The sequence below is a fragment of the Hemicordylus capensis genome, chromosome 1, assembly GCF_027244095.1.
Source record: "Hemicordylus capensis ecotype Gifberg chromosome 1, rHemCap1.1.pri, whole genome shotgun sequence".
In the NCBI taxonomy this organism is placed as follows: Eukaryota; Metazoa; Chordata; class Lepidosauria; order Squamata; family Cordylidae; genus Hemicordylus; species Hemicordylus capensis.
In genome coordinates this window covers 60941329-61013417 of record NC_069657.1, presented here as the reverse complement: position 1 = coordinate 61013417, position 72089 = coordinate 60941329, and the positions used below count along the sequence as shown (strand labels likewise).

At 43.2% G+C, this 72089-nt stretch overlaps 1 long non-coding RNA gene across 2 annotated transcripts; it reads left to right on the top strand.

Annotated features, from left to right (window-relative positions):
• The first annotated feature begins 14380 nt into the window (after positions 1-14380).
• LOC128345918 (uncharacterized) lies at positions 14381-20564 on the top strand. Of its 2 annotated transcripts, none has more exons than XR_008316704.1 (3): positions 14381-14906; positions 18082-18311; positions 19409-20564. It is a non-coding gene; the product is annotated as an uncharacterized LOC128345918 (long non-coding RNA). The 2 variants fall into 2 exon arrangements; XR_008316700.1 differs by having other exon boundaries at positions 14381-14914.
• Positions 20565-72089: the final 51525 nt, after the last annotated feature.

Sequence of the window (72089 nt, the reverse complement as noted above, 5' to 3'; positions counted from 1 at the left end):
CTGATGTATCTATCCTGTTCTTCAAGAGAGACACAGTATAAGGGCTCTCTCTGCCTCCTAGTCCCTTTGAATACATTTTGAAATTCCCTCCTTTTTTGTTCCTTTCTCCCTCCCCCCACAGCCAATGGGCACAGTTGTCCATGTCAACACTTGATTGCATGATAACAAGCCAACCAATCAGCAAGGATATCACAAGCCAATTGGAAGCTAGTGCCAGAAAACCAATCAGTAAGGGGAAAAAACAGGCCTCCAAAATGGTGCTTAAAATGTCAAAACATTTCAACTGAAGCAAGGTTGTTCTGCCCCAAGCTTGAAACAGGCCCTTTATTTTAAGGGTGTTCTGTTTCAAGCTTGAAACACTCAAAATGGCCCATTTTGAGTGGAAATGTTTCGATGTCAAAACATTTCAACGTCGAAGCACTTCCCTACACAAAACATTGAAAACTGTCTTACTGGTGCAAATTCCCTTCAGTTATGGAGCTTGTCACTAACAAACTGTTTTGCAATTAGTTGTCCTGGTGGGGGGAAAGAGCATATTATTTCATCTTCTTCACTACGAGCCCCACTACACATTGAGGTCATCTGAGGAGGTCCATCTCTAGTTACCGCCAACTGGTTTGGTGGCTAGACAGAGACTGGCCTTCTTGGTCACTGCCCCGAGATCATGGAATGAGCTCCCTGCTGAGATACGATCCTCCTCATCTTTGGCAATTTTTAAAAAACACCTGAAAAACCATCTTTTCGCCCAAATTCTCTCAGCTTCCTAAATTTTATAGGTTTTAATCTCTGGTTTATTTTTAAATTGTTAAATTGTTTTAAGTTTTTTGTATATGTTTTTATCTTGTTTTATGCAATTGTTAACCACCCAGAGACGAAAGTTTGGGGCAGTGTACAAGTCTGATTAAATAAATAAATAAATAAATATGGCTAAACTAATCTGCTCAATTATCAATAGCAAGACTTGCCATCTCCAGGAAGATGTACTCCAGGAAGATTTCCCTCTATGAAATGCCACTATCAAATATCCTATCAAGTAACCAAAGCCAACTGAACAATGCCTTGGAGCTCAGGGATTCCTCACACTTGTCCCTTGCTCTGAATGAGTACATTATTACCCAGCTTTTAGTGAAGTGTAAACCAGCATTCAAAGGTAATTGACGCTAGCTATGGATATCTCTGGATCACAGTGTAACGAATGACAGTGGTAAGCCAAAGATATGGGAAATTAAGAGCTTGCAGATGAAGGCTAAATCTAGTTGAACAAGATGTACCGTTTGTGCAGTCATGAGAAGTTAGATTTCATGGAATTCTGAAAAATCATGGCAGCAGCACTGATGGGATTGGAAAAGACATTTATCATAGCTGATTTCCATTCACTATAAAAGGAGATACCGCAAATTGCAATTGATCTGCACAGTGGGACGTCACATACATGTAGGATGTAAATCAGAATGAATACAGATCTTCATAACACTGAATTTACAAGCAGTATCCATTTTCTGATTATATTGATGTGGACACTGTGATTGTTGGCTAAGAGCTGGGAACTTTTTGAATCAAGGAGCTATTATAGATTTAATCTGAAATTTTCAGTGTAAAATCTATTTCTTTTTGCAGTCTATCTATATGTCAACTGCCATACTAGACTGCCATACTAGAAATCCAGAGAATAATTTCTTCTTGAAAGCCACTAATGCAGCTGGTGAGGAGAGAGGTCAGCAAGACATTGACACTGTGCTTTGTGACTGAACAGGAAAGGGGTACTAGACAGAGATACAAGGTAGAAGCTGAGATTGGGAGCAGCTCGGTCAGAATTATTTGTTACATATATATTCTGCTTTTGTTCCATGCACAAGGTGGAATATAAACTAGATGTTAATGGAATATCAAGGATTTACCAGGCAGTTTCCCATCCAGGTCCTGACCAGGCTCAGACCTGCTTAGCTTCAGCAAGATCAATATTGCTTTTCTATGCTATTGGTCTTGATCTGCAGACTACTTCAAGGATTAGGGGTGTGCATGGAACCACATGGCCTGTTTGGTTCAAATCCAGATCAGATTTGAACCGACCTGGCCCTGTCCGGTTCTGGCCGACCTGGATCAGGTCTGATTTGGCCATAGAACGTGGCAGCTGGTCTAGGCTGTTCTTCGGGAGGACAGTGAGGGACTTGAAAGAGCCCCTGTCGCCACCCACCACCACCACCTCTGTCTATGTTGTCTTCACCTCGGATAAAGTACAAAGTATTCTTTCCCTCAACACACACACCCTGGCTTAGGATAGGGAATGCCCCTTTACTTTACAAGTATGTTGTTAAGTATACTTTACAAGTATATCCACAAACTGGTTCAGACTGGTTCTTTTAGGCCAGGGCCTGTCGGGTTCAAACTTGGACTGGCACCCCCTCCCCTCTCTTTGAGGGGCTGGGGCAGGTCCAAACTCGGACCAGCTGAATCGGTCCTGTTTGATTCAAGCCACAGTTTGAATCGAGCTGGCTTGCACATCCCTAGGTGAGTTATCTAACAAATTCTTAACTTTTATTTTTTGAGTTTGTGCTTCATTTTCTAAGCAGTGGGCAGCAGCTGAACAAAGAATCAACCCTTCCAGTAGCCAGATTTTGGCCAGGTCAGGCTCAGAGGGAATTAATCAATAAACTAGAAATCAATAATTTCTACAGTGTGCCCTAGATCATATCCTGAGCCATGCAGAGCCATAATAACTATTAATTAATTGGTAGTATCCTGCATGATGTAGTGGGCTGTCATTGGTGGTCTATGAAGGATTCGAAGGGTGCAAGACAGAGGTGCCTTAGCTACCACCCTCACATTTATCTCCACTCCAGGGAGGACAATATTCCTCCCTCCCCTGGGTTCTGCTCAGCAGCAGATGCCTCAAGTTATGACCTCCCTATCTTATACCTCATTGCCTGTAATAGTGGTTTTGATAAAGGCTTCTATTTTGCGAATTCCTTTGTGAATTCCTTAAATAGAAAAGCAGCCCAAAAATCTTAAGAAAAGTAAAGAGACCCTGGGTCGTCAATCTTGCAACCTTATTTTCTAGTGTTATGAGTACAGTGAAAAGTAGTAGTATATTATCTTGTTGGTAATCTTAACAACCATTGAAAGCCTATATCCAGTACTGATTAATGATGTCAGTCACACCCTGGTACTGCTTTGTGACAGTTATCTGATCAGTCGAGGGCTTCAACCTAAGCATAAGTACTTGGAAGTAGGTACCATTCAAATCAATACAATTTACTTGCAGATAAATGTGGTTAGTATTTGACTATAAAATAAATAAGCTAACCAGCTGAGCTTCACATGAATCATTTGGCTAGGTCTGCAGCCAAAGTCCATAACTTTCTGGTGCTTCTATGGGTTTAAGGCAACTCAGATGGTGTCTGATCTTTCTTAGGGAAAAATCAATAAATCCCTGGATTTTATATAATTTTTTTGTTTTTAAAAAACCAGCAGAGATTTGACTTTTAACAAATAAATTTTTAAATTATATTTTTGGTTCCATCTATTTTAGTTCTATATGTGGTTTTCTAAGAATTTATAATTTATTGTATCTTTCCTTTTATTCTTTGTAGTACACAAGCCAATGCTTAAAGTTGGAACATCTCAGTCACATATGTATTAAGTTTCTCCAAGTTGCTCAGAGTGGAATACATAGGGGTCTTATTTTATTTAATCTTATTTCTTTAAAACATTTATATCCTGCCTTGCCAAAATTTAAGGCAGGAGTAATCTAAACATATACCTGAAAGCATAAATCTAAAACAGCAAAAGTAGCAGCTGGTAGTTCAGTTCCCCAGCAATAAATTGCATTCAATGTGAGATAAGGAATCAAAAGCTGGGATTAAACAGGCCACAGTTTTATTGAAAGAACATACACAGGCACGACCCTTTGAACAATGGCCTTTTGTATCACTTGACCTGCTAACCTGTGACCATCCATAGTGGTGGTCGAAGCACAGCAGAGAGCAGACCAGCAGACCCCTCCTCTGTAAACTACTCTTGTAGCAACGTGTGTAGGTCCTGTTACCAGAATCCCTGTTTTGAGCTCTCTGGCACCTTAAGAGTTTAATTTCACAAGGGATCTTTGCTTATCCATATTAAGAGCTGCCATTTTCCTGCACAACAGGAATGGTATAGTTTGTTAGTTACACCAGTTATGAACTGTTGTAGAATTTTTTTTTTAATTCAGACTATAATTTCAACTTTTTTAATGCCTAGAGATACTGTTGTAGTTCCTTTCCAATCACAGTGTCTGTTATAGTCCCCCAGCTCAATTATTTGGTTACCTATTTAGAGATTTAGCCTACCTATGATTTTGACAATGACAACGATGATGATTGAAGCACCCTCCAAGTACATGGTGGTTCACAAAGAATGAGAGGACAGGTCCGTGCCCCAAAGAATTTATGATCTAGATATTGACTTGAGACAACAGGGCAAGGGCTTAAATATGAGTGACATATTGGATGTGCAAGCCAGCTCGATTATCTATCTATCTATCTATCTATCTATCTATCTATCTATCTATCTATCTATCTATCTATCTATCTATCTAGTGGAGCTAAATATTCTCTAAAAAGATTATTTACTCAAAACTTGAAGCTGTGGAGTCAAAAAGGGAGATGAGATTCCTCCTACTGGCTGCCAATACCCATTTCATTATGGCAGTATCAGCAGTCCTCCCAGCAGCTGCCAGGCACCATTTTTACTTTTTTTTAACAACATTTTTACAACATTTTTACATTTTAAGTCCCCCTCAGGACAACATTATATCATCATCAGAATCAGAGCTGCAGCATCCACCAGTATTTTTTGCCACCTCTGCTTTTGGAAATTTCATTTCGCCACCTGCAAATGGGGTGGCACAATTAGGGGGGCCATTTTGCTCAGCCCTGATATAAATGAACTAGAGGGGAAATGCAGTTTTGAGGGCATATTGAGTCAAATGTGAATGCCCACTGAACTCTCTCAGCCCATCAGGTAATGGGTACTGACAACATTATTCCTTCCCATCCATTTGGTGCAAAGCTTTCCACATGTAACAGTATAGGAAGTGCTCTAGATTGAGTCCCTTGAGTGGTGGATAGGCAACTGTGGATATAATAATGTGAAACTGCCAGAACTTGCTTATGAAGAAAAGAAAAGAAATATTGACTTTTACTTTTCCATCCAGGACATTACTGTGACAATGTATTTATTTTGACATTAAATGACATTTCATTGAGATATCTCAGTGAAATGACTACACATGATGATATGATTATTTGATACAATTTTCACTTCATTTCAACTGAAAAATTTGACATTTCAGTATTGGGACTCAAAATATTTTGGAAACAGCTTCAGTATTCTGTTTAGATTAAGAATGGAAGATAACATTCAGATAAAAATAATTGGCCTTCACAATAGCCCTGGCAAACATTTCTAAAGAATCTAACCAATAGGAATACTACTGAATTGATCTTGATGTGGTAATTCAACTTGATTAGCCCTATTGAAATACGGTTATGATGAAGACAGAAGTGGTTTGTGGACCTCATATTTCTCTTGTCCCAACCTCTTCTTTATGATTGCTTTAACCTTTCCAGAGCTTTTAGCATGCATAACTTTTGAGGGGGAAACTTTGGAAAGCTTTGCATGATAATCCCGGGTGACAGTCTACTTGGGCTACTGATCAGGCAGGTGAAGCTCAGAGACTTTAAAATTGTTATTATTCAGTGCAGCTGTGGGAAGTTGCAATCCAGATCGGAATCTCACATGAGGCAGAGAGGGCACTTCTTTCTGGCTAATGAACTGCACAACATATTGGAGATGAACTTCCAGTGCATCGACCTTTTGCACCTACTGTCCAAATGACCACTAGGCGCATTGGGAGTAGAGACAGTCAGTCAGGGTCTCCCTATCTGTCTCTACTCTATGACCCCTGAACTGACTCTGCAGCACTTCCTGTGCTGAGTCACAATCCTTCCTTTCCTCCTAGATAGCAGATGGAACATCTCTCTCTCCTTACCTATCCATTATGTAGTCCTTTAGATTAGAGATAGGTCTTTCCTATCTAAGTGTATTTAACCAATAAATATTTAGTATTTAGTCATACAAATATCTCCATGTCTTTTCTCTAAATAGCTGCAATATCCAAACCATTCTCTGCTACCTACTCTGTAACTGGAGTGTGTGCTCATTCCTTAGTGCTCTGCTGTTTTACCTATTGTGGGTAAAAATCAACAAACTCTAACACAACATTCGTCTGCCTTTTAACAGAACGCGTGCACAGTTGCACAAGAGTACTCTTGCACACAGGTACAAACACACAGGTATGTAGTGGCCATCTATCATGCAAGTGCATTTGCACAGTTCTAGCATTTTGTACAAAAGCGCTCTTGCATAACTGCATGCATGTTCTGTTCCAAGGCAGAGGGAATGTTGCACAGTGTGCAAGCCTCTGTGTTTTTCTTATCTCATGTGTTTTCTTCTCCAAGTTGCTTTTTGCTCTGTGATAAACAAGGTACAAGTACTCATACCTTTTCACCAATGGGGCAAAAAAGGGCTTATGGCAGGTGAGTTTGATAAGAAAAGCACCCCATATAAGATTTCCAATCATATGAAATGAACTTTATGCAGCATATAAAAGGGCAGATGAGGCACATCATTCTACTTGCACATCAGATTGGGCATAACTACGGGTGATCAAATGTGTTCAAAGAACACAAACCTCTTGCCTCCTGGGGCTCCCAAGGACCCCTCACTTGTTGTCCCCCACTGCCTGCCCCCTGCTAGGGATGCGCACAAAATTGGTGTGGCCTGTTTAGTTCAAATTCAAACCCAATTCGAAACAGGGTGGGTAGGTTCTGTTTTGGTTTTGCTTGAACCTCCCTTTGGTTTGGTTTGAATTTGAACCCAACTTGAACTGGTTCTAAAAGGCTCTACATAGGGTATAATGTGGACACAAACTGGCCCATTATTCCCTATGCAGAGCACCTAGGGGCAACCTAACCTGGGGTGGGTGGTAGGCACCCATCAAACCCAAAAACAATTTGGTGGGTGGTAGGCACCCACCAAACCCAAAAACAATTGGACACTCCTGTGATTTTAGATTGTTTTTTGAAGGTTTTTCATTTTCTTTGCATTTTCCCCATAGGGAATATTGGGGATTTGAGGATACCCCAACTGCCCCCCTGGGGGTGCCTGGGCACCAAAGTGCAACAGTGCAACTCAGAATTATGGGGTGCCTACCACCCACCCTGGGGTGCCTACCACCCACCTAACCCAAAAACAATCGGACATGCCTGCAATTTTAGATTATTTTTTGAAGGTTTTTCTCTTTTTTTGCATTTCCCCCATAGGGAATAATGGGGATTTGAGGATGCCCCAACTGTCCCCCTGGGGTTGCCTAGGCACCAAAGTGCAACAGTGCAACTCAGAATTCACAGCAGTTAAGGTCACACACTGTTCTACTTATGAATGGGGGAGGAACTATTCATTGCATTGCAACAGGCTAAAATCTTTTTTAAAATTATAAAAAAAACACCCATAAAACCCACCGGCTTGGGGCTCCTGGGGGGAGTTGAGGCCACACCTGCCTTGCACCCAAACCCACTTTGGTGCCCAGGCACCCCCAGGGGGTCAGTTGGGGCATCCTTAAATCCCCATTATTCCCTATGGGGAAAATGCAAAAAATTGAAAAAGCTTCAAAAAATAATCTAAAGTTTCCAATTGCTTCGGGGTTCAGTGGGTGTTAGGAATCCCATGATGCCTACCACCCACCCTGGGTTCATGCCCCTAGGTGCTCTTCATAGGGAATAATGGGCCAGTTTGAGTCCCCATTATGCCCTATGGGGAAAATGCAACCCCCCCCCAAATCATTAAAAATCACAGGCGTGTCCAATTGCTTTGGGGTTTGGGTGGTAATTGGCACCCATGGGTGCCTACCACCCCAACCCAGTTTTGGAGGCTTGAACCAGCAAACCAATTTGAACTTGTTTGAATAGAACCCGGCTCTGTTTGGTTCGAACTTTGGTTCGTATTGCCAATTCAATGGCCTGTTTGGTTCAATTTTGAACCTTCAAACTGAACTGGTTTGAATTTGAACTGGTTCGAATTCAAACCTGTTTGCATATCCCTACCCCCTGCTCCCACTGCATTTATTCATTTATTGAACACAGGTCTCCTCCTCTGACCTCATAATGCCACTGATATCAGAGTTCCTTGAAGCTACCAGTTTTGTCCCATGAAGATGAAACCAATCTTACAGATGGAGGGCTGGAATACAAAGAGCTACTTTAGGCACATAGAGAAGCTTTGGCCTGCCAAGTGGAATATTTGATATTCCCACTTGAACAGCAGAACACCAGGCCATATCAAAATTTCCATTTAGGCTTCACTTCACTGATAAAGAAACACAAACCAAAGGAACCTTTGGGTACATGGGACTACTTGAGTATTTCTTTAGATCTCTGCCATATATATCTTACATAAGCAAATCCAAACTATGTTACATGATGTAATTGCCTCTTTTTTTAAAAAAAAAATCAACCAATTCCAAACACAGCCTACAGAGGTAAAGGTTTTGATGGGGGCTAAACAGGAAGAACTGTTTAGCTGTTTGATGGGTGATCGTCAGTGTGCAGTCAAGCTGAATAACTGACACCCAGGAACACTTCTCCATGGTGAAAAATGTCCGCAGGCAGTACTTTGTGGAGGAGTGTCACAGCGTGACAGAAAGTGCTGGACATATAATGCATCATCAGCATTCATGCTATGGACATGTCATGCAGGTGGATAGGAATCATCGGGGTGTGGTAAATGTAAGTGTGCCAATGACATCTGAGTGGTATTAGATGGATAGAAGGCAAGCGGAAAGACAAAAAAGCCCCCAAATGGAAGAAAACAGCTTTCACCACTAAATGGAAATTGCTTTGAATGCTGCAGTGCAACATTGACTCTGACAGCCTGATTCCACAGCAGAACGAACTTGAGGAAGATATTGGTCAGAGTGTTTTTCCTTGCAAGTGGTTAAATGTGGTTGATTTTCCTCTGACAAGATCAATCAGCGCTCTTGCGGCAAAATAAGCCCACATTAGATAATATTTTCTGGAAGGCAGGTGAAAATTAATTGAAAACTCAAGGTTTTTGTCTGCGTGTGTCTGTCTTTATATATGAAATAATGAACCATGTGGGTGAAAATGAATGTGTACCCTCTTCGTTGAACTAAGGGCTACATTATTTAATATATGAAAATAATATTTCATGAAACAAAGATGTATGCTACCTGTATATGTTATAAATTTCCTTTAATGACTGCAATATATCAAAAAGCTGATGCCTGCAGTTTTAGAAACAAGTTTGAATTATATACCAGTTTTCTTACAAACCTCTCCAGTTTAAAATTTCATCTTATATTGAAACTTTTTTCATTTAGTGTCCCATGAATCCAAGTATAAAATACACATTTTTAACTTCCGTTCTGATGTTGCTCTTGCATTTCAATACATACTGTTCGCAGCACACTATATGGAAATATGACTGACCCTTCTGCTGACACTTCCACATGGTTTGTAATCCAACCCACATGTATACCAGTTTGAGAACCAGACTTCTGTAATGGTTGGAACAATATGAAACTAGGACTGGGTAGATTCATCATCCTGTTATGAAAGTCACTCAGAGGTCAACATTTTGACTATAGGTGCATGCATGCTTCTAACAATAGCACATGCGCAGTGCCAGCCTCCCTGTTTCACAAGGATAGGTGCTCCTTGCAAGTCTCCCCTTTCTCTGGAAGTATTCTTTTGAAAGCAGAAACATGGTCCTGAGGGCATACAGCCTTCAGGGATGTGTTTCATGGACCAAAGACCAAATTTGGAGCAAGGGAAAAGCTGAGAAAATCTCACCCTCTTGCATGAGAGCCCATCCTTGGGAAGTACGTGTTTTTGTTAGAAGCACACACATGCCATTAATCAGGATGTTGGCCAGCAATTTTGGGCCAGTGTCTATTTGTCAGTCTAACCTTTCTCTCAGGATTATTGTGATGATAAAATGATGGGGGAAAGAAGCTTGGAGAAATACATAACAATGTACTAGTGTGTGGCATGTATTAGGATGCCTATAGATTTACATAATTTTAGCACTGAACTCATTGTGGAAGTGCACTCACTACATTCTTGGCACATGTGCATTTGATTTTTCTTGCCTCAGTGCAGAGTTTTGCATTTGCTTCTGCTGTTATCTCATTTTGTTCATTTCAGTCTGGTTTTCCATTCTGCCAAGGTCATTTTGAATATCATTTCTGTCTTCTGAGCTATCAAATTCTACAAATATGATGAGGATTCCATCCACAGCTTCATCTAAGATAGTAGGTGCCCTGTGGCACCTACTCAAAACCCCTCCAGTTTAATGAGGAGCCACTGATGAGTGCTCTCCCACCTCCAGCCAGTTGGTAATCCACCTGACAATATTATCATGTTGCATGCATTTGGCTAGATCGCTAACCAAAATATCATAGTGGACTTAGTCAAATCAAGGTAAATTGTGTCAGCTGAATTCCTGCACTCCCATAAGACATGAAGCCAATAAAAAGAGGACAACATGGTCTGGCAGAATTTATTCTGACAAATCCATGCTGGCTTCTGTTAACCCCTGCATTGTAATCACAATGCGTACAGAATCAGATCTGACTGCTTTATAATCTGTTCTGTCTGCTCCTGTATCAAAGTCATAGTTTCCTGCATAGTAAACCATGTTACAGTGGATGCGTGGAGAATTTGGCACTGGGATGCTACTTTTGATGCCATACCCCTACTCAGTATAATATATCCTTAATTACAAACACACACACACACACACACTCACTTTATTTTAAGTACACACAGTGCTTAGTGGCTTAGTGGCTTTCTTGTTCCCACCAGTATGAAAACGGGCTGCCTCCCTGAGGACTAAATTGTATGCCTAGGATAATTCTGAGGGAAATTTGGTCGGACTTTGTTCTGATTTAGCAGCTGCTTAGGGGAAGGTTGAATAGTGGTTTTGCTCTTTAAAATATTCTTGGCATCTAGACATAAAAGCTTGGCTATGGTCCCTCCTGAGCTATGTGCATCTGAGAAAGTTTTGCCTGGAGGTAGATCATCAGCTTCTGCTCTGAGTTGTAATTTTGCCAGGATCATACTGTTGGATATTAGCTCAATTGGGTCAGATACTCAAGTGTACCATGTCTGTGCTTGTGAACATCTGTCTAGAACTAGCACTTCAGAAAAGCATTTCACAGATTGGATGTTTTCCATTGACTGGAATTAGCAGTACACTAATCTAAAATAAATTAATTACGGCTCATGACCCTTCACCGATATGATTGTTCAACTGCAAGCCACCTACCTACATGGACTCCCCCTCCCCCTGCATCAGCCAGACAACTCAAAGCTGCAAAGACAAGCAGCTGCATACATGCGGTTATCTGATGCTCTCTGGAGGGCTGTAGGTCCATTAACCAATGAGTGGTCTGCACTCATCCGTGTATGTGTGTGCTGTTTTCCCACCTTTAACAGAGAGAACACAGGCTATGTACTTGATTGGTAAATGATCGAGAGACATTTTTATGACTATGGTGAGAGAGCAGCACCATCTATTTTATTATTTACCAGACTTAGGAGTTTGTGTGCCAGATAGCATAACTTAATGGTGAACAGACTGCAGTGCTTTGGGACATGTGCCATTTCTCTCAGTAAAAACTTACCACATTCGGTTAGCTGCAGCAGAAATGGAGTAATGCAGCCACCTAGTATATTTTGAGATAGCCCCTTCTTGCTCAAAGGGCACTCCAAATTTCAAAAGTCATCCTTTTCATTGACAAAATGTTGCACTGCACACCAGTCAGGTTTAGCTAATAGCTAAACACAGCGCTATTTATGATGGGAAAGATTACTGCATGTAAGCAACGTGGTCGGGATTGTACATCTTGTAATTCTTCCTGATATATTTTAGTGGCTTATGGGTATATCCTGGAACCTTGAAGCTCCAATAAAAATGTTTATTCTTCTTTTTATAACCATTATCTCATTTACTGCAAATACGAGTATAGAAAAGCTGTTAATGAAATTGCCAGAAAGTGGGGAAACTATACAGTACAATATTGTGGTTCTTGTATGGCTTTAGACTTTCAGTGATCATGGAAAATGTCCAAAACATCCAACTGTTCAACAGGAGTGATTGTCATTTGCTGAGGATTTCCACGGTTGTGGGGTTATATGGAGAACACCTTGACCATGATCAGGCTTCAGTAAACCCAGTTGCCACCTTGCCAGTGGCCATAACTCTTCCCTCTCTTTTTGAATGAAACACCCCTTGTCACTGCTAGATGGAAGTTGAGAAAAATAGGACTGGATTTGGGGGAGAGAGGAAGCTGTCTGTGTTCTCTAGTTATGTGATGTGTCCTCCTACAAAAGACCAATAGGAGGTATAGAGATGCCATCACTCCTTTTCTTATGGGCAATTTGGGGAAGGGAAGGGAAGGGAAGGAGGCGGGGCTTCTTGGGTTGCAGCAAGGATGGAAGCAGCAGGAGCGATTTTGCTCCATTTTGTGCATGCAGATGTGTGCACACACACACATCTGTTTGTCCTCCCCTGCATGTTTAGTACATCAAGATGCTTGCCTTTCCTGTGTGTGCCATTCTCTCTTGCCAAGTTGTGCTGCATGCTGGCCTCAGCCAGCACCTAGGACATCACATCAGCAGATTGGCAGAAGGTGCTGGAAAGCTGCTTGCAGGGTGGGTTAGTGGGCTTCATGCTTAGTCTTCCCTTCCAGGCAGTCCTTACCTTCCCCATTTCCATTCCAAATGTATACACCAGAGAGAAAACACAAAAGCAAAACAAGTAGCTCAAATGCCTTCATAGGAAGTCAAATGTAAACCGAGTACCAAAAGGTTTCTTCATCTGAACTTCTCTGTATTGTATGAGAAATGGGGTTCTGTGCAGCAAAATTAAAAACAAACAGATTTTGCACCAATCTCTCTCCATGTTCCAAGGACAATTAAAGAAAGAAAGATCAAAAAAAGATCTAAGAACAGATTTACTTTTGGCAACAAAGTTTGACAGAGAAGTAGAATGGACTTATTTTGAGGAGCGGGGGGAAAATCCACATTTTTTGCTGATGAGAATCTGATAAGAAACAGATTCTTGCTGGACTTGTTGTGGCATAAATTACCCAGACATAGGTACAGGGTCTGGGTAAATGCAAAAAATGAAGAACCTCTGGCAGGAGAATTGGAGAGCTAGGGGAGGAGTAAAGCAGTATTTCTGCTTTGGAATAAAGCAGTATTTCTACCTAATGGTGCAGCGAGGAAGTAACTTGCCTAGGGAGCAAGAGGTTGCTGGTTCGAATCCCCGCTGGTATGTTTCCTAGACTATAGGAAACACCTATATCAGGCAGCAGCAATATAGGAAGATGCTGAAACGCATCATCTCATACTGCGCAGGAGATGGCAATGGTAAAGCCCTCCTGTATTCTACCAAAGAAAACCACATGGCTCTGTGGTTGCCAGGAGTCGACACCGATTTGAAGGCACAAATTTAAAGCAGTATTTTAACTGTGAAGAGCTGCTGGGTGGGAAAAACTAAAATGAGATTTTATTGAGAGAGGAAGGCACCTGTATTTCTTAGTTGTATATGGTACAGGTGCTAAGGAGGTGGAGGCAGTGTTCAATTTCTAAATAAAAAGTACATGAACTCAGGCTTATGGAGGAGCAATGCCATCCATATATTAGTCCTTCTCCCAAATTCTGTGTGAGAAGTGGTAGGCTGCACATGCTCAGATGAATTTTTTTGGTTTTATATTCCCTGGCAGATGGAAATTAATCATTGCTACCAAGCCTAGTCAAAAATTACTGGACTCCTGGAAGAGGCATTGTTTTTGGATGAAAGTTTGATTCATATGTTTGGAGTATGTGTGTTTGAAGTGGGTGGAGTGGTGTTGGGGATTGATACTTGGTTAGGAAGCCAAGCTGATATTTGTGACCTTGCCAATGATCCAGATCCTCATGTGACTTGCAATTCTCTTTTAAACATAGAACAGATTTCATTGGACACTTTGAAGCACTATCATTGGGTACAGGCCAAGCCCATTAGATAAAAGCAAATGTAATTTTGCCATTGACTTCAGTGATATGTGGACTACACCAATAAGCTGCCATCAACGGAGCATTTTCTTAGAATAGGCCCTATATAAGAGACTTCAAAGTTAATCTAAATGGTGTGAATAATTTTCAGGTTCAAATAGCTCATCCATGTATTTATTGGTTTATTTATTCATTTACATTTATAAACCACCCTTCTTCCTTGAACCCCAGGGCAGTGAACAACAAATCAATCAACAACACATTAATGAAAAACAAAAATGTCATAAAAATACAACTAAAAAAATAAACCAGCTACAAAGCCATGAAAAAAGGTGGTACCCACTTGACTGAAAAAAGCCATTTTCAATCACCACTTCAATCACTTCTTAAAGAGTGAAGGAGCCACGAAGATATTCCTGAGAGCAAGCTCTACAATATGCGGACAATCACCAAGAAGGCCCTATCACACATGCTTGAGAACTCTGGAGTCATCATTATGAAAGTACAAGAAGGGCTACAATTCACTTTCTTTTCAAAACCAAAGTGCCTAGGATGGTTAAGCAAGAAAACATATAAAAGAAAGTTCATCAATTTATTGGTTGATCATTATCATAGGTGATGTGGTCTTACAATTAAGATGGGGATAGGAGGCACTGCTTTGCAGTGGTTCTGCTCCTTTCTCATAGGCAGATTCCAGTTGGTGGAGCTTGGTGATGGTTGCTCTTCGAAATGGGATCTATTATATGGAGTCTCCTCAGGGCTCCATTCTGTCACCAGTGCTTTTTAGTAAGTAAGTAAGTAAGTAAGTAAGTAAGTAAGTAAGTAAATGTATTATGGTCCTTAGACCAGCTTAATATTTAAAATGTTTTTTAACATCTACATGAAACTGCTGGGTGAGGTCATCAGGAGATTTGGTGCAGGGTGTTCTCAGTATGCTGATGACACCCAAATCTATTTCTCCTTATCACCACCACCACCACCACCATCATCATCATCAGGAAATGGCATTCACTCCCTAAATGCCTGCCTATGGGCAGTAATGGGCTGGATGAGGGGCAAAGAATTGAAGCTGAATCCAAGCAAAACAGAGGTGCTCATTGTGGGGGATCGGAATTTAAGGGATGAGTTAGATCTTCCTGTCCTTGATGGTGTTACAGTCCCCCAGAAGATACACAGCTTGGGAGTGCTCTTGTATCTCAGGTGGGGGCTATGGCCAGGAGTGTTTTTCATAAACTTCGGTTGATTTGACAGCTGTATCCATTACTTGAAGAGAACGATCTCAAAACAGTGGTGCATCAGCTGGTAACCTCCTGGATTGACTATTGCAATGGGTTCTACATGGGGCTGCCTTTGTACATAGTTCAGAAACTTCAGTTAATTCAAAATGCAGCAGCCAGACTGGTCTCTGGGGTAACTTGGAGAGACCATATTATGCCTGTTTTAAAACAGTTGCACTGGCTGCCAATGTGTTTTTGAGCAAAATACAAAGTGCTGGTTGTTTTCTTTATAGCCCTGAAAGACTTGGGTCCAGGCTACCTACACTTCTGTATGATTGCCATCGCACATTGAGGTCCTCTGGAGAGCTCCGTCTCCAGTTACCACCGGTGTGTCTCGGGGTGACTTGGAACCGGGCCTTCTCTGTAGCTACTCCTGCCCTATCGAATGCACTCCTGGCAGATATCTGCAGTTTAGGCTCACTGTTGGCCTTTAAGAGAGCCCTACAAACTTACTTGTTTGACCCGGCTGTCTAAAGTTTTTAAATGGTTTTTAATATTTTAATTAGTTTTAAATGGTTTTGAATTGTTTAAAAATTGTTTTTATATTGTTTTAAGCAGTATATTTTAAACTGTATTTGGTTTTATGTCTCTTTAAACTTGTGCCCCACCCAGAGCCTTTGGATGGGGTGGAATATAAATGTAATAAATAAATAAATAATCACGCTTGCTCAGATGAAGCCAACACAAGCGACACCCTTAAGGTGAATGGTTATGGATGTCCATGCGCAGAGGTAGTGAACCTCTGGACACCTGATACTGGGGAAAACTCACAGACATCATTACTGATCTGCTTGTGTCCTTTCCCAAGGCAGCTGGTTGGCCACTGTTGGGAAACAAATGCTGAATTAAATGGATCTTTAGTTTGATGTAGATAATCAGTTCTTACTTTCTTATGATGGTTTGACAAAGCACTAAAAAGGTAATTATTCAGAACTGTTAACCTTCCCTTTTGTTTCAGTTACAACTGAACACTGAAGATGAACTGTAATTTGAAATGACTGTGCCCCTTTTGAAGCATCTCTGCTCCATTAGGACCTTTTCAGTATACTTAGAAATACTGTCCATTTCTGCCTGAGACGTGGAAGAAAGGGGTAGATAAAACATTGCCAGGAAGACAGCATTTTTTCCTCATTGTGACACAGACACATAATTATTTACACCCAGTTATCTCTTTAACTGCACAATCTCTCCCCCCCCCCACTTTATTCTAAACACAAGTTTGGAATTAGCCAGATTGTTATTAAAGACTAACTTTCCAAAAGGTTGGAAGAAAGAGTTATCTTGTTTGTCTTCGCATTTGCTAAACTTAGCTTCTTTCTTAATGATGGGGCATAATAGAGCAACAACACAGAGGGAGAGCTTGAATTAATGAAGTGGGAATGATGAATTAGCCATTCATCCAAAGCTTCCTTTTGGTTGGGAAAACAAAGACCTGTGTGTGTGAGCTGTTCTCTGGGCAGCTGGATGATAGGTCAAGGCAATGACATGTCTATACTAAGGATGAGTCCCTTCCAATGGCAAGAAGGAATGCCATAATATGAGTCAGCTTTGTGTGTCCAGATGCTACCATTACTCATTTATTTGGGACAGAGTGCTAGTATATTGCATAGGAGGTTATATTCACAGTCTTCCAGCCATGACACAACTTTGTGAAACTAAAAGAGCTGGCATTTCCCCCCTCTTTAGGTTGAAAGCACTAGAAAAACCACAGAATATTAAACAAGTTGTGCGAAATTGACCTCAGACCAGGAGTAGGCCACCTTGGCTCTCCAGCTGTTGTTGAACTACAACTCCCATCATCTCCAGCCACAAGAAATTGAGACTTGTAGCTGGAAAGCCAAGGTTGCCTACACTCGTCACAGACTGACATCATTAACTGTCGCCACACTTCTCCTCAGATACTCTTCAAGGGCAATTCCCATGCATCTCAAGATCAAAGCATGTTCCTGAGCATCAGAATAATCTAAGGATGTATTTATTTACTTAAAATATTTCTATCCTGCCGCCCTCCGGCCTACTGCTGCTTGAGGCGGTTTATAATAATAATAAAAAGCATAAAATACACAATTAAAAGAATAAAAGAAAATAAAACATGATAGGATGGGGCTGACAGATTTCTGCAGTCACCAGGCAGCTATCCCTAATGCTGCCCATCCCCTACTTTGCAATGGTTTACCTGGGCAGAGATATCTGGGAGTGAATATTCCAAGGCTTGGTCTTTTCAACCTTTCCTGGAAATCTCCTAGAAGGACCCTAAACTTTGTCTGAAAAAGCTTAGAAAAACCATGATAATTACAAGGTGAGCTGGAGAGCTTACCCATCCCTAAAACACAGTAATCAAATCCAAAGTCAAGTTTGGGAGCATGATTGTAAAAATAAATACAAAATTTAAAATTTACAGTTTGAAAAACTTGGGGAGAAAGTTATCTCAAGATGAGGGGTGACCCTACAAAATCCTGCCAGAAAATAAAATACAAAGTAATTATTTAGCCACATTAACTAATGCTGCTTCTTCAGATCAATGCTTTTATACATTTGTAATATAAATACTTGACTCTGTATTTGAAGAAAATTGGTTTTTCAATTATTCAAAGGCATCTCTGCAAGTTAGATACATTATTTGTGATTTATTTGCTGTCAACTGTTGTATGAATCTTTTGATATACATATCTTTATTTTTGCAGCTGTCAGCATGCAAGTGAAATACAGCCAATGGGCTCCCTTCTCTGATGTGGTTATCTAAATTGAAACCAATAAGCAGAAGAGGATTTGCCCCTCGGTTACGTATTTGATGAAAAAAGAAACACCTATGTGGATTTTTGAACAGGAATAATTGAGGGACCAAACGGGTCAGTCTCTTATTAATGAGATACAAACCTTTTCAACTCAGAGCTTCTCAGCTAACCCGAAGCAGGTCAGTAGGTAGGAACCAAAAGTCATTAACATCTGACAGTTGTTCGGTGACCTGTGTAAAATGAGTTGATACTCTCAGTCCAGTACATAAAACACTAGAATAATTGGTGTTAATTCACACCCTTGTTGGCAGTCTCAGCACAGAGGCCAAAGATTGAATTGGCATGAAAATTAAGCTACCCGATCAGCCACAGAGGTCTCTCCAGGTCGTGGCTGAACTGCATTAGCTGGCTTGAATCGTGGTATTTGTACCAACACTGCCTCAGCCGAAGGGACACTGTGAAAAAGCCATGGGCTTTCATCATAGTCTTCTGTAAGTAAGGTATCCAGGAGAATCACAACGTTTACTAAAAAGTGCCCACGTTTTCTTTGGAAAAAATTAGCTAAGTATAGGCAAGACTTATGAAGGGCTAATGCTGACCTTCTCAGACGTGCAGATTATCAGTGTTAATATTCATACAGAATTGTTAATCTACTGCCTAGCTGGGAAGCTATAAAGAGCACCATGCAAGTGGATGATGGTGGGTGGCAAGACTGACAGACTGAGTAATTAACATTAAGTGTGTTATGATCCAATGTCAACTTCTAGTCCATAAGTTGTGATTTCAGTGTCTGTTGCTAGCATGATACTGATACATCCATTACAGTAACCTGTTTTTAATCTAATGCATGATTAATATTTAGCACCAGGGATGTCTGGGCCTTTCATTCCTGCTTGCACATAAGAATAATGTCTGCAATTAAACCGGAGAGCCCTAGGCCTCCACCTTGAAACTCAACTATGTTTGCACTGTCCACGGGCTGAGAAACAGATTGGAAAACCTTAATAACTTCTGCATGTGCATCCATCCTGAAAAAGAGGAAGGCTTAATAGGTTTTTAACACAGCACCCACAATGATATTTAAACTGAGAGCATTCTCCACTTTCCTAAAAGTGGGAGCTATGACTGCAGGGGGAAAGGAAACCCAAGGAAGGCTGTGTGTCTTAATTTTATAAGGACATTTGTTGCAGAGTAATGGTAAAAACTGGTGCTGAGAGAATTATAGGTTAACGAAGATCAGTGAGCTGTTCATGTGCAAATTTCTTTTGATTCATAGGAACAACAGATCCTTGAGTCCAGCCAGATATCCATACACCCAAGGCAGCACATGAATCCAAACAACTTCATTACAGTCTGAATCTGTGCCCATCAATGAACTATATGAGAATCTGCAATGGCACCAGTTTTGTGAACTTCTTTCTTTCTGTTGCTGTTTCCTGTCCAAAAATAAGTGGTATCCTTCCTGTTGCCAGGCAACTGCTATAGAGAGTGAAGTAGGAAGAATGTGCTAGAGAGAAAGGAAGGAGTTGAGACTAAAGAGGCTAAACTTCCACTCTTGTTTTTGTGAATGTCTTATTCTTTCTCTCGGACATCTGATAGCTTTGATAATACTCCTTTCCTACATTAGTATCATCACCAAATCCATTTTCATTTGGACTAGGTATGTCCTATGTTTTTCCTGTTGGTTGAACTAATAAAATCAGCATGTGCTTTAGTTAAAAATTGGTTCCAGCTCTGACTTTAAGAACTGCATTTAGCTAACAAACCAATAGGGAACATATGATCAATCATATAGATATTTGTCCAGGTTAGGTGTCTCTGTTAATTTTTCCCAATTGCCCCCATACTACTTCTGGTAGGATTTGCTATCATTAAATGCAATAATGACCTAGAAGTGAAAAATTGGTCTCACCATTGTAATTTTGACAACAAAAAAATTATTCAAGTGGATGAGACAGCCAAGGGGTTTTTTTAGTCATCGACTGTTCATATGGAAGCCACACAGATGTTCATGAAAAATGCTAGTCTTCAAAATGTTGAGCAGAAAATATTTCCTAAAAACAGAGAGAAAATTATTTCCTTTCTTGCCCATTATGTCAAATAATTCATACCCTAATGGACTATTCTTGTGGTTTACTGAGATAAAGAACCATGGCATATAACTTGAAATGCAGTTCTATGGTAAGAGATAACTTCATTGTCCTTTATATTTTCTCCATTGAAATGTACATCTTCCATGTTCTTATGCTGGGAGATTGCCATGCACATGACATTTACTATTTATGATGGATTTCTCAAGAGGAATCTGGGTTATGCTACCTCTGTGCTAATCACTATGTTGTGGTTAATCACCACTGCCAATTAAAATGCATTAGCAAGGATGGTTTCCAAGAGCTACATTCTAGATGTGTTAATGAACAATTAAAATAAGAAGTATGGCTCTTATTTGGGATACGTTTTATTTTGTCATTGTCTTAATATTTTATGCATGTCTCTTTCTTTGAATTTATAGCCTGCCACGTTCTGAAGGCTCAAGGCTGAGAACAATAAACATATAATATAATAACAATACACATATAATATTCAATTCCAATTCTAACTGAGATCCAGACTCCAAAGGAATTTATTCCAACTGTAACCTAGAATACTGCAAGAATTTTATTTCCCAAATTCCCTATCAGTATTTCCCTGGCTTTCAAACCACAAGTGTCTTTAAGGCTTTTAAAAGATGCTCAAGCCCAAGCACTTTCAGGCTTAGTAGACAGTTCCCACAATGCTCTTGCTACAGAATTTGCTCTCTTAAAGTTGAGTTTCTAAGGGTGAACATAATGCCTAAAAGATGGAGAGGAAGGCTCATATATAGGGTTGTAAGACACATGTGGGTGCTTACTCTGGCAAAATAACCTGGGTGGGAAGACAGCAAAGGATTGGAAGGAGGAACTACTCAGCCTGTGGCCTTTGAGATACTGTCAAGGGCAGCTAGGCAGGTCTTGTTATCTTTACCTACTAGGCAGTTTCCTTGTGTTCCTTGTAGCAGAGGATCAGATGTGTGGTCTGTTCTTTTCCCGGCTGGTCCGAAGGTAGTGGGTTATTTCAATTGATTGTTCACAGTCAGTTATTATTATTATATATTTATTATTATTTATTCGATTTCTATACCGCCATTCCAAAAATGGCTCAGGGCAGTTTACACAGAGAAATAATAAATAAATAAGATGGATCCCTGTACCCAAAGGGCTCACAATCTAAAAGAAACAAAAGATAGACACCAGCTGCAACAGTCACTGGAGGTACTGTGCTGGGGGTGGATAGGGCCAGTTACTCTCCCCCTGCTAAATAAAGAGAATCACCATGTTAAAAGGTGCCTCTTTGCCAAGTTAGCAGGGGTTACAGATTGATATGTTCTTTTCCCATGGGGCCCCATGAAGAGTGATGAGGTGGAGGCCAGATCATAACAGGCCAGAGGTGCAGAACCTCAGAGAGCTATGACAAAGTACCTTGTGCCTGAAGGATCCAGAGCTCACCTTGGGCATTGAATGCTCTGAGGCTTAGATCCCCTTTTACATTTGCCCTTATGTTTCCTAGGTTCCACCTCTGCTGTCTGGAGAAAGACGTGTTTTAAAGGGGCAGTCCTCTGTCCTGGAGCCTTGTATGCCTCTTTCTTTCCAGCAAGCCTCTCCTGGCTCACTGCCTATGCTGGTGAATGGCACAAGGGAGAGTAAGGTCTTTGGTATAGTTGGGTCTGGTACTTTAAGGGAGTCAAACACAGGGGCTGAGGCTCTGAGTGTTCCTGTTCCTAGGCTCTTGAGTGTTGACTCTAGGTCTGGCTCTAGTACCAGTCTCACTGGCCCTTCCTCTTCAGATTCGGAATCTGAATAGTTGTTTGGTGTGAGGGGCATGACAGTGACACAGTGGACAAAAAAAAGAAAGAAAAAGGGTGCCTGCTGGAAAAGCAGCTCTGCCGCCAGCACCACTTGCTTAAAGTATAACAAGATTTTAAAGAGCTTAATGAAAACAAATGGTGTTCCTAATGGCATATGCCAGTCGTTTCATTCAGACCTCCATTTGTTATTGCAAGCATTTACTTCAAAACAAGGATTCTGTTCATTTTCTGTTTGTTCCAAAACACACACACACACACACACACACACACACACACACACACACACACAGAGGGATTTAGGGATCCCTCCATGTCTGGATGCCATGGCTATTCAGGAAAGAACCTTGTCTTTAAAATGTGCTTATACATGCAAGGTATTATTCATTCACATGACTGGTAGAGAAACATATGTAAATGGGCATTACCTGTATAAATGCAGCAAGAGTATCCATGATCATGGCTACTCAAACTACTGTCAGACATGCAGAAATCTCTGCCGAATATATCCACATACATCAGATTTCACGTGTCCCTTTACATCATCACATAGGAGTGGAGAAGGATTTCAGAAATGGCAGCGTTCAGAAACTTACCATCTCCCCAGTTTTGCAATGGCAAGCATATTGCAATCCAGTCAAAATCCTTTTGAATGTCAGCTTAGCTCCTAAATAAGCTTTGTGCCATTCAGAGCTGTCCCTCCCGCATCACTCCCTTCTGTGCACCCCTCATTGCTTCTGTAGGGAAAGGGAAGGGCCTGAGCAGCTTGCAAGCGGATTAGGATAGGAAGTCTCTAGGCCTCATTGTACTCCTCTTGATATTCCCAGGAGTCTGATGAGGTCTGAAGCTCAAAATGGGATAAGTTCTGAAGTGAGCTAATTTTGGCCTTATCTGAATCATGCCCAAATTAATTTCAAACTCAGATCGTGAATTTCCCAAGAATGATTTATTTATACATATGTGTATTCCACCCAAAACTTGTGTCTCTGCATATATGAAAAGAACAGGTACAGAATTACTTCATAAAACAACCCTCAGTGTTTTAGGCAAAACTGATTTAAGCTATATATTGACTAATAATACTTGAGATTGTCATGATAGGTCCTATTATTATTTTAAATGTGCTATAGAATTAGAAAATGAGCAGGTTATATACAACATATGTAATATGAATTTACTGAATCATGACATAGCACTAATAAGAAACTATGAAGCACTGTTAGCAAGAATTCAATACATTGGGGGCATTTCTTTAAAAAAAAAAGTTCTTCCCAGAGGAATGCATGTGGAAAAGGTTATACTAAAATGGAAAATTCACTGGGGTTTTTCAGGAAAGATTCATGAGCAAGAGAGTAGCTCTCTGCTCACAGATCATTCTTGTAAAAGCCATTTGCTGTCTGTATTTTCCACACGTATGCTGCAGACATTCCTCCTTGGAGGAATGAAAACGTGTTACACTAGAACTGGCTCTGGATTTTCTGTCCGACAAGTTTTAATTCCCAAATGCTAGTAAAGCACATCACACAAGTGGACGCAAATGTTTCAGGATCATTAAGGCTGCTAATTTTTTCCTAATGAATTACAATTACAGAATCACCTGTGCTGAATTCTTTTTGTGCTGATCCACCATGAAGATTTATTAGACCCTAACAATCCTCATTGTTTAGCTTTGACAAAACCACTTGGTGCTTGAAGGTGATCTGGCACCTGTGCTGTTAGCCTTTGGTTATAACATATGTACCACATCGTGGTGGTGGTGGTGGTGGTGGTGGGGAGGTAGTACTTGTAGAACCAACATGTACAAGGTTTGCATTTAGCTTTCCTTCTAGAGGAGAAAGAATGTCAAACATATGCTGTTTGAGACAATCTCTACGATTATGCACTACTGGCCATTTGCCCATATGTCGTACTGAGTATGCTACTATTTTATGCTCCATTACTTTAATATCTCTGGGCTTAAGCTAATGCCACTGCCTGCCATAGGCCTGTCTTCAAACAGAGTTGCCTGCAGGCAGAACTTCTCTGTAACATAATGCACATTCTAACGAATAATCCAAGAGCAGTTCCACAGCTCATAGATCTTTTTGGCTGCCAAAATTGACCCTGGATGTTAACATAGTCTTGACGTTTGGTTTTAAGCTCCTTTCAGGTTACAAGGTGGATCTGTCCAAAGTCTGATAAACAGAAGGTCAGGCATATGCCAGTATTGTATAAATCCTTCCTCTTGGGCTCAGCCAGCCCTTAAGATTTTTCAGTCTTTGAAGCAGAACAATGCTCTGAGTCTAATATGCAGAACAATGCTCTGAGTATAGTATGTAGTCCTTGCATACTTTGCCCCCCGCCCAAGAAGTTTCTGACTGCTTCATCGGGATTTTCCATAAATAAATGTTATACATGCAAAAAATAACAACAAACCAGCCAGTGCCATCACTGAGAGTGACAAGGAGGGCAGTGATTCAACCAGTGTGGGGCAAAGCCTGCATAGTGCACCTGTACAGAAACGTGCAGGATCCTCTGCTGGCAAAAAACACAGTAACAATGATGGTGCAGGTGCACCAGTTAATGCCAATGAATGTCATTACAGGCTTTTCACCAGATAAATTAGAGATTTATGCTCCCCTCTGCTTTCATCTCTCCCCCAACTCATAATGATTGGTGGTTGCTGTAGATCTCATGTCTTCATAGGTTCCTCAAATTGGGCCAAATCTCCTTTGAATTGAATCAAACACCAAAGTCGCACACAGGTCTAATATTTAGAGCAACCATGGGAAAGCTTTAAGGTGTGAAATCACATAATGTGTAATTTCCCCAGAACAGCACTAGCGCGAGTATAATGGAAGTATTGTATAGTGCTAGCAAAAGTGATTAGGGTTTGATGTAATCTGAAAACATCCCTCAGTACAACTCTGGGATTATTTTTTCCAGGTCAACAAATTACACCAAATAAGTGAAGCATGGTAACAGCTACAGCCTATTCGCTTGTTGTTTGTCACATTAGCACTGAGGATAACCCATTATTTATTATTATTACTATTATTAACATTTATATCCCACTTTTCCTCTAAGGAGCCCAGAGCAGTGTACATGGTTATGTTTATTCTCACAACCCCCCTGTGTGGTAGGTTAGACTGAGAGATAAGTGACTGGCCCAGAGTAACCCAATGAGTTCGGGAGAGGAGGGAGGCCAGCAGCGGCCCGGGTTCTGCCACTGCTGCAGCCCGCCAGCCCCGCTCCCTGCATCTGACATCAGATGCAGGGCGTGGGTTAGCTCCCAAATGGGGCTCAGGGGCCCTGCTGGGTAGTTAAATTGTCCAGTGCTGCATTTGTAGCACGGCCAGGAGTGGCTCTTTAAAAGGCAGAGAGAGTTGCTCCGGCCGTGCTGGGATTGCCCCATTTGGGAGCTAAATCACTCTCCCCGCATCTGACGTCAAACGTGGGGTGTGTGTCTGGGGCATGAGGCATAGCACCTGAGGGGGGAGGCAGGTTCTTTGAACCCATCCGCTCAATGGTGGCTCCGTCCCTGAATGAGTTTCATAGCTGAACAGGGATTTGAGGATGACTCTCCTCGGTCTAGTTCAACACTCTAACCACTATACCACACTGGTTCTCTGATGCACCTGATGCAATGGACTCTGAAATACAAAACATCATGCCACAATAATTCTGGTGGTCTTCAAGATGGTACAAGACCCTTTGCTGTTTTTGCCTTTAGCCAATCAAACTACATGTGAGACGAAAAGTATCATAATGCTTGAATCTCACTTTCTTTCTTTTTAAAACAGCAGCTGTGTAGGATGATGGGCAAGATAGAGACCATGCATGTGTGTGGAGGTAACCCTTCCTTCCACACAGTGATCTTGATGAAAATGTCCCCTGTCATTTTACCACCCAGACATCTTAGGGTCTTGTATGGGTTTGCAGCTGCTGCATATGCTGCAGGATTTAGTTTCATCACACCCTCTTCAGCACTTAGTTGGGATTTTATTATCCATAAACAGGGATTTACATTTGGCACAGAGCAGATTGAGCTAACTGTAACATCTTTCCTGTATGTTTTTTAGATAGTCACATTACTTCTGCGCCTCTTGTCATTTTGTAATGGATGCATGTGAGAAGTACCTCGTTAATCATTTTTCATCCATTGCTACCAGAATTGTGTGGAAGTGTTTGAAGACCACCACCTGATTGCATGCTACATTCCTTTCCGATCACAGGGTAAACCAACTGTTCATAGTTCAGGAGATGCACTTCCCAGATGATTATACAGTGCCTATTAAAAAGGATTTTCAGTCTTAAAATGAGTCTTATAATTAATCCCAAAATAATAATTTAGTTCTGTTTTCTCTCAGCTGCATAGATCCCCTGTTGTTCCACAAAAGATCACAATGTACTACTCCAAATAATGTTTATGTCTTATTACTGAGCGCACCAAGTTGTGTGTGGCCATGATGCTGCCTAGGCTGCACAGATGTGGTTCAGGATTTCAGTGAACTGTGCATGGGGAAGATGTGCAGTAATTAAAATCAGCATCAAAATGCCACACCACCACCCCCACAGTCCACAATAGGTTCCAAATAACTGCCACAGCCTTGATTTCCATATTTTGGAATAAGCACAAGCTGGGCATACCCAAGCAAACCAAATCTGGGAAACTGTATGGAAGGAGTATCATATTAGGTGATAGCTGGGATGCTGACTAAGAATTAGAGAGAGCTGAGACAGTAGCTGGATTCCAAACTGGACCCAATGGGAGGAAACATCTGATGGAAGCAGGGTGAAGTGAGGCAAAGGAAAGCAATTGCAGGCCAAAAAAAAAAAAAAGACTTCCTGGGCAGTCCATTACTAAACTTTGTTGTTTCAGACTCTGTCATAATCATGCACAGATTACTGAAAGGAACTGGAAAGGAAACACTGGCTGAACATAATCTCAAGTGGCGATGATGGGAAGAGGGAGGTCTTGCAGCTGGCTCCACATGCAGCTGAGGAGTACGATGCAAGAAATGGACACAACAGGTCCCAGCAGTGTAAAGAGAGATCTGCATGACTTCATTTGTTCAATGGGATCTGCTGGCTCTACTGTGATTTAATATCCCAAACTGCTATATTTAGGCAGACAGGTGTTCTAGCTGTAGGCCTGTGCACCACCAGAAATAGCAGATTAATACCAATCTGATAATGACTTGGGGGGAAATATTGGGGAGGCCATACACTCCCTCCTGAATTTAAGGCATACTCTCCTTAAAGTCCAGGTCTGGTTTTTAAGGACTGCACCCACAAAATTGAGGGGTGGGGGAGGTAACCCCCAAGAAGCAACCACTGGGTCAGTGGGTGCTTCCTAGAGGGTTTTCTTGGTCTCCACCCCTCGATTTTGGGGTGTGGCAGCTGGCTTGGAAAGAAAGCTTCTCCAAGATGCAGAGCTGGATTTATTCTGATTTTCCTATGGGAATTAAAAAGGATTTCTGATAGGGTAACAGAGATTTTAGTCAGAATTCCAATTACTGGGGCTCTCTGCTGTCATACCAGAAATCCTTCTGATAATGCCTGATAGTGAGCATTTCAGTCCAATATTCCTATTAGATCAGCACAGCTCTTTCTAGTAGAACAAAATTGGTATTAAAAACTGTGGTGTTAAAGCATAGGTGGATAACATACAAGAGGCCAAGGTGGATAATATGGACATGGCACAGCAGTGATTCTGAATAGTTCAATGAACCTCGAGACTGTGTGAGGTTTGGCCAGATAAAATCCCTGTAGAAAACAAGCTATTATTTGGTTGTATTGGATTGGATTTCCTTTGCAATGCTATATGACTGTAGATTAACTACATTTTATATCAAATTATGACAGTAAACAGTTGTGTCTACTTTGAACAAAGCTGTTCTTACTATATAGTTTTCCTTACCCGTAAATATCTAGCATCGATACATTCCATTCACATATACTACCGATGCATAGAGATAGTAGAAACAAATCTCCAAACATTAAGTTGCTCTCCACAGTGTGGGACCAAAGTTGCCTGATTATCTAGGTAGTACAGCTCACCCAGCATCAGTTTCCAGGGCAAGGTAATTACAATGTTTATGTAGGCAGAGAGAGTCAGCAACTGGAAAATTGCTGTGCGGCAGCACAGGACCAGGGGCAGGGAAAGAGAGCAGAGAACAGGAGTTAAAGATAAAAGAGGCATGATCAACAGGCCTGAGCTAAGCCCAAATTGCACCTGACACCCCCTCACACCCACCCCTTCCCCTGGCAGTGTGTTGAGTGTGCCACTCCTTCTCCCGCCCTCCACTGGTGTGCCTGCACAGCATGCTTCCCCACCTAGACAGGCCGATTTCAGGCTTCCGTGCAGGCCTGTCTGCCTCATTTGGGAGGGAGGCGGGGCGAGGAAGGGACTCTTTCGCCGCCTTCTCTCCAACTCCATCCCTCCCTCCTGCAGCGAGTCAGTGGCGGTGAGTGCTTGAATGCTCTGGGGCAGCGAGCTCCTGCCCCAGAGCAGCCATGGCCCATTCCCATAGTTTGGGAGGCAGGAGAACTCTCGCTGCCGTCTTGCTAAGCCACCACTCAGTGGAGGTTTTAAAAGTTTTTTTTAAAAGACAAGCCCCACCACTAGGTGGCCATGTCCCACCCCGCTCAGCGCCCTCAGAGTCCCCATTCCAATTTCAGCCAGCGCAATGTTGGCAACCCTACCACCACCACCAGCAGAAAGAGAGTGGCTTTCCTTCTGTCATAAGAGCACAAGAACATAAGAACAGCTCTGATGGATCAGGCAAAAGGCCCATCTAGTCCAGCACCCCTGTTTCAACAAGTGGCCCACCAGATGCCACTGGGAGCCTACAGGCAGGAGTTGAGGGTATGCCCTCGCTCCTGCTGTTACTCCCCCGCAACTGGTACTCAGAGGCATCCTGCCTCTGAGGCTGGAGGTGGCCTCTATTCTGTTTTTATAGTTTTCATTTTAATTGTTACTGGTTTAAATTGTTTTTATTCCGTTGCAAACCACCCTGAGCCATTTTTGGAAGGGTGGTATATAAATCAAATAAATAAATAAATAAATAAATAAATATAGCCCTCTGACTAGTCGCCGTTGATAGACCTCTCCTCCATGAAGTTATCCAAACCCCTCTTAAAGCCATCCAGATTGTTGGCTGTCACCACATCTTGTGGCAGAGAATTCCACAAGTTGATCATGTGTTCTGTGAAAAAGTACCTCAGTTCGTTGGTCCTAAATTTCCTGGCAATCAATTTCATGGGATGACCCCTGGTTCTAGTGTTATGTGAAAGGGAGAAGAATTTCTCTCTATCCACTTTCTCCATACCATGCATGATTTTATAGACCTCTATCATGTCTCTCCGCAATCGTCGTCTTTCTAAACTAAATAGCCCCAGGTGTTGTAGCTTTGCCTCATAAGAAAGGTGCTTTAGGCCCCTGAACATCTTGCTTGCCCCCTTCTGCACCTTTTCCAGTTCTACAATGTCCTTTTTTAGATGTGGTGACCATAATTGTATGTAGTACTCGAGGTGTGACTGCACCATAGATTTGTATAAGGGCATTAAAATACTAGCAGTTCTATTTTTAATCCCCTTCCTAATGATCCCTAGCATGGAATTGGACTTTTTCACAGCTGCCACACATTGAGTCAACACTTTCAATGAGCTGTCCACCATGACCCTAAGATCCCTCTCCTGGTCAGCCACCAACAGCTCAGATCCCATCAATGTATATTTGAAGATGGGGTTTTTCGTCCCAGTGTGCATCACTTTACACTTGCCAACACTGAGCTGCATTTGCCATTTTGTTGCCCACTCCCCCAGTTTGGAGAGATCCTTTTGGAGTGCCTCACAATCTGTTTTGGATTTCACTACCCTAAAGAGTATAATCTGCAAATTTGGCCACCTCACTGCTTACCTCTACTTCTAGATCATTCATGAATAAATTAAAAAGCACCGGTCTCAGTACAGATCCCTCTTTGTCATTACCTGACTGTGAATTTCCCCAGTCTATAGGTGGGTAATTGAAGTCACCCATTATTACTGCCCTGCCTCTCCTTGACACTTTCCTGATTTCCTCCTGCAACTCTCAGTCACTGTCAGCATTTTGATCCAGAGGGCAATAGCATGTCCCCAGTAACACGTTTCCTTTCAGGCCTTGTATTGTTACCCACAGGGTATCTGCAGAGGACTCCGGTCCACCTATGTTATCTACCTTGTTAGATTCTATCCCTCCTTTAATATACAGTGCTACTCCACCTCCAAGGCACCCCTCCCTGTCCTTTCTATAGTCCTTTCTATATTATCCTTTCCAGGGATAACAGTATCCTGCTGGTTCTCACTGTTCCACCATGTTTCTGTTATGCCCACTATATCTATTTCTGTGTTAGCAACCAAGCACTCCATGTCACCCATCTTGGCTTGGAGGCTTCTGGCACTGGCATATAAGTACTTATATGCTGAATTTATCACCTGATGTATGTTATCTTTCTTTTGACTCTTTGACCAGCTGGCATAGGCTCCTGTCTGCTCTTTATGTGATTCTGCTCTGTCCCCTTCTGTTTTATCTGAATCTTTTGCACTGTCACACTTGAAAGTATTTGTTGAACCGGATACTGTCCTGCTCCTGTCGGCTATTCCCCAGGCGTCATTTTAAAAGCTGCTCTGCCAGCTTTTTTCTTTTAAGCACCAGTAGTCTGGTTCTGCCTTGGTTCAAGTGCAGCCCATCCATTTTGTACCGGTCGATGGAATTAAGATACCTGAATAGGGTTGTAGACTTCAGGTTAATTGTAATATTGATGGATGTATTTCAATCAACTGCTTATCTTATGGTTTGTATTCTTGTAATATATGTTGAGGTCTTTTCGTATTCTGTGTTAGCCACATAGTTGAAGGCTCTCTGGAAGAGGCCCCCTCTGTCCTCCACAGCAAACCCTTCAGTTATGATAGCAAAGAATTGTGACTTCTCTGCCACATTTGCATTCTGAGTGTGGAAAGGTTTGTTATGGGGAGGAGCATTCATTGACTTGCTGGGACCAATCTACCTGACACTTTGGGGATAAAATTACTTGACTTGGCTTCAACTTAAGCCCTCTTTAAACATTCTAATTTTGTGGATGCGAAGTACAGCATCCATGGAAGTGTGCCTCAGAGCCTTGCCCTTGTGCTCTTATGATTTGAAACTGTCTCCTCATTCGCAAGCTTACAGAATTTGTCTTTAGAAACAAATATTACATTTTGAGAGAGAGTCTCTCCATGATTCAGAACATTGACACTCCAGTGTTCAGATCTGAATACAGGAGAAAATCTCTAAAGTACAGCATTTGTCTCTGCAGACAAATGTTGTCCTTGTACTAAATGGTGGTGAGGAATGGAGTTTCAAATAACATCAGTGTGGAGGCAGGGCTTCAAGAGATGCTTGTTGTACCTGGATCCAGTGCCCATGGAATTAGGATACCTGAATTGCGCTGTAGACCTCAGGTTAATTGTGATATTGATGGATGTATTTCAAGCAACTGCTTATCTTATGGTTTGTATTCTTGTAAATCTATTCAGTCTGTTGATGATATCCAAGGAAGATAAGCCTGACCACCTGCATTTTCGACCCTTGCTCACCCTGGCTAATAAAAGCTGCTGCTAGGTAACAACCAGGTAGGAGGTGCTTAAGAAAAGACAAAGAGGCTCTACACACGATCCATGTGTAGAGCCTAACTGGGCTCTGTGGAGAGAGTGGACTTAGCCCGCTATCCCCACAGACAAGCAGAGAGCTCACCCTGGGCAGCTGGGTCGGTCGCCCACGTGAGTACCTGCTCCATCATGGAGCCAGTAAGGGCAGTGGGGATCAGGGGCCTCCTGGCCCCCAGAAGTCCCAAAATGCCCTGTGCCAGTGCGCGGGGCATTCTGGGGAGACTCCCAAGGCCGGGAGGCATGTTGGAGCCTCCTGGTCGGGAGTCTCCTCATGAGTCGCCGTGGCATGAAGCCGCACCGTGGCAACTCACAATCACCAAAACAGGTTTAGCGGAGCAATCACTCCGCTAACATCATTTAATGGAGGGGGGGGACTTAAGCGGGCTAACCTCCTGGCGGTTCTCATGACCACTCAAAATTGGGCTGGGCTCCCTTAGCCTGCTTTTGAGAGGTTGTGTGAATCCTCAACGACTGAAAGAAGCCATGCTGACGCAACTGCTGAAAAAGCCTGCTCTGGTCCACTCTATCCTAATAAATTACCAACTAGTTCCTAATCAACCTTTTCTTTAAGTGGTCTTGCGTGATACAGTTTAAGGTTGTGCATACAACCATTCCTGGGGTGGGCAGGAAAGATAGGGATGAACCTACCTTCCCCCTAGACGAGCAACATTTTCCTCTTCAGTGTGCAGTGAGGATCTCTGGAGGCCGGGACTTGTTTTCATGACCTCCAGGAATCCCACAATGCACCACACGATGAGCGTGGTGCATTGGGGGATTCCCCTGGGAATCGGGTGCTTTAAGCACCCAACTCTGTGTATGCTTGGGCTGTATGCAGTTGGAGCATATATATGACCTCTGGACTTGGGGTATAGGGTGCGCTGGGTGCTTTAACCTAGGTAAAAGCTCGGGTAAAAAAACTCGGTCTATCAAGGATAGGGGTAGGGCTGCCCATGTGCAAAGCCTCATGATTTTGACCTCTTTCCATTTGATTTCCAGCCCAGGCTTTGAACTGGCCTTGGCTGCCCTGGTAGATGACCTATGCTGAGAACTAGACAGACTATGTTCCTGTTGGTGCCGCTGGAATTCTCAGCTGCTTTGGATAATCATCCAAGGTATACTTCTGGATCACCTCTCTGCAGTATGGTTGAGGGACACAGCTTTATGCTGGTTTCAGTTTGAGGGGTGGGTTTGGAAGGTGATGCAATAGTTTGGCTCCTTGGCCTCTGGCGTATGGAATTCCACAAGGATCCATATTGTTCCCCATGTTGTTTTAACACTTACATGAAACTGCTGGGAGAAGTCACCCAGAGATTTTGGATTGGTTTTATCAGTATGTAGTTGACAATCAGCTTTATCTTGCCTTGTCATCTTATTTCAGAAAGATCTAAACTTGTGACTGGATGCAATGTTGGGCTGGATAGTGGCGAAGAAACTGAGATTTGATCCAGACAAGGGAGCTGTGCTTCTGGTGAATAGGAGAGCCAGTCTGGGAGGGGGTATCCTACCTACCCTGGATGCATTGCACTCCTCTGAAGGAGCAGGTGCACATTCTGGGACAGGTGGGCACGGAACTGGCATGGGTGGTTCAGTTCAAATTCTAACCAAATTCGAAACAAACCACCCAGTCCGTGAACCAGTTCATTAAACCCGGCAGCATTTTGATTCATGGCTGTCATATGGGTGAACCTGAAAGGGAGACTACATGTGGGCACTGTAAGTTCTGCCGTTCTGGGAAGAGCATGGCATCTCCAAGATAGGGCTGAGAGAAACTCCCGCCTGCAACCTTGGAGAAGTCGCTGCCAGATGTTCCTTAACATAAGAATATAAAACAGCCCTGCTGGATCCAGCACAGCCCAGATGTCACATGAAAGAAATTGAGATTTTTTTCTGAGAGATTCTTCCTGAGTTGAACCAAGAGGGCACTAAGGGACATGTCAGGAAACTATATTTTATATGTTATGTTTTTAACTATTAGGAGCTGCTTTATAAGCTATATAGTAGTGGCATTTATATTTACTTTTTAAAATAAGCAAGCAAGGCAGCCTGCAGGAAGGAAAGAAGGAATTGCTTGGATCAGAGGAAAAGGTCATGAATCTGCCTTGCACCTGGCAAGGCTCTGGACAAAAGCCACCTGAAGTCTCACGAGAAATGGGATTTGGCCTAAGATCTTCTGAGGAATAGAACATATTCAAAACTCAGTCTAATTACCAACATTGTATTTATAGTTCTCTAAAATAAATATGAATAAATTATCTCCAGGGTGCCAATATGAGTTATCAGGTTGCACCTTGATCCCAATGAAAAGCAAGACACATGTAACGGAGTAAACTGGGGCCACACTTTATTAATCTTACAGAACATGCAAAAGAACAACATTTCTAACTTCCTTAATCTGAGTGCAGGCAACTTGTTCCCTCTTGGGATTTAGCCACCTAAAGATGGCCATTTCCCCCACTGCCAGGCAAATCAACTGGGCTTGGTGGTTGCCAGCAGCCATTGGAACTCTAGCTTCCTCCTGACCATACAGCATTCTGTGTCAAGGGATGATTGCTTGCATCAATACCCCTCAAGTCCCAACGTTCTAAGTGGGTGAGACAAGCAACTCCCCAAAGGGGCCCAGCCACAAACCCCTGAGGTGATATTCCATGGAAACCTTCATCATAAAGGTAACTCCAATTGAACACCAATAAAGCATACTTCCTACCCACAGCCTGCACTCACTTGCTAGTGTGACCGGCTAACCTATTTAATGGCAGCACCCCGCCAGCCCGCAGTATGGGTGGAGCACTGGCAGGGCTGAGAGGGGCCATTGCAGAGCCGCCCCAGCTGCTGCTGCATCAGTGGGTAAGGTGCCCTCTTGCCCACCCTCAAACCCCTTTTTAGATAGGTAATCCCCTTTTGTTTGTAAAGGAGAATTCTTATCAGGTTCCCCTTTACAAGCAAAGCACTCAAACCAGGTTGAACCTGGTCGAACTGGTTAGGAACATAGCAACATAGATTCACGTGGAGGTGTGAGCGGGAAGTCAATATTTGTTTAATGTGATGTGAATGTTAAGATATTGTTAAAATCAATAAAAATTTAAACATGAAAAAAGGAACATAGCAACGTAGGCAGCTGCCATATACCAAGTCAGACCATTGGTCCATCTAGCTCAGTATTGTCTACCCGGACTGGCAGCGGCTTCTCCAAGGTTGCAGGCAGGAGTCCCTCAGCCCTATATTGGAGATATCATGCGCTTCCCAGAGTGGCCCCATCCCCTAAGGGGAATTTCTTACAGTACTCACATGAAGTCTCCCATTCATGTTCACCCCTGTTTGTCAGCATGAATCAAATTGCAACTGGTTTTAATGAACCGGTTCACGGACCAGGTGGTTCGGTTCAAATTCAAACTGAACTGCCCATGCCAGTTCCGTGCACATGAATGAGGCAGAACTGAGAGGGTATGTGCCTGCCCAGAATATACCCGCCCCTCATATCTATGCCATAAACAACAAATCTCAGGTCTTATAAAGTGCACTACAAATTGTTATGGGTATCCATTCCCCATAGCCATCAATCTTAATTCTTCATGCCACCACAAAAACTAGAATCCATTTCTAACAAAAAGAAACTAAACTCTTTAAGCCCAACTGCAATGCAGAGGGAGGGAGGGAGAGAGCGAGAGAGCGCTTTGAAAATGGTGAAAAATATCTGACAGCTGTAGTAGACACATTGGAAACGGCATTGTTAGCTTATATTTTGGTTTCCCAGATAAGAAGCAAGATGTCTCTTTTTTACAAAGAAATTGTTTGGCTCAAACCAGGACAATAAGTGGAGGCAAACAGTCTGAAAAGTATTTTTTTTAATTAAAAATTTGGCCAGGAATAAAAGCCCTTTGCATTTAGTTTGATATGATTCACTAGGTCATGTTGTTTATTATTCATGAGTAAGGGAACAACAGCTGATACTTGGAAAAACACTTGCAAATGTGGAAAGTTTAAGAGTTTTGATAAGTTTTTCTATTCTAAACTTTTTAAACAGAAAAGTGCATTATTTGTTTGTCACTGTTAGTCACTTATTCTAAAATGCAGCCAGGCAGCAAAAGCAGTATCAAAATGATAATGGTAACTTGCCATAAATGTTGAATAATGGTCAGCCAGTATGAGCAAATGTCAACTCAGAGAATGTGATTATTTTCTCAGAATGTTTTGAAAAAACTTATGAATATAGAATTTTCATCTTTAAAATGAGAATTGGATTGCCATCACATAGTAAAAGGAATGCATTTCTTTAAACAGAGTTCTCCTACAAAACTATTAGAGACTACCTCTTTCCTCACGTTTCATCCCCAATTTCTACAATTAGCTGAGGTCTCTTAGTGATTACCTCCACTGACCAAGTCCAAATGATCAGGGCACACAAAGAGGCTCTCCTGGTGGATGCTTCAAATATCTGCCCTCCAATCATAAAAAAGAGCGTTGCATCACCTTCAGTATCTATCTACTTATTGTGAAACAAATTTTTGTAGGCAAGGGCCAACTTTAGATGCTTCATCTATCTAACGAAGTAAAAGTCTTGTCGTGAAATCTGATGCCCCAATAAATACATAACAACAACAACAACAAATATTTATATACCGCTTTTCAACAAAAGTTTTCAAAGTGGTTTTACAGAGAGAAATAATAAATAAATAAGTAAGTAAGTAAGTATTCCAGAATACATTCTTCCAAAATACATTAACGGCTTGCTCTAGAATCTGTTCTTCAAAGGCTCAGTAAAGGCCAAGTAACATGTTGATGTAACATAATAATCTTTTCATTTGTGCAAGTGTTTGTTTTTTAGGGCGGAGAAAGGAGATTCTTTTAGAGGCTTTTTTTTAAAAAAAACAAAACCTCATGACCGCATGGTTTGATTACTGTCTTGCTATGGTTAATTACTGTCTTCACCTGTTGGGAATAGGATAGACTAAACATACTGTGTGTGCATATAATTAAACATTTGAGTTAAGATATATCCTAAGTGTGGATAGGACAAAAATATTAAATTGATAGTAAGGACACGCTAGTTTTTGCTCTGTTGAGTTCTACTAGGGAGGAGAACACCCTGGTGTGAATCACAGAATCCAATTCACTCAACAACTTCAGTAATTCACCCAGTTCCCCACCCTGCTAGTATCTGAGACTATCTGATGTGGTGGGGGTGGGGATCTAACACAGCTGGGGAGCTCCTACATCTGAAGTCTGAAATGAGCAAGGCTCCTCAGGAGATCTGATGCAGTGAAAGTTTTTTTAAATAAAAGTCTTCCCTGCCTGCACCTCAGATTGTCAGGGTGTGGGGCATGAAATCTAGTACAGGTGGAATGCTTCTTGCTGCTGCTGCTGCTGCTGCTGCTGCTAAGGGGCATGTTGTTTTATGGCTTTATAATGTGTACTATTTTTCCTATTCCTACCATTTCACTTCCTTTTATGAAAGGCGATCTATAAATATAACATAAACTAATTAATTTGTGTGCACAAGTGGGTTTTTTAAAACTTTCCCTTTATGCAGTCACTTCTCTGCAGGAACTTTCCTCTTATACAATCTCATGAGAGGATGGTTAGAAAAGGTCTTCACATGTTCCAAGTCCTGCAAGGCAGAGGGAGTAGGCAAAAACATCTTCTTCTCTTTACAGTGGAAGCCTCCCTCTAATTCCCGATTGATACAGAATTTACCAGAAAGCAGCAGGACTGGGATCCATTCCAGAAATCCTTCAAATCCTTATGGAAGCTGTAATTCCAGCCCAAATTCCAGTGGGGGCAAAATTATTCCGCAGCCCTAATTGATAGTACTAGATTAAACTAAGATGCTTGCATTTTGGGAATTTTAAACTTTTAAAGTTAAAGATCTTGTAGTTAAGGAAAACAATAAGATAGATACAATTTGGTTCCCAATATTCTCACTACTTAGAACTGAGAAGCCTCTCCTTTCAAAAGTAGAGTGCAAAAAGGAAACCTGACACTGAAAATGCAAGTATGCTTGTACAGTAGCTATTTATAACACAATCATTTTTAAAATGCTTTAATAACAACATTACTAGGGTGTTTTGTCCCTAAGTGAACTGAATGAACTGCATGTGGGATTTCTATATAATTAATAAGCTTAGCCAGCCATACGTGGGGATGCGTAGCAAGGCTATGCATGGCGGAAAGAATGCCATTGGTTGAGAGAGCTCTGGCAGTCCAGCGGAACGCAGACCATTGGGCAGGAGAGCTCTGGCATGCCAGCAGTGGTGGGGAGGGAACAGTAATGGCAGACTGCCAGGACTGAAGGAGGAGAAAATTGCGGGCAGATGAGCAGGAGGAAGGGAGAAGCAGGTGGGGAGAGAGGAGACTTGTCCGGGCATGGTGATGGAGGTGGTGGCAGTGGCTGGGGGCCCGACTCAGCCACAGTGAGGGGAGGGAAAAGTGAGAGGAGCCCAGCTGGGCGGGTGGCTGAGCCGCGCTGTGCCCAGCGGGGTGGGAAAGGTGAGAGGAGCCCAGCCAAGGAAGGCACAGATGCTGAAGGTGAGACTGGGGTGAGATGAGAGGAGGGCAGGAGAGACGGGGCAGTAGATGGGGGAGCGCAGGGAGACTGGGGCTGTAGGTGGGGGAGGGCAGGGAGACTGGGGCAGAGGCTGGGGAGGGCAGGAGAGATAGTGGCATAAGGTGGGGGAGGGCAGGACAGACTGGGGCAGAAGATGGGGGAGGGCAGGAGAGAATGGGGCAGAAGTTGGGGGAGGGCAGGAGAGGCTTATTTAGAAGGTTGGGGTGGGCAGGAGATACTGATTTAGAAGGTCGGTGGAGGGCAGGAGAGACTGGGGCAGGAGACGGGGGAGGACAGGAGAGATGGGCCATAGGTGGGGGAGGGCAGGGAGACTGGGGCACTAGGTGGAGGAGGACAGGGGAGACTGGGGCAGAAGATGGGGAGGGCAGGGGAGACTGGGGCAGTAGACAGGGGAGGGAAGGAGAGACTGTGGCAGAAGGTGTGGGAAAGCAAGAGAGACTGAGGCAGAAGATGGGGGAGGGCAGGAGAGACTGGGGCAGAAGTTGGAGAAGGGCAAGAGAGCCTGAGGCAGTATGTGGGGGGTGGCTGGAGAGACTGGGCCAGAAGACGAGGAGGGCAAGGGAGAAAAGGCCAGAAGACGGGGGAGGGAACGGGAGACTGGGGCAGTAGGTGGGGGAGCTCAGGGAGACTGGGGGCTGTAGGTGGGGGAGGGCAGGGAGACTGGGGCAGAGGATGCGAAGGGCAGGCGAGACAGTGGCATAAAGTGGTGGAGGGCAGGAGAAAATGGGGCAGATGATGGGGGAGAGCAGGAGAGACTGTGGCCGAAGGTCGGGGGGAGGGCAGGGGAGACTGTGGCAGAAGATGGGGAGGGCAGGAGAGACTGGGGCAGAAGGTGGGGGAGTGTAGGAGAGTCTGGGGCAGAAGATGGGGAAGGGCAGGAGAGACTGGGGCAGTAAGTGTGGAGTGCAAGAGAGACTGGGGCAGAAGGTGGAGGGGGGCAGGAGAGACTGGGGCAGAAGATGGGCAGCGCAGGAGATACTGGGGCAGTAGGTGGGGGAGGGCAGGAGAGACTGGGGCAGTAGGTGGGGGAGAGCAGGAGAGACTGGGGCAGGAGAGACTGGGGCAGTGGGTGGAGGAGGGCAGTGGAGGCTGGGGCAATAGGTGGGGGAGGGCAGGAGAGACTGGGGCAATAGGTGGGGGAGGGCAGGAGAGACTGGGGCAGTAGGTGGGGGAGAGCAAGGGAGACTGGGGCAGAAGTTGGGAGGGCAGGGGAGACTGGGGCAGAAGAAGGGGAGGGCAGGGGAGACTGGGGCAGAAGAAGGGGAGGGCAGGGGAGACCGGGTCAGTAGGTGGGGGAGGGCAGGAGAGACTGGGGCAGTAGGTAGGAGAGGGCAGGGGAGACTGGAGTAGTAGGTGGGGGAGGGCAGGGGAGACTGGGGCAGAAGACGGGGGCAGGAGAGACTGGGGCAGTAGTTGGGGAGGGTAGGTAGCCTGGGGCAGAGGATGGGGAGGGCAGGAGAGACTGTTGCCGAAGATGGGGGAGGGCAGGAGAGACTGGGGCAGAAGATGGGGGAGGGCAGGAGAGACTGGGGCAGAAGATGGGGGAGAGCAATAGAGACTGGGACAGAAGATGGGGGCAGACGGGGAGACTGGGGCAGAAGATGGGGAGGGCAGGAGAGACTGGGGCGGAAGGTGGGGCAAGGGCAGGAGAAACTGGGGCAGTTGATGGGGTGGGCGGAAAGACTGGGGAAGATTATGGGGAGGGCAGGGGAGACTGGGGCAGGAAATGGGGGCAGGAAACACTGGTGCAGTATGTGGGGGAGGGTAGATACTGGGGCAGAAGATGCAGGAGGGCAGGAAAGACTCGGGCAGAAGGTGGGAACCCAAAGAGCGCACAGATGCTCTTACCGGTGTCGGGGAGATAGATATAGATGATATAGATATAGATATAGATATAGATAGATGGATAGATAGATATATTCCACTTAGTCCCCATGAACAAAATGCCACTTCTCAATGTGATAGATAAAATAATATTTCTACTCATGCCCTCCCCGTGATCCAAAAGAGTAAACAAAGCAAGGAATATCTTCCTGAAGGTCATACAGTCCTTGGGGACATATATCTGGCAGTGAACGGGACTTTAGCTGGGAGAGAAGTTAAAAATGTCTACCTGATCCCCCTCTTTGCATGTTGGGCTGCAGAGCAATGCTACAATGCAGCTTGGGTCCTGCCTCCTTGTGAGGGTGGAACTGCAGCGAATGTGAGTGACTATGTTGAAAATGTCATAAGATGATAATATTGTAAGACAATTCCATTCATAGAATAATAGAATGTTACATTTGGAAAGGACCTTGGAGGTCTTCAGATAATCTCTATTCTCTCTCTCTCAATTCATGCAAAACACAAAATAAAATTTGCTACCAAATCATGCCTAAGATGAAATGTTGAAGTTTATGGAAGTTCTTGCTTGTGTGTGTGAGAGAGAGAGAAATAAAGAATCCAACCAGTGAACAAAAGGGTTCACTATCTGGAAAGTGACTAGGTGGTGTGTGTCTTTGCCCCATTGCTGGCCACGACCCCTGTGCTGGTGTATTTCTGATGCCAGCACAAGGGGCATTGCCTGCATCCAAATACAGACATGCTGCCTATCACCCTCCTCCCAGCCAGTGAACACTTTGTGTTTGCATCAGAGCAACTTATCTGCTGGCGTCTGTCCACAATCTAGCCATTCTTGTTTCTGACAAAGAATCTTGCATAGTCCCTTTCTTTTCGCTAGCAGTCCACTATCTATCATTTCTACCCACTTCTGGTTACCAACAAAATACTGCCTCCAGTTATACCTCCATCTGCTGCTTCTAATCAGTCCTAAGAAAACTTCAACCCAGCACTAGCAAGGTTGGTCTGGTCATTACAGGACACCCAATTATTTCGGTATTGATTAACTGATGGGAGAATTGTAGAGAGAACTGTAAACTCCTAGTACATTAACTGTAGACTCCTAGTACAAACCTTTTAAAATCCTAGTTCTATGATACTGTTACATTCTCCCCACTTCCTCAAACAATGAGAAGTTACAGGGGGAGCACGGCCTAGCTTTGGCTTCTTTTGGAGAAGAGATCATTACAAAAGAACTTAAGAACAGCCCTGCTGGATGAGGCCCAAGGCCTATCTAGTCCAGCATCTTGTTTCACACAGTGGCACACCAGATGCCTCTGAGAAACCCACAACAAGAGGTGAGGGGATACCCTCTCTCCTGCTGTTGGTCCCCTGCAGCTGGTATATAGAGGCATCTTGCCTCTGAGGCTGGAGGTGGCCTATAGCCACCAGAACAGTAGCATTGATAGATCTGTCCACCATGAATTTGTCCATGCTCCTTTTAAAGCCATCCAAGCTAGTGGCCATCACCACATCCCAGAGAATGGCAGAGAATTCCATAGATTAATTATGTACTGTGTGGAAAAACACATCCTTTTGTTGGTCCTAAATTTCATGGATTTCCGTTTAATGGGATGACCCCTGGTTGCAAAAGAGGGAGATAAAATTATCTCTGTCCACGCTGTCTACTCTGCATAACTCTCTCTGCATAATTTTATACACCTTGATCATGTCTCCCCTTAGTCACCTCTTTTCCAAACTAAAAAGCCCCAGATGCTGTAGCCTTACCTCTTAAGGAAGGTAACCTCTTCTGTACCTTTTCAAATTCTACAATATCCTTCTTAGGATAAAGTGATGAGAACTGCACACAGTACTCCAAATGGGGTCACACAATAGATATGTATAAGGGCATTATAATATTAGCATTTTTATTTTCAAACCTCTTCCTAATTATTTCTAGCATGGAATTTGCATTTTTCACAGGTGCTGCGCACTGAATCAACACTTTCAACGAGCTGTCCACCATGACCCCAGGATCTCTCTCCTGGTCAATCACTGCCAGCTCAGACCCCATCTGTGTATATATGAAGTTGGGGATTTTTTGCCCCAATATGCATTACTTTACACTTGCTATTTTGTCACCCACTAATCCAGTTTGAAGAGATCCTTTTCGAGCTCCTCACAATTTGTTGTGGATTTCACTATCCTAAATAGTTTAGTGTCATCTGCAAATTTGGTCACTTTGCTGCTTACCCCACTTCTAGATCATGTATGAACAAGTTAAAGAGCACTGGTCCTCATACAGATTCCTGGAGGACCCCACTTCTTACTTCCCTCCATTGTGAGAACTTTCCATTTATTCCTACCCTGTGTTTGCTGTCCTTCAATCAGTTACCAATCCACACATGAACCTGTCACCTTATCCCATGACTACTAAGTTTATTCAGGAGCCTTTAGTGGATAACTTTGTCAAAAGTTTTTTGGAAGGCCAAGTATACTATGTCAACCAGATCACCTTTATCCACATGCCTGTTGACACTTGCAAAGAACTCCAAAAGGTTTGTGAGGCAAGACTTTCCCTTACAGAAGCCATGCTTCAGCATGGTCTGTTCTTCTATATGTTTAACCATTTTGTCCTTAAGTATGCTTTCCATCAATTTACTCAGCACAGAAGTTAAGCTAACCAGCCTGTAGTTTCCCGGATCCCCCCTGGATCCCTTCTTGAAAATTGGTGTCACATTTGCTACTTCCCAGTCCCCTGGTACAGAGCCTGATTGTAGAGAATAGCCTCACTCTCTTAAAAACCCAGGGCCCATGCTGTTTAGGGTTTTATAGGTTATAACCAGCACCTTGTATTTTGCCAGGAAACGTATCAGCAGCCAGTGTAACTCCTTCAATACAGGAGTAATATGGTCTCTCTGAGATGACCCAGAAACCAACCTGGCTGCTGCATTCTAGATCAACTACTACATACAAAGGCAACCCCACATAGAGCACATTGCAATAATCCAGTCTGGAGGTTATCAGCATATGTACCACTGTTCTGAGGTAATTTACTGTATCTCAAGAAACAGATGCAGCTGGTGTATCAGTCAAAGCTGATTGGAAGCACTTTGGCCACTGCCTCAACCTGGGACACCAGGGAGAGGCTTGGATCCAGAAGCAACCCCAGACTGTGTACCTGTTCCTTTTGGGGAAGTGTGACCCTGTCCAGGACAGGCAGATCAAACCCACCTCCCAAGACTTGACCCTGCACAATGAGTAAATTGCACAGTGAGTACCTCCATCTCATCTGGATTCAGTTTGTTATTCCTCATCCAGCCCATCACTGCCTCCAGGCAGGCATTTAGGGAGGTTATGCCTTCTCCCAATAATGTTGACATGGAGAAATAGATTTGGGTGTAATAAGCATACTGTTAGCACCCTGCTCCAAATCTCCTGATGATCTCTCCCAGCGGTTTCATGTAGATGTTAAACAACATTGGAGACAATATGGAGCCCTGAGGGACACCATACAAAAATTCTGATTTTGAAGATCGACAGTTTCCAAGGGACACCATCTGGAACTTGCCCGAGAGGTAGGAGTGGAACCACTGCAAAACAGTCCCTCCCACTCCCAACCCCCTGAGACGCTCAAGAAGTATACTATGGTCGATAGTATCGAAAGCCACCAAGAGGTCCAAAAGGACCAACAGAGCAGTTTCTCTCTAACAGGAGTTCCCAGATGTTGTTGACTACAGCTCCCATAATCTGCAAGCAAAGGCCACTGCAGCTGGGAATTCTGAGAGTTGTAGTCAACAACATTTGGGAATCCTTGTTAGAGGGAACATTGCAACAGAGTAACATTTCCTCTGTCAATTCCCAATTGGAGATCATCCATCAGGCTGACCAAGGCAATCTCCACCCCACAGTCCACCTGAAAGCCAGTCTGAAATGGGTCTAGATCAGGGCTGCCAAACTCAAATGCCCTGGTGGGCCGGAACCATCCACAACTTGGTGTGCAGGGGCCGAGGTCAAATTTTTAGCACATTATGACATTATAATTAAATATTATTAGCTATTTGTGGCTCTATTTCCCCTGCCAATGGACCCATAGTTTCAACCAAGGACAGTGGCCAGAGAATAGGTCCTGTCCCTGCTCAATCAGTGGGGCCCCTTGAGTGCATGCCAGCCCCAAACAAATGCCAAGTCCTCTCCTCTTCCTAAATTGTTGTTGCTTTCAGGCTGCAATGCTAGGCATGCTTACATGGGAGTAAGCCTCACTGGGCACACCATGGAGCATATTTCTGAGAAAGCATGCATAGGATGGCACTATAAGGCAGCTTCTAGCTCCTGTGTTGCTGCAGGATACCTGGGGGCCAGTAAAATAGTCCCTGCGGGCCAAATCCGGGCCCCGGGCCTTATGTTGTGCAGGCCTGGTCTAGACAATCAGTTTCCTCCAGTTTCCTTTTATAGCTCTGTCTGTCTTTGATGCCTCTCTGATTTTCTTCTCCAACTCCAGGTCACTCTCAGGACTTTGATCTGGAGGGCAATAGCACGTCCCTAGTAACACATTTCCTTTCAGTCCTTGTATTGTGAATAGCATTAATAATTTGTTTATAAAGAAATTAGAGGACAGAATCCAGCTCCACATTTGGCCCTTCCTCCCTGCAAAATAGCTGATCAGTGCATCTCAAGATGTTCCTGAATCAAATTTTTCATCTCTGGGAAAAATGGCACCCAGATACCTGCTATTACAAATCCATTTTTAAAAATAAACTATTTTCCCACCACAAAATTTTAGAAATTATGCTGGCTGACCAGTTTTATTTTTGCCTTTCATGGATGTTTATTGGTATGTGTGATCTTTTTTTTTTTATCATCCAGTCTCTTCGTTTTGAACTCTGAAATGATCAATGCTCTTTTTGATTCATAATTGATTGTTGCTGTGAGGGATGTTGTCAAGTTACCATGTAAGAATGCTTGGATACATAATATGAATCTTTTTCATTTGCTAAGAAGTGAAAGTTCCTGATTCATTGTACATAGAGGCAATATGAAACTGGAGACATCTTCAGATTAGAAAGTGCAATACATAATTAAAGAACAGAAAGGGAACAAGTTTGTTTTTCAAAATAATGCTCAATACTTTTAAGAGCAAGTTTGAAAGTTCAGTTTGGAAGAATAAAAGAAGGGAGATGAATCACTAGTTTGTTGCCTTGGAAGTATTTTCAAGAAGAACAACTAAAAACTGGCATAACAACAGACTCTGACATATAATTTCTGCTAGTAGAGTTTACTAAACCTTTTCGTAGAAGAAAACTATCTGTGCAACTAATGTTCCCTTGTAGAAAAGTTCATCAAAATATCTGTAAAACTCCATGGGAAGGAAAGAATGGACATGGATGCATACGTGGATGAAGTCTAAGTGGTGGAGGAAAGTCTGCTATGCTGGATCTAAGACATTACAGCATGTGAGCTGGAGGTGAGAGCTAAAAGAGCTCGGGGCATAGTTCTGATCCCATGTTGTTATTGGTTCAGTGCTCCTGATGCTGTGTTTTAAATCAGTAGCCCCAAATCCAACATCTAATAGTTATTGAGAAACACTATTCCTGTATGCAGAAAAAGGATATCAGTTCTTTTGGGCAGTGTGGCCTTAGGAAAAACTGACCTTATTGGCCTAAAGATTTAGATAGAAATTTTGTGGATAGAACCACAAAATCATCCGACATCCAAAGCACTGCTCAAAATATTAACAAGGAATCTGATTTGGGACAGGGTGTTTAAAGGAACATTTTCTCAGAGAGAGAGAGAGAGAGAGAGAGAGAGAGTGTGTGTGTGAGAGAGAGAGAGAGAGAGAGAGAGAGAGAGAGAGAGAGAGAGAATATGCCCTGTACTGGACCCCACATGGTGCCAAAGTTTTTAGATGGAAGCATTAGCAAATGCAGTTGAATTTTCAGTGGTGGCAGCTCTCTTCCATACTTGGGGATTAGGAAGAAAAGGAGTTGCTGCCACATCCCACCTGTTTACCAAGACACAGGGGCCTTTGGGAGGAAACCCATTGACCAATGGGAAGGGTAGAAGAAGGCCTCCAAAAGACTTGCACAGCCACTCCTCCTTCTCCTGCACTTCTGACCAACCAATGGGAGTGACCCCTTAGAGTCATGATGATGCAGGGGTCTCCCATTTGTAGGCAGGTGCAGTGGTGGAGTGAATCTCTTGGCTGACTTGTGGCACCACTGTCACCAAACTGTGGGGTTGAGAGATTGGCACGGCCAGGGCGGATCTAATGGGTGTGGGACCCCTGACCTATGCCTGGCCTGGATGAGCCTTGATGCTGCTCCTACCCATAGGAACTTCCAGACAATTAGAATGTTTTCTGTGACCCTACACCAGATAAACCAACCTTCTCAGGTTAGGAAAGATGACCTTTTAAGAACATAAGAATATACCTGCTGGATCAGGCCCAAGGCTTATCTAGTTCAGCTTCCTGTTTCCCACAGTGGTCCAGCAGATGGTCCTGGGAAGCCCACAGGCAAAAGGTGAGGGCATGTCTTCTCATCTGCTGTTGCCCCTCTGCAGCTGGTATTCAGAGGCATCCTGTCTCTGAGCCTGGAGGTAGCTCCTTTTAGAACCATTCAAGCTGGTAGCCATCACCACAAACCATGGCAGAGAATTCCATAGATTAATTATACATTGGGTCCTTTATCATAATCTCATGAGCTGCTAAAAGCAGCCGGCACTGCACACGGTCAGGGAAACGTGGTTAAGAGGGCACTCCCTCCCTTAACCCTGTTCAAAAGGTGGGTTTGTCACCAAGGTCCCACTGGGATCCGGTTGGCTCCTATGGGCTCCCATGAGCAGTCAAGCCTGGGCTTAGCTGCCTTAGCCCGGTCTTGGATGCTTGTGAGAACAGTCTCACTGTGTGAAGAAGTACTTCCTTTCGTTGGTCCTGCATTTCCAGGCAGCCAGTTTCATGGGATGACCCCTTGCCTATGGTGGTACTCTGACACTGAATTTCTCTCTTTGGGGAGACTCATCTGGTGCCACCATTTCTGTCCTTTAGGTGCCAGGACATACTTGCCTGGCCTTTTAAGGGTAACAGTCTCTTGTACTGTATTTTTATTTTATAAATTAATTTCTGCCAAGTGTTGTTTTTATGACTTTTTTTTATTCTGGAGATTATTTATTGATTGTGGTGTTTCCCATTTGCATTTTGTAAGCAGGTCTAAAGATGCTGTATGTTGCCCTTCACTATTACTAATTAATAATGTAAACCAGGGTGGTTTACAAAGTAAAAATAAACAAATGAAAAGAAATAAAACCAAAAGAAGCAACAAGGAAACTTTACAAGAAGGAAACACCAGATGAAAAGGAGCAGTATACGATTTTAAAATATATAAATAGATATTATGAGGGAAGAAATCACCGCCTGTTTTTGGATGTGGCTATCTGGCAGAGTGCTTATTTGCCCACCTGCTTCCTGCTCATTCAAATACTGAATCAGTTTTTCTCATGATAACTACACTGCTCCTGGTTGTTTTTTAAAAACCCAGTCAGTGTCTTCTTAATTCCTAGAACCAGCTGCACTCAACACATTCTGAAAGCCACCTTCTAATTGGGGGACCAGAGGATCTGAAATTGAGCCAAGCTGACATTTGGAGATCTTCAGAGCAATGGCTGCTGGAGGTTTCTTTGTGCAGACACACAGAGCGGAATCACTCAGCTTGTCCATCACACCCAAACAATACAGCAGCAGCCAACAAGTTTAGGGGTGGGGGGGAGATATTTTCAGGTAGGTCCCACACTGTGTGGTTCCAGCCTCCCCAATTGATTTTGCACGCAAATCCTGCATTGTACAGCTGCCAATGGCTGTCACTCAACAGCCCATTCAGAGAGAAAGAGACCAAAATCAGAAACAAATCCAGTGAGCAAGGATGCTTTATAAATAGCAAAGGACAGGTATTAGAGCTGCTCTCTCTCCAGAGTTTGTCAACAGTATTTGAACAGTTTCGCAGACAGCATGGGGAGATGAATTCCTGCTTTCCACTTAACAACAAAATTACTTTATGTGCCAACTTCCCCAGGCGCTTCTGTGGAGGGGGTCTTTTTGCTTACTTAGGAATACTTGGCAACCATGTAGAGGCTTAAATGAGACTTTTCAAAAGCGAGTTCCATGTCCAACTACATGTGTGCTGAATAGATTGAGTACTATTTTTTTAATAATGAGATTTGTGTTGTTTGCTTGCCGTGGGAAGCATTGCTAAAGAAGAAAAACTTTGGGGAGACAGAAGGCAAAAGATAAAACAGCTTCACAAAGGAGATGCTGAGAGCATCGCCAGCACACTGACCACAGCTGTGTGATGTTTTACTCTGGGACCTCTCTTCATGGGATTCTGATGTTTCACAATATGACATCTTGGTAATACACTGAATGTACATTATTAAAAGGCCTGTGCAACCTCTGATATGCCTTCTCTCACAATCAGCTCGGCAGGCTTCCACCAAAGCTTTACAAAGCTTGAGGCTTGCAACTCGCATTGTGAGTTCAAATCTGCTTAAAGAATACAGTCGTAGCATAGCAACTCCAGAGTTGCTTGGCATCAAACAAGGCGAGAAAACTTTAAATTTACTTTGAGCGACTTCTATCTTGGAAGTACATTAAAGACCAGTCAGTCTGCCACAGTTCTCAGCAACTTGGCATGCCAGCAAGTAGTACAATCAATACTGCAGTTATTGAGTAATTATAGGACTTGCCCAGAAAGATGGACAACGTGATATTTGGACAAGAGCTGATGAGTGATAATGACGCTCAATGAAAAAGGGGATAATTGAGAAACAAAAGAATCTTAACGGAGTTGACTGGCAACAAAATTACTGCAGTCCTGAAATCAAAGCCTATCTATACAATAATCAAAGTATTTACTTAAAAATAGAAACTAGCAGCAAGACATTGGCTGTTAGAGTCTGGGACTAATGCAGGGACATTTATATGCTAATCCTCACAGGAAGACACATTTTCCTACCCATAGTCTTAATGTCTGTTTAGTGATAAGCAATAATCTACTCAGGAACATAGGAAGCTGCCATATACTGAGTCAGACCATAGGTCCATCTAGCTCAGTATTGTCTACACAGATTGGCAGAGGCTTCTCCAAGGTTGCAGGCAAGAAGCCCTATCTTGGAGATACCAGGAAGGGGACTTGGAACCTTCTGATCTTTCCAGGGCGGCTCCATCCCCCTAAGTGGAATATCTTACAGTACTCACACATCATCTCCCATTCGTATGCAACCAGAGTGGACCTTGCTTAGATAAGGGGACAAGTCATGCTTGCTACCACAAGACCAGCTCGCCAATCTTATTAGGCATAATCAACATTTCCTCATGAAACTAAAGAAGTTAAACGCTTGTAGTGTGCATGATGCATGATGCACACTACGCTAGGTGTGCATGATGCACAGTACGCTAGGGCCATTATTCAGCAGGTGCCAGTATAACAGATGTCACTTATGCATGAAGTGTTGAGTACCTTATACACTCTTTGCATCTGCTGTTTCAAATTGTTACAAATTCATCAGTAAGCACTCCCACCTGAGAGATAAAACCTCCCATTAATATGGTCAAGTTATATTGCAAAGATGCTTATGAAATCATAGGCGGGCAGCTTTATCCCACAATCTTGTTAAAATGGCTGCTGCTATAATGAAGCTTACACTGGGTAACCAGCTGATCTCCTATGTCCTCTCAGCAGCAATGTCAAAAGCAGAATAATAGAACAGAGGGCTAACGTAGCATTAGCTACTACTCTGTGGAAGCCCTAGTAACTTGATCACTCTAACCACCTATGAGGCTGTTCCCAATGCTACACATGTTAGCCATGCATGGAAGAGATTTATTTATTTGTACAGACTGTTGTTTTTTTTAAATGTACATTTACTCAAAGTGGTTTAGAGTTTGAAAGAAAACATTAAAAATAAGAACACAATATTAAAAGAGAAAATAAAGAAAGCAAAAATAAAACTGCAATAAAAAAGGCAGAAATGCCAGTTAAAGCCAGTGGCTGACATACAGCGCAGCACTCTGCTGCGGCCAGCACTAGAGTTTTTGGCATCATAGGCAAAGTTTGACTTTGGTGTCCCCTAGCCCGCAGCCAAGAAGTGTGGGGCCCAGCTTTAGCTTGAGCCACATAGGCTGCTCTTTCGTGGGGTCGAATGACCAGCCCACATGGATGACGAGTGAATGACTAGCCTGCGCTGGTTTGAGAAGGATAGAGTCAGAGAAAGTTCCTAGTTTATTATGGGGGTGGCGGGACTCTAACAATTCAGAGATGAAAGGATGCTTCTGTTGATTTGGAAATCCAGTCTTAGACCATTTCTTTTTGGAAATGAATGCTGAGGCAGGTAATTCACATTCAGGGGAGGGAGTGCAGGTTATATGATTAGCTGGTTATTGGGGGCCAAAATGCAATGAGCACAGAAGACTGTGTATTTTGGGGTGCAGAATGTGAAGGCCCTTTGGGGAGCAGGGTTCAGTATTGCAAATTACATTCTTACACCACTGTGCAGTACTTCAGGGTGCAGTACTTCAGTACTTGGTTGCACCACTGTGCAGTACCTTCTCTCCTTGCAATGCAAGAGGGAGAGAAAGAATAATTGGCAGTGCTATATTCTGGCACTGTTTATGTGCCCGTCCCCTGCCAAGAACTGGCATCCTAGGGCTGCCTAGTGGACTTGCCAGAGCTGTGCCCTGCAGCTCCAACAGCAGGGCGTGTTCCTGTCATCACTATGTGTTGGTGGTGTAGCGTTGCCCAAGGAAGCACACCCTGGTGTGTTCCGGGTTCCCTTTCTAATTGCACAAGCCAGTAAAGCAGTGTATGTAGCAGCCCACTGACTCCACAAAAAGGTTTGAGGAAGGAAGAGACTGAACAAGGCTGATCATCATTAGAAAAGCTTATCAGAGATGTGCAAACTGGTTCTAATTAGAACCGGTTTGCACTCAAACTACAAGTTGTGGTCACATAAATAGGCTACGCACATGTGTGGTGGCCTTGAAAATGGCTGCCACATGCTCACAGAAAGCTGAAATGGCCTCGAAACGGGCTGGCCCATGGGAGACCAGGGGGAGTCCGGCAGGGGGAGGTGGAGATGCCACCCCTTGCCACCACAGCACCCCCAAAGGCCACTGCTGCCCTCACCAGGCAGAATTTTTTTTAAGCTAAAAATTGAACACATACACACCCCGCCCTCGAACTGGGACCAAACTGGTTCTAACAGGCTATTCTAATACAAACCAAACTGGGCCACTCCTCAAATTCTGCACCCTAGGCAAGTGCCTACTTCACCCCTACTTTTAAATGCACCACTGCATGAGACAGTAATTGGCTACAACAGTAGACTCTCTGTGAGAAGCATAGAAACCAATGGCCTCTTAGGGAGCTGCCTGCTCAGTTGAACCCTGGGATATCTTTCTCTCCCCCCCCAAGCCCCCTTCATCCTATCCTGCTAACCTGCGCCGCCGCCAACCCCCCCCCCCGGCCACACATATTATTTTGGTTGATTGCCAATTAGTTTTTCACTAGACCTTGTTATCCAGCTCCCTAATTCTACCCTCTATTTCATGTAGCCCAACTGAATGGCTTACAAAACCAGTCCAGAGAGTAGACAGGACAGTGGGGTCTTGGAAGCCTGACCCCTCAATCTTACTTGTGTTCTAGTGGCTAAGCAGTGGATGACATGCAGGCACTGTGCCCCGATGTGGTGTACTGATAGAGAAATCCCTGAGTACGCTTCCCCAATGTCTGTCCCATGATAGAAATAGTGAAGTGGAAGTAGATTTAACAATCAGGGTGTGGATCTGTTTTTGCTACTCCTCATTTTTCAACCCCATTCACCTAAGAAGAATACTACTCAGAAGGTTCACACAGCCTGCTGTGGTATGCATATTTCCTGTTTTTTTAGTGGGAAAATGCACCAGCACTGGCAGCAATAGCATTTTGTTGTAAACCGCCCAGAGACGTATGTTTTGGGCGGTATAAAAATGTTTTAATATAAATCAATCAATCAATCAATCAATCAATCATTCAGTCAATCAAAGCTGGAGCTGGTCTTATTGTAGCAAGCATGAATTGTCCCCTTTGCTAAGCAGGATCCACCCTGATTTTCATTTGAATGGGAGACATTAATCAATCAATTAATTAATTAATTGGTTGGTTGGTTGATTGATTAATCAATATACAGCTTGAATCCAAATGCTCTAGGCAGTTCACAAAAGTAAATACAATAAAGGTAAAATAAAACAACTGTTAAGATAACAATTTAAAACATTCACAGATTACTAAAAGCCAGGCTAAAAAGATGTGTCTTAAGGGCTCTTTTAAAAGAGGGCAAAGATGTTGAGTCATGAATGAATTGAGTCATGAATGGGAGTGCATTCTAGAGCCCAGGAGCAACTAAGAGAAGGCCCACTCCTGAATCTCCACCAGATGAGCTGGCAGCATCCAGAGATGAACCTCTCTCAATGACCTTAATGTGCAGTGGGGATCATGCAGAAGAAAGCGCTCTCCCAGGTAACTCAGCCCTAAGCCGTTTAGGTCTTTAAAGGTAATTACCAGCACTTTATATTTTGCCTGGAAACCTATTGATAGCCAATGCAATTGCTTTAAAACAGGCATAATTTAATCTCTCTGAGTAACCCCAGAGATCAATCTAGCCTCCAAATTTGGTCCAACTGAAGTTTAAGAACCACATACAAAGGCAGCCCCACATAGAACACATTGCAGAAGTCAAGCTGAGAGGTTGACTACATGTGAGCACTGTAAGATATTCCCCTTAGGAGATGGGGCCACTTTGGGAAGAGCATCTGCATGCTTGAATGCAGAAGGTTCCATGTTTCTTCCATGGCATCTCCAAGACAGGGTTGAGAGAGACGCCTGCCTGTAACCTTGGAGAAACTGCTGCCAGTCTGTGTAGACAACACTGACCTAGACAGATCAATGGTCTGACTCAGTTTATGGCAGCTTCCTATGTTCCTATGTGTAGTGCCATCATGATAGCAGGAAATCTGGCTGTCGTAAATCTGTCAGGATAGCCAGATGGAGCATAACAGAGACAGACACAAAACAGCAAAATCTAACGGATAAATTCTCCAAACCAGGTCCAGTCTGAGTCAATCCAATAAATCCAACAGAGTCCAAAGCAAAATCCACGGGCAAGGTCAACACAGTCCAGGGTCCAAACACGGTCAAGGTAATACACGAACACAGCCGATTAGCTCACAGGAAACTGTTGTTGCTATCAGCAGGGTAGCTATGTTACAGGCATCTTAAATAGGCTGAGCCCCGGTGCTGTTAATTGAGAGTTGCTGAGTCAGCAGCTTTGCCTGTTGTTCTATGCATGCGGCTCCTTAACTTTTGCTGTCTCTTGGATCAGCGCCTCTCCACAGCTGAGACCGGTCACGCCTCCTCCACAAGAGCTGCCTCACCCGGCTCTAACTCATCTTCGACTCCCTGTGTGTCGGACACACTCTCCTTTGCAACTTCTGGTCCTTGCCCACCCTCCTCTGCTGTCTGCTCTGTCTCCACCTCCAACTCCTCCTCAGAGTCTTCCAGCATGCCCATGACACTGACAGTAAAACCACCTGCCCACAGCGATGGAATGTAGGGACATCAGGTACAGTGTTTTCCTTTGGAAAATGGGAAAGTGTGCACACAATCCTAAGCACATTTACTCAGAAGCTGTTCCATTCAAATCAATGGGACTTACTTACTAGTAGTAGTAACTGTGCTAGGTTGAAAGGCCTTCTAAAGCCTTTCCCACCATTTGCACAGCTACTATATAATGATTCTTTCACCAACTGGTCATTCTGGAACAAAGCGTTTGATTGAGGAAGGGCTAAATTTTGTGAACAGGATATGTCCTGGGAGTGTATGGTGCCTATCATTGACTAAAATATATATCATCCTGCCATGGACAAGGGATTGGACTACTACATTGGATCAACCCCTGCTAGTAAGAGGGCAAAGTGGGAGTTTCTCTTACATTTAGCAACTATTCCTATTCAACCAGCATCGCATCACTCCAGTAGCTATTGCTGGTGTCTCCCTTGTGCGTCTTTTTAGATTGTTAGGCCCTGTGGAATAAAAAATCATTTTCTCATTATTTTTTGCTATGTAAACTGCTTTATGGTCTCCCCATCCCACCCACCCCGAAAAGCAGCATATAAATATTCTTGGTAATAAAATAATAATTCATGGCTGGCAATATAACTTTCAGTTCTAGTTCTGTGCTGGACCAGAGGCAATTCCGAATGCCAACATGGTAGGACCAAGCGAGCTTTGCTGCTAAATCCCTGTGCTTCATGTTTTTAGGGGGGGAAATACATCTGAAGGATTGCGGAGCTGCATGATCCCTCCCCATGTACCTCAAAGAGGATGAAGCTTAACATGTGACAACACAGGTTGCACCACTTCAGATAAAGCACAAATGAAGCAAATTCTGCCTAAAATGAAATATCCCCTAAAATATGCAATCAGAAAAAGATAAAAATCACTTTGGAGACCCACATACAAACTTTAAAAGCAAAAATGCAAGCAATATATAAAGTGTAGCACATGGCAAAGAATTTTTGAATTATCATTGCTAAATATGACGGAGTAGAAGGCTTTGTGTGCAGCCCATGATTTCTAATAAGCTGCCAAAATATAAATCCATATATGAATCTAAACAATAATCAAGTCATTTGGAAACAGCAGCAGTCCAGGATATAGAAAAATCACAACTGTGCTAAATTATCCAGAAATTTCATTTCTAAGCTGTATGCTTAGGGGTCACATTTTTAGTGCCAGGTAATTCTGTAATTATTTGGCTGCATCAGGAATTATAATGATCTCTGCAAATAAATAAATGTTAGTGTGATCCATAGGAATGTACCCATATGACTCAGGCTCCAATAGTAAAGCAGTAGGGATAGCATTTATGAATTTTCAACACAAACCTTTACCCACCAGCTTTCTCAAGTAGTATCTGCCCCCCAAAATCATTCTGCTAAATTTGATTACCTGATGAACAACAAGAATGCAACTACTCTAGAAATGCAATGTTGGCTACATAGAATAAATACTTCTTTTGATATTTATTTCTTGCCTCTTAATGAGGGGGGGGGGGAGACAAAAGGATGTCAGCCACTGAAATTAAAGGAATTTAAGTTAACTGTGACTAACCTGTCCATTGATTTCAATGGGAAGACTGAGGCCTTTGTATAGTTTCAAAGTTTCCAAATTCTAGCATTTAACCTCATCACTACCATCAAACTGTGTACTATATATGAACAAAACTGTAGGATATAGTCAGATGTGTTGAACAGGGCAATTGCTCATTGTATGTACCCTTTGCAAACATTTGTACATATCAATCTCTACACCAGCTCTAAGTAGTTTTAATTAAATTCTGATGTCCAGTTTGTTAATACATTCAAGTCACTCTTCAGATGCCTTCAATGAATTTTGGATCAAGAAAAAGAGGGTCCCACTGTTCTACTGCTACCCTTATCTGTCAAGTAACTCCATGCATTAAAAAAATGAGTAATATATGATTAAAAAAAACTAAGTCACAGTGGGTGCCTGTAATGGGGAAAGAAGGATGTGAAGACCTTCTGAGGGATTTTTAACAGAAAGCCCCCCAGAGAACTGAACAAGCTTTTGGATAGGATTGAGTTCAATTTTCATGAGTTTCTATATTTGTGTAAAAATTGGCATATTAAACAGGTGTGAGATTTTTGTCAAACAGATGCACATAGTATGCAAAAATGGAAACTTTTCATCCAGATCTGACATACAGCACCTCTTAAAATTGTACAGTAAATCCCAAAGGGTTTTTCTAAAGGCTCCAGTTCTGTAATTGCAATGGGTTTTTAAAAACAAAATGAAAAAGGGTTGTTTTTGACAATGATGAAACCAAACACAAATGGATAGTTTCAGCTCAGTTCTATTATTAGGTCTCTCTCTCTCTCTCTTTCTTTTTTAAGGAGTGCACATTTGGCTTCTAACTGAAAATAAACAGGTTTTGCTGGTAATAATTAATCTGCCTACTTTCCTTTCACTATTATCTTAATTGATAATTACCATCCTCACAAGTTAGCCCACTTCAGCTTTAAACATTCACACATCCGCCATCTTGAATTGAGGTGGAAGACATCATCACAAACTGTGCCGTTGAGGTATCCCTATGTGTCACTCACTACAACTGTACCATATTTGGGTTGGGCCGTTCACAAGTTAGCCCACTTGCACCTCGGCCATTCACACATCCACCATCTTGAAATGGGGTGGATGACATTATTACAAACTACACCCTTGAGCCATCCCTGTGTCCTTACAGCTGTAGCAAATTTGATTCTAATTGGTTAGGTGGTTTGGAAGTTAGCCCACTTGTGCCTCAAATGTTCATGCATCTGCCATCTTGAATTGAGGTGGATGACATCATCACAAACTGTGCCGTTGAGGTATCCCTATGTGTCACTCACTACAACTGTACCATATTTGGGTTGGGCCGTTCACAAGTTAGCCCACTTGCACCTCGGCCATTCACACATCCACCATCTTGAAATGGGGTGGATGACATTATTACAAACTACACCCTTGAGCCATCCCTGTGTCCTTACAGCTGTAGCAAATTTGATTCTAATTGGTTAGGTGGTTTGGAAGTTAGCCCACTTGTGCCTCAAATGTTCATGCATCTGCCATCTTGAATTGAGGTGGATGACATCATCACAAACAACACTGTTGTGGTGTCCTCATGTGTCCCTACAACTGTACCCATTTTGGTTTATATTGGTCCAGGTGTGAAGGAGAGAGAGAATGAATGAATGCCAGGTGATCTCATAAGCATACTTTCCTTAAGGAAAGTAGGCTAAAAAGTCAACTACGGTACATTCATTTGTTCTAAGCTGGGAAATGAATAAAATGCACATGTTCAAATGGAGGTCCATTTTCAGGCCTCCTATTCATATGTGTTCATTCCCTTCTTTTAAAAAATAAATTTAAAAGATAAATTGCTTAAACTGTTGCCCCATAACCTGTGGTGTTGTTAGCAGGAGTGCTGGAGTACAGCCACTTCCAATTTTTTAAATGCATAACTGGGCCAGAACTCCCCACTGTCCAGGACAGTGTGAAATTTTTAAAAAGGGCCACCACCATGAACAGAAATGGCTGCTAATGTGGATGTTTTTTCTCTACACTGCCCTGGATGACAATATTCATTATAGTTTTTAATGGTGTCTAACAGGTGGTGACTGCACTTCAAAGCTCCTGCCATAGCCAAAGGTATCAGTCAGGTAATTTAAGTGTTTTCTCTTTTCTTTTTTAAAAAGGGAGAAACAAATGGTGGAATAAATAGGTGTTTCTAGCACTGCTTTTTCTGCAGGCTCCCAGTAGCCTCTCGGCTTGTGTCTGAGACTGCAGGTGAATGGGTCTCACTTTTGACATGCTCAGGAGCCACAGCAGCATAAGTCCTCCATTTGTGAGTCCTCCATTTGTGAGTCCTCCATATTGGGGAACAGTCACTCAGAAGGCAGTGCAACAGTTATCCTTAGATTTAAAATCTAAAACCTACCACCCAGAGATGAAAGTTTGGGGCGGTATACAAATTTGATAAATAATAAATAAAATAATAATAAAAGCTGCAAAAGAGCTAAAATTGAAAGGGAGCTCACCTCGCGCCTTTCCCATCACGCCTTCCCCATCGCGCCTTCTATCTGAGTAGACTCCCGAAGTTAACTTGCAACAGTTAACTCTCTGTTCAAGATCTCTCTGCAGGATTGATCCTCTGGTTTACCTCCCCTCCACAGGAGCCTCAAATGCACTAAAAGCCAATTATCTCAGCAGGAAAGTCAGATAAGGCTCCAAGAATGCGCATTTCCTCCTTATCAAAAGAAGCTGGATTGAGCAATCGGAACCCAGAAATGTACCCATTAAATTGTTGATTAGTTTACTAGGTGTTTCCAACCAGAAGAAAATTCCTATGTTTGCACATTCAGCCACTCAATTTGCATCATCCTATTCACTCATTGTGTTGTATTGCAGCACAGCAGACACAAATGGGATATTTTGAGATTCCCCGGAACTGCTCTAGTCAAGAAAAAAAGGCTGATTGGAATGTTGCCCCCGGACATGTTATTTGGTATATTAAATCCCAGTTCCATGATCCAGTGTGCTCCTTTGTGACCCCCACACACTTTGGAATTTGCAGCAACTTGGGTGATCTGCTGCTCCCATCATACCAAGCTGTCTCATGCCAATTTCCACATCATGCCAATTTCCACATCAGTTATCTGGCCGAACCCGATCTGCCCAATCTTCCTCACCAACATAGGAAGCTGGCTCCATGGAGGACGCATCCTCGTGGATTCACTTATATCATCTAACACCTCCGGTCTTCTCACCCCTGCTTCTGACCAAGCTACCCCTGAGGAATGATGTCCCTCAGTTGTTCATGGAGCCCTGAGTTTTCTGCACCAGTAGAAGCTTAGGTATTATGAACGTTTGCCCCTCTCTAGAAAAATCTCTATCTCTGCTCCTTTTCTTAAACCCAGCCACCTCCTCTTTCTCTAGCCCATCTGTGTATTTATGCAATTAGGACTTTAAGCTAAAATGCCTCTTTTCAGTTGAACGTACCTTAAATTATCTAGACCCATTATCTAGACCCATTTCAAACTGGTTTTCGGGTGGGCTATGGGGTGGAGACTGCCTTGGTCGGCCTGATGGATGATCTCCAATTGGCAATTGACAGAAGTGTGACTCTGTTGGTCCTCTTGGATCTCTTGGCTGCTTTCGATACTATTGACCATAGTATCCTTCTGGAACGTCTGAGGGTGTTGGGGGTGGGAGGCACTGTTTTACAGTGGTTCCGCTCCTAACTCTTGGACAGATTCCAGATGGTGTCAATTGGAGATTGTTGCTCCTCAAAATCTGAGCTTAAGTACGGTGTCCCTCAAGGCTCTGTACTTTCTCTAATGCTTTTTAACATCTACATGAAACTGCTGGGAGAGATCATCAGGGGATTTGGAGCTGGGTGTTACCAGTATGCTGATGACACCCAGATCTACTTCTCTATGTCAACTTCTTCAGGAGTTGGCATATCCTCCCTAAATGCCTGTTTGAAAGCAGTAATGGGCTGGATAAGGGAGAATAAGCTGAAGCTGAATCCAGATAAGATGGAGGTACTTATTGTGCGGTGTCAGAACTCTAGAGATTATTTTGATCTACCTGTTCTAGACGGGGTCACATTTCCCCAAAAGGAACAGGTTCGCAATCTGGGAGTACTTCTGGATCACCGTCTCTCCTTGGTTTCTCAGGTGGAGGCGGTGGCCAGGGGTGCTTTCTGTCAGCTTCAGCTGATATGCCAGCTGCGCCCGTTTCTTGAGATCAATGACCTCAAAACATTTGTTGGTAACCTCCAGACTTGACTTCTGTAATGCGCTCTATGTGGGGCTGCCTTTGTACGTAGTCCAGAAACTTCAGTTGGTTCAGAATGTGGCAGCCAGGTTGGTCTCTGGGTCATCTCGGAGAGACCACATTACTCCTTTGTTGATGGAGCTACACTGGCTGCCAATAGGTCTCCGGGCAAAATACAAAGCGCTAGTTATAACTTATAAAGCCCTAAACAGCTCATGCTCTGGGTATTTAAGAGAGCGTCTTCTTCGTTATGAGCCCCACCACCCATTAAGGTCACTTGAAGAGGTCCGTCTCCAGTTGCCGCCAACTCGTTTGGTGGCTACACAGAGATGGGCCTTCTCGGCTGCTGCCCCAAGATTGTGGAATGAGCTCCCTGCTTGGATACGAGCCTCCCCATCTCTAGCAATTTTTAGAAAACACCTAAAAACACATCTCTTCAACCAGGCTTTCTCAGCTTTTTAAAACTTGTTTTTAAATTGTTCTGATTATTTAATTGCTGTTTTACGATGTTTTTAATTGTTAATCGTTGTTTTATGCTTTATAATTTTTGTTTTAATTATTAACTGATTTTAATGGTGTTTTAATGTAAACTGCCCTGAGCCTTTTGGAAGGGCGGTATAAAAGTTTTAATAACAAACAAACAAACAAATAAATGGATTTCTTTAACCACACATTTTCTTTCTGCTATACCCCTCCCTTCAGTAAGCCCCTCTTTTTATTTATTTTTTAAACTTCAGACCTTGCCTCAGTCCAGTTGCAAATTTGTGTAAATGTAATCTGACATGAAACTGTCCTACCCAGAGCTAAATTCCCCACACAAAGCCTGAATGTAATTTTTGGGGTGTTTACCAGTCACCCCAGGGCAGTTCCATTAACATAGGTACCCCATGAAAAGGCCCAGAAACAGATCTCTTTGGGCCCAAATGGGAGTCCTAATAATGGACGGGGCCCTGAAGAGATTGGTATTATATGTTATGAGGTTGTTAGGGAGAAGAGGGAGTTTCCTCCTTTTCCTTCACACTTTTCAGTAATTTCATTTCTGGTGACCTTTGTGGATAAGTGTTGGGGGAAAATAAATCCATGACTCCGGTCAGCTCTGGAATGTGATACCTCTGCTGTTCCTGGATCAGCTGGAGAGAAGAGTGCAGCATATGAGAAGCTAAACATAGCCAAATGATAGAAACTGGAGAATATTCATTCCTTCTCCCTCCCTCTTTCACACACAATTGCCAAATTGTGCATTTTGGGCCATACGAAGAAATATAATAAAGAGAAATCAACATATAATTGCACATTGATCACTCATAGGAACATAGGAAGCTGCCATATACTGTGTCAGACCATTTGTCTATCTTTCTAAGTATTGTCTTCACAGACTGGCAGCAGCTTCTCCAAGGCTACAGGCAGCAATCTCTCTCAGCCCTATCTTGGAGATGCTGGCAGGGAGGGAACTTGGAACCTTCTGCTTTTCCCAGAGTGGCTCCATCCCCTGAGGGGAATATCTTACAGAGCTCACACATCAAATCTCCCATTCATATGCAACCAAGGTAGACCCTGCTTAGCTAAGGGGTCATGTACAACACATGTCTTGTACCCGTGTCTCCAGACTTTCCATGTATAGAGAGCTATCTTATTCTGGTTTGGAGATGTATAGTTATGACACATATATTGGCTCTCACACATGGACTCATACAAACATTTATTAAGTTAATGTGCTGTAAACAATTCAAATTTGCTTGATTTACTTACTTTAGTTTCATTCCGAATCTAATATCATAATGACATGCTTTTGCGGCTTTCTCCTCTGAAGGTATATTATTTAAAATCTGAAAAGAAAGGCATAGATTGATGCTGTTTTGACCTAGGAACAACATCATTTTGTAACAGCATAGATTTTTTTTTAAACTTAAAAAAAAAAGAAAGAAAGAAACCAAATGCCTGCATCGTTGATAAAAGATGAGTAGAACTAGGGAGGATTGATGTTATTGCTAAAGGCAGCATTAGAGATTAGGTAGTCATTTGACTTTTCAGAAGGCCTGGTGACTCATCTCACAGAAATGAAGTTTGTGATATGTAATGAAAAGCTTTCTGTCCTCACTGCAAGCAAATTAGCAGGTACTTTGAGGAAGGAATGTTAATGTTACCTCACATTTGTTTCAGAGGAGGCATAGTTTAGTGGCGAAGGCTTTCACTCCTATTATGTCAGGCGCTGAAGGTATTAGAGCGAGGTCACCTCTGGAAAATAATGAGTGAGAAGGAGGTTATAAACATGCAGGACCTAAAAATGTATTCAGTCTGCTCCACTGGCAAAAAGTAATACAGCATTATCCCCAAATTGTTAATTCTCTTTTGCTGAGAATAATGTTCATCTGCAATGTTTTAAATAATAGAATAAAATGCTTGTGGGGAGGTGTGAATGAGGGACAGGAAGGTTAAGAAAAGTAATCTTCTTCCATTAAGGCAGAAAAATCAGTCTGCCTTACAGCTTTTACTACTGAAGGCTGCAAAAGCATGGGGTTATGTAGATAAATGGGTTCTGCTTTCATGGTTAGCAGAGTTGATCTGGAAAGACATACTACATCTGAATTAAAAAGGGTAATTATGGGTGCTTTCGGAACAGGGTTCACATTTGTAGGAGGAGTGGGTGGAGCACCTTGTGAATTGGCTGTCCCTGACTTCCCGTAGTCCATATTAAAGGTAAGGTTTTCACCACACCATTCATCTTGATACACGAGGTAAAAAGACACACATACCCTCCAGCACTCCCATATTTAAATATCTTGAATGTGACTCAGTTTCCCCCAAATGCTTTATTTTTGTGTTAATGCTGTCACCACCTTTCCCAACATTTAAGTGGCAATGGTGCTGTTCTGATTTAGTCCTGCATACTGAAGGAAAATGAATCACTGGGGACCACAAATAGCAGTGCTATGCTTTTGGAACCTGTTTCTAGTGCTCTGTGCCCCACCTGAAATAGCCAACAATGAAGAATTGAAAAAGGAAGTGACAGGAGCCGACCACTTAGTCATACCATGCCCTGGCAGTTGGGTTCTTCCTACAGACGTGTTACCTAGCTATGAAATCTGCAGAAATGTCCAGCTACCCAGGCATTCCAACATTTAAAATGGCTCAGGGTGGTTTATATCAAAAATAAAAACAATTAAAATCAAAACTAAACCAATTAAACAATTAAAATCATTTTAAACATTAAAATCATTAATGTTAAAATCATTTAAAACCAGATTTAAAACCTTCTAATCTCGTTAAAAGCCTGGGTGAATAAATGTGTTTTTCAGTGCCTTTTTAAAAGTTGCCAGAAATGGAGAGGCTCTTATTACAACAGGGAGCACATTCCAAAGTCAGGGGCAGCAACGGAGAAGGCTCGTTCCCGAGTAGCCACCAAACAGGTTGGCAGCAACCTCTCCAGATGATCTTAACAGGTGGTGGGGCTCATGGTGAAGAAGACGTTCTCTTAAATACTAACATGGAAGGAAGAATCAGACTGGAGCTGCACCTGAAGCAATTTCCAAGTAAGGCATCTAAATTGCAAAGGACCCCCTGACTGTGGGAGGTATCATAGGCTTTTTGAACATCTTCCACGATCACAGCTGAAGCTGTGGACAGTGAATCTGATATGGGGGGATGTTTTAACCAATGACAGGAGCAGGTTCAAACAATATAAATGTTGCTCTGGTTGCTGTTTAGGCTGCTCTTCTCTGTGACCAGTTTGCTAACTCTTCCTTCTAATATATTTATTGTAAAAAGTTAGTCTATCTGGGTATAACTCAAAGCAGCTTACACTAAATATATTATGTAAAGTTGGGGCCTCAGAGGGGTTAGATAATGATGTGATGGTCCTTCTCTACTCTCACTCCAGCCCCCAGAAGTCTATGTGAATGAAGACACCGAGGCTCTACACACAATCCATGTATAGCGCCTAACCAGGCTCTGCGGGGAGAGCAAGCTTAGTCCGCTGTGTCCGCAAACGGGCAGGGAGCTCCAGCCACCCACATGATTACTGGCTCCATCACGGAGCCAGTAGGGGTAGCAGGGATCGGGGGCCACCTGGTCCCCAGAAGTCCCAGGATGCTCCATGCGAGTGTGCGGGACATTCTGTGGAGACCCCTGAGGCCGGCAGGCTTGCTGCAGCCTCCTGGTCAGGGGTCTACTTGTGAGTAACCACAGTGCAGAGCTGCGCCGTGGTGACTCACGATCAGAAGAATGGCTTTAGCAGAGCCCTTCTCTGCGAACCTTGTTTAAGGGGTGGGGTGTTTTGGAAGATTTTCTGCCGGGAGCCACGCTGCTCCCATTACAGCACATGACCTCCCCAAAGTGGGCTGGGCTCCCTTAGCCAGCTTTTGGGAAGTCGTGAGAATAGCCTCACTGGGTCTTTAAGGGCTGGCTTGCCAGGTCTCTAACATTTCCCCCTGTTTTAGCTACCACTGAGCAGCTGTAAATGCCTGTAAAATGGGTTAGGGGGAGTTGAATGGGATGAGTGGGAGTGTTTGGTGGCGCTAGGATCACTCTCTAGTCACTGGCAGGGAAGCTGTGGTCACTGCAAGTCCAGGGAGGGGAGGGGAGGGGAAGGGAGGAGAGGAGAGGAGAGGAGAGGAGAGGAGAGGGGAGTGTTGTTTTATTACCCCTCTGAGAAGTCGGCAAGGAGATTGATCCACGCCACAAGGAAAGAGAAGGAGAGTGGTCCACAGGCTTTGAGCAAGGAAAGCAAATGTCCTGCTTTTGACCCACAACAGTTTTTGTTCCATACAGGTACATGAAGCAGGGTTTGTTTAGGGGACTGAAGCTGGTGTGGGGTGGATACATGGAGTGGTCCCTGAGATATGTGGTCCCTGAGATATGTAGACCACATAATGGACTTTAAAACACTAGCACTTTAAATTGAACCTGGAAGCATACTGGCAGCCAGTGTCAATTTGATATTACTGTCTATATTAATGTCACTGCATCTGTTTGGAGACACACACAGCAGCATATTGCACTGGCTGAAGCTCCAAAGTTATCTTCAAAGGAAGCCTGATGAAGAGCACATTAGAGTAGGGAAGCCTGGTGGTTAGGAACATAGGAAGCTGCCTTATACCGAGTCAGACCATTGTCCATATAGCTCAGTAGTGTCTACCAAACTGACAGTGGATTTCACAAGATTGCAGGCAGGTTGGAAGTTGTATCTAGAAAACAGAAAAAACATGCAACAGGCATGGCCTACGTATTGACAACTTCTTGTTCCTCAAGGTGCAAAATACGAACTTTAAAAACTAGATCTTATGCAGGATTGGAATATCTCATGGTTTCAGTACCATCAGATTAATGCCTTATTCAAGCAAGATTGCAAAAGGGGTTTTAATCAATCAAAGTCAGAATTTGAACAACAGTTGTGTGACAAGGATGACAAGCTAGTCTCCAGGATGTATGATTTGTTATTATTGGAAGATACAAGAACGGAGGTAGTGAAAACTTCAATGATTAAATGGGCTCAGGATTTTGGTTATAATATAGAGTTGGAGAAATGGGGAAAACTATGGATAGAAGACATGAAATATACTGCCTGTTCTAATTTAAAGGAAAATAATCTTAAGATGATGTATAGATGGCATCTAACTCCTAAGAAGTTGGCTCTAATGTACAAGAACATGTCAAATAAATGTTGGAAGTGTAAAAAAGAGGAGGGTTTCTATATATATTTATGGTGGACTTGTAATAAGTCTAAAGGTTATTGGGATTTGATATACAACGAGCTTAAGAAAGTGTTTAAAATGACTTTCCCTAAGAGCCCAGAAACAATATTGCTAGGCATCGATAATAACTCATTGCCTAGGAAATACTGGATCGTTTTTATGTATTTAACAGCAGCAGCAAGATTGACATTTGCATACAAATGGAAAGATATCGATTATCCGAGTAAAGAAGATTGGATATTTAAAGTGCTAGAGCTTGCAGAAATGGCAAAGCTAACGGCATTATTAAGAAATAAACCTGAAGCATATAAAAGGGAACGGGACCCCCTTCTTATTTACCTAAAAACATATTATAAAATGGATTTGTATCAGGCTTTTGAGTGGTAACAAAAATGTTTTTTAAAATGCCCTAGAGTTGATTTTTGTATGATTCAACTGGGGGAGAACGATTAAGCTACAGGCAAGTTCTTGGTATTGTAATTGATACTCGCTCTAGTGATGAGATGGAAGTCCTCTTTTTTGTTTGCTTGTTTGTTTGTTTGTTTTTGTTGTGTGTATGTGTGTGTGTCTTATGTTGTGGAAAAATTGAATAAAAATTATTGCAATAAGATTACAGGCAGAAGTCTCCCTCAGCCCTATCTTGGAGATGCCAGGGAGGGAACTTGGAACCTTCTGCATGCAAGCCTGCAGAAGCTCTTCCCAGAGCAGCCCATCCCTAAGGGGAAGATCTTACAGTGCTCACACATGTAGTATCCCATTCAAATGCAAACACTGCTTAGCAAAGGCGACAATTCAAACTTGCTACAACAAGACCAGCTCTCCTCCCTTAAAGTCTTTCCCAGCTCTACCTAGAGATTCCAGGGACTGAACTTGGGACCTTCTGCATGCAAAGCAGACCCTCTGCCACAGAGCTATGACCCCATGGTTATAAAAGCAATTAGGGATGTGCAAAACATTTCGGGCACAGATAGATCTGTGCCTGAAACGAGCAATTTCGGGTGATTCAGGGCCGAGCCAAATCACCCCTGATGCCCCCTGATATTTTTTGTGCCTGAGCTGAATCACCCCTGATTCGTGCCCGAAAAATTCGGGTGATTCGGGATGACATCTCTTTGAATTCCCCGCCTTTTTGCCTCCATTGATTTCAAAGCAAAAAGGTCTGATTTGACGTCTGCTCGAATTTCGGGTCCCAGGGGCAAAATAGTGGGGTGGGGTAGTAGTGCCTAATGCATGGAGGCTACCACACCAATTGCAGGGGAATTGGGCACAGGGCTGATTTTGGGGAATTTTTGAAGTTTTAGTGTCTTTGGGGCAGATCGGGGGCATAGCGTGGGATCTGGGCAAAAAGAGTGGGGTGGGGTGGTAGTGCCTAATGGGTGGAGGCTACCACCCCAATTTCAGAGTGATTGGGCAGAGGGCTGATTTTTGGGGAATTGTTGAGGTTTACGCATCTTTAAGGTTTTTCTCCATAAAGAAGCATGGAGGTGTCAGTAAATGGATAGCTTCACGTCGGGGGCAAAGGGGTGGCATAGAGCAGTGTGGGGTTGGTGGTAGTGCCAGGTACGGGCAAGGAAGCTACCTGAATTTTTTCAAAGGATTTGGGCAGAGGGCTGATTTTGGTAAATTGTTGAAGATTACGCGTCTTTAAGCTTTTTCCTCTTAAGGTATACATGGAGCTTTCAGCAGCCCCATAAGTGCACTTGGGGGGTGCTGGGGTGGCCCAGAGTGAGTGGTAGTGTAGTGCACATAGGGTTCCAACCACCCCCATGGGTTTCTAACCCATGGGGTACAGGGTTCTGTTGTTTCTGAGGTATTCTGGGTGTGGATTCTATGATAGCAAATTAGAGTGGATTCATGGTGTCTCATTGAAAATTTCATTTGCTATCATAGAATCCACACTCAGAATACCTCAGAAAAAAAAGAACCCTGTACCCCATGGGTTAGAAACCCATGGGGGTGGTTGGAACCCTATGTGCACTACACTACCACTCGCTCTGGGCCACCCCAGCACCCCCCCCCCCAGTGCACTTATGGGGCTGCTGAAAGCTCCATGCATACCCTATGAGGAAAAACCTTAAAGACACGTAATCTTCAACAATTTACAAAAAATCAGCCCTCTGCCAAAATCCTTTGAAAAAATTCAGGTAGCTTCCTTGCCCCTACCTGGCACTACCACCAACCCCACATTGCTCTCGGCCACCCCTTTGCCCCCGACGTGAAGCTATACATTTACTGACACCTCCATGCTTCTTTATGGAGAAAAACCTTAAAGACGCGTAAACCTCAACAATTCCCCAAAAATCAGCCCTCTGCCCAATCACTCTGAAATTGGGGTGGTAGCCTCCACCCATTAGGCACTACCACTCCACCCCACTCTTTTTGCCCAGATCCCATGCTATGCCCCTGATCTGCCCCAAAGACACAAAAATTTCAAAAATTCCCCCAAAATCAGCCCTTTGCCCTATCCCCCTGCAATTTGGGTGGTAGCCTCCACCCATTGGGCACTACCACCCCACCCCACTATTTTGCCCCTGGGACCCATTTTTCTAACCTGAATGATTCAGATTCAGATTTAATCCGAATCCGAACCGAATCAGGGGTGATTCGGGTAGCCCATATTCGGGCACAGAACAGAACGGGGGTGATTCAGTTCAGGTCCCAAACTGAATCACCAAAAACCTGAACTGCACACCCCTAAAAAGCATGAATCAGTGTAGCAAGATCTCCTCTACCTTGGAAGGGATGCAGTGGCATAATAAGTGGAGCTGATCGAAAGTACTCCAAGCTACCGGAGCAACCTGCTTATCAAAGTCCAGGGCTGGGTCAGACAGACCTCCTAGAGTCCTGGGAGCTCTTGTCACAGCTTGATGCTCAAGGAGTACAGCAAAGGTCATAGCTTCTACATTTCCCAATACTTCCAGAAGTATTCAGTACTTGTCAGTTCTCGATACAGAGTTGATGCTCAGTGCACTGTGATTCCTTCTTATTCTGTCCTAGACAGTAATATATATAAGTGCCTGCTGGTTCAAATCCAATAGTTTAGACAGGAACCCTCTCTGATATCTTTTGGCTCCAAGTTGTATGTTTCAGTATTGTCTTATGTATGCTCTGGACACTCTTGAACTCTTCTGTTGTTCTGTCTACACTGACTTTTGTCTATTATGAACGGCTTTTGTTGCTTTCCAAAAAGCTCTTCTATGTTTCCCTGCCTATTTCGGACCTCCTGAGATCTCTAATTCACCTTTGACTTGTACTTCAAACCATGCCTTCTGCTGTCTTTCTCACCAGCAATGACCTTACAGGCTTCTTCAATGAGAAGACTGGGAGAACAAATGCATCTTGACTGCCTTTTTGAAAGTTGTAAGAGATGGGGAGGCTCTTATTTCAGCAGGAAGTGTGTTCCAAAGCCTCTGGGGAGCAATGGAGAAGGTCCGTCCCTGAGTAGCCACCAGACGAGCTGGTGGCAACTGCAGATGAACTTCTCCAGATGATCTCAATGGACAGTGTGGTTCATAGCAAAGATGTTCTCTTAAATACCCAGGGCCCAAGCTTTTTAAGGCTTTATAGGTTATAACCAAAACCTTGTATTTTGCCCAGAAACTTATTGGCAGCCATGTAGATCTTTTAAGATAGGAGTGATATGGTCTCTCCGAGATGACCCAGAGACCAGCCTGGCTGCCGCATTCTGGACTAACTGCAGTTTCCGGACTATGTACAAAGGCAGCCCCACATAGAGTGCATTGCAGTAGTTAAGTCTGGAGGTGACTAGCAGATGTACTACTGTTCTGAGGTCATCTTCACAGTGAGGGAGTTGGTACCACTGCAACATGGTTCCTTCCCATGCAGCAAAGATCATATTGGTATCCCTACGTCTGTAGGATGTAGAGAAGAATAAGAGAAGAAGGAACCCACACAGCATCTCCTGCCCATGCTAATGTTCCACTATGGTGATACTAGGGTAGGGGAAAACCACAGCATGGGCTGTGGAGAACTGGTCTTGTGGTAGCAAGCATAAATTGTTTCCTTTGCTAAACAGGGTTAGCTTGGGCTAGCATTTGGATGGAAGATGGTATGTGAGTGCTGAAAGCTCTCCTCCTTAGGGGATAGGGCCATAGCTCAGTGGAAGTGCATCTGAAGGTCCCAGGTTCACTCCTTGGCATCTCCAGGTAAGGCTGAGAGAGGATCTTGCCTTGGAAAAGCAACTGCCAATCCGTGCAGACAATATTGAGCTAGATAGACCAACAGTCTGATTCAGTATAAGGCAGCTTCCTGTGTTCCTACATTCCTACCATATGGATGGGGGCTTCTGCCATACCTTTTTGGACAAGGAAAGCCATGCTGTGGCTAGTTCCTATGCCATGAGAGCAACGTTATTAAAGGCTCTGTGCCTAGCTGTTTTAATCACGATAGGATTGGTTTTCATGAAAACAAGTTTTGTGCTTCAAAATGAAGATGTTGCTGGGCCTGTTCTCGAAAACAAAAACATATAAAAGATTAATGGAAATTCAAAGCAGTTCTGCAGGGGGATGGATATTTTTAATGGAGCTGTGTTAATTTTTTTGATGATCTGTAAAAATTACCACACTGAGGGATTACAATTACACTGTTAAATTGCTCTATAATTGAACAGCCCTTCTTTCAATAAACAAGGTTTAATAATGTCCATGGGTTCTGAATCTTTTTAGTGCTGTGCACTTTGTAAATGGGGCTGAGCACTACTGATTTCCACTGAACTTGCTGCTGGTCCTGGAGTACAGTACCCCAAAGAGTCAAGCCCTAAAGCTGCGTGGGAGCTTTTGCAGAGCATTTAATAGCCATTCTGTTTGTCTTCCCTCTTTCTGCATTACCAGGATCTAACTAATCCTTTTATAATGTACTCAGGGATAATTTGAGTGTAAGAGGTGTTATATAAAAGTAAATTATATTCATTTCTAACCTAGTGTGGAATACTTCTCACTGAGAAAGTTTCAGGTTATTTTCATTTGCTAACAATGTAAATGTTTGTTAGCAATACAAGGACCATGGTTTTGATGGTGTGACTCCTTTGTGGAGATGCCCAGGTATGCTTTGAAAATATTCGGGTGGCAGAAATAGTTCAAAATTTCATAATTGCAAAAACATAGTGAGGCAAGTCTCACGATCAGTGAAACCCGCCTTATAAGGACAGCCCACAGACGATCCTCAGATGATTGTTAGCCTGCAGATGATCCTCGACAGCCCTGTGAGGCTGGATCGGCTGCCCACATGACTGCCGGCTCCGTCACGGAACCAGCGGGGCCTGTGGGGAGCGGGAGCCCTGCGGCCCCTGGAAGTTCCAGGATGTCCTGCGCAAGTGTGCGGGGCATCCTGGAGAGACCACCAGGGCCTGGATGCTTGTTTCAGCCTCCCGGTGGGGGTCTCCTCATGTGTTGCCGTGGCACGGAGCCACGCTGCGACAATACACGATCAGATAGATGGGATTAGCGGAGCGCTTGCTCTGCTAACCTCGTCTAAGGGGAGGGGGAATTAGGAGGGTTTGCTGCCAGGAGTTGTTGCGGCTCCCATGGCAGCACACGATCGAGCAAAAGTGGGCTAGGCTCCCTTCGCCTTCTTTTGCCCGATCGCGAGAATCTCCTCAGTATGATTCATCTTAGCATGCTTTCTGATGATAGACAAGGTCATTTAAAAATTGGTTCCAAGTGGCTTAAATACAAGGCTGCTTGGAAAGGAACAACCACAATTGAACCAGAAGATTGTGACTGAGAATGGGCTGGCTAGTTTAAATCAATAGTGAAATTTTGCCCCTGCCCACGTGGAAGTGTGGACCAGGCAGGCTCATAGTCCCCAGCCCTTTAAGCCTGTATTGTGCTCTACTTCCTTTTTACCAATAGTGCACAGGCCCAGTTCATCTCCTTGGCACTTCCTGCCTCCAGCTCAGAAGCCCTATATACAGATTCTCTTCCCATGCATTTACTTCCCTTCCCAGTGACTCTATCCCCAAATGAAGTTTATTGACCTCAGTGGACCTTGTAGAACATAGACTGTATATAATGTTGCATATATTAATATCACAGAACATTGAATTGTACTGCCAGGAATAAAAATGCAAAATATGTAGGTGAGATGCAGTGTTCTCTCTAACCAGTATTCCCAGATGTTGTTGACTACAACTCTTCAGTGGCTTTTGTTTGGGGATTATGGGAGTTGTAAGTGTGCTGTCAATTCGGTTTTTACTCCTGGCGACCACAGAGCCCTGTGGTTGTCTTTGGTAGAATACAGGAGGGGTTTACCATTGCCATCTCCCGCACAGTATGAGATGATGCCTTTCAGCACGTACCTATATCACTGCTGCCCGATATAGCTGTTTCCCATAGTCTGGGAAACATACCAGCGGAGATTCAAACCAGCAACCCCTGGCTTGCTAGTCAAGTAATTTCCCCACTGTACCATTAGGTGGTTTATGGAAATTGGCTATGTTGTAGTCAACAACATTTGGGAATCCCTGTTGTAAGAAACACTGGTGAGATGTCCATCAGCAATAATGGAAATTTATAGAAAAAATATCCAAGTTGTATAAAATGTGATAGTGGTGAACAGGACAAAGTTTGTCAAGCAGCGATGATTTGTCATAGGTGCATGAGTGATTTAAAAAAAAGTATAGCTTACCCGCTGTCGTCTGAAGATTATTCAGCAATTCATTCACCAATAGTCAGGAAACTGTATCCTAGTACTAGTAGCCGAGTTGGGATTTTAACTTGATGCCTTCCAGTGGCATCTTTCCAGGCCATGATCACACAGCAGCTGTTTTCTTCCATAACAGGGTGAATTATAGTGGAGAGTAAAGCCAACAAACCTCTTAGCATTTGATCAGGGTGCTCTCTGCCAACCAGGGAGCAGGCATTGACAGGCGTTGGCTTTGGGTGAGTTGG